Raw genomic sequence first — 72,089 nt, 5'->3', positions numbered from 1 at the left:
GGAAGAAAGCCTCGAAAAAAGTTGCCTCCCAATATTGCAATTACTAATTACAATAAAATGCGATGTATATTACATAGAATCCTCTCTTTTCAGTTATGAATAAATCAATATAATTTCCTCGCGATTTTACGCATTTCTACGCAATATAACTTGCGTCTGTGTTTAGAAGGTTTGGCAACAGAAATCATTGCGTCGATATGATCAAATGTTTTAAGTGGCATTTAAAATGTACGGGGTTTTGTAACGATGATACAGTATCTGTTGCATTTTCCGAAATATTCCACTACGCCGCCGGGCCGTTCCGGTGCAATCCCGTCACTTTCCCATTGTGTAACATTGACACGCCATGTAGGCTAAGTGAAACCGTGCCGTTTACAAACAGCTGGCGGCCGCATGCCGGTTTCCCCACTACTGAGGTTTTTTATCCACGCTACTTACATGAGTGGCGAGGAAAACAGTTCCCCGGAGAAACCGTTACACGTCGAGAGAAGTAAGACCAGCGCTACCGCTACATCCATGACCAGGCTGAATCACCGTGCCGATTCGGAGAGAGCGAACGACGCGAGCAGAAGACAGCGAGCGCGCGGCTGCTCCCACAGTGACACTTTGCCAGATAACGGTCTGTTACCCCGCTAGCTAATCTGATCAGCCGCCATGAAGGCCACTTTGAAAAAGATCTCCGTTGGTTTCTTTCTTTCTAAAAAAAAGAGGGGCTGTTCTTTCTTTGTTTTTGTTCCAATTCGCTGTTGTATTTCCAAAGACTGCACGCAGTTTTATGATAGGGAGGACGTTATCCCCGGTCTCCTCGTCTGCAATGGGAGGCTCATGTCAGACCCCCCCACTAGATCAATTTGCAAGAGTTCCCCACCCCCGCCAGACGATCACTCCGTGGTTTCCATACAAGGAAGCGATGGGCTCTCCCAACTGTGGAGCGTACAGACAGAGCCACTACCGGCTTTACTAGACGGGCTGCAGCGCATATTTTACTGAAACTAGTTTCACTTTAGCCTATACCTGAAATAAAAAGCAAGGCGTTTTCCTTTCGATAAATGCGTTGACAAATGACAAAAGCGCATTCCTCTTGGGATAAATACCGTAGGCGTTATTATACTTGGCATGTTCAATGCTGTATACAAACTGTATGTCTTAATGTTATGCTTTGTACTTTCAAAAGTTATTTTATGTTTTAGAAAAAAAAAAAAAAACCTAAGCATTCAAAACTCGGAAATTTAATGAAAAGAATAAAAAGCTATTAAATATGATGAAATATGTTCTAAATATTCCCAATGAGCCCGTCGTCGTTTGGATTGTATTACCATGTGTTAAACATTTATTCCACCACCGTTGGATATTATAAGAGATGTATATCACTTTAAGAATACATTTCATGAGTATACATTCCTGGCGAAACATTGTCTACGGGCCCTGCTCTTAGCAGCCATCATACGCTGACACAAACTCATCACATTGGTAAGTTCTGCACTTTGTGCTTTTCAAGTGAATTGAGATTGGGCACAAACCAGAGGTGCCAAATAACGGTAAAGATGAAGACTTTGTGCGTTCAAAGGCCCCCCTGTGTAAAAAAAAAAAACGGCGGATTATTTTAAACAGCATGTTACATATAGTATATTTATTTTCAGCTAGGCTTGAATTAACCTTTATCGGGGGTTTACCACACTTAGCTGAAATCAGAATAAAACAATTTTCTGGCCTTAAGAAAAATAACGAGGGAATGAACGCCTGTATTTCGCACATTGCATCGAGGAAATGAAATGGGGGTGGCCTGTAGCGTAGTTGTTAAGGTAAATGACTGGGGACACGCAAGGTCGGTGGTTCTAATCCTGGTGTAGCCACTATAAGATCCGCACAGCCGTTGGGCCCTTGAGCAAGGCCCTTAACCCTGCATTGCTCCAGGGGAGGATTGTCTCCTGCTTCGTCTAATCAACTGTACGTCGCTCTGGGTAAGAGCGTCTGCCAAATGCCAATAATGTAAAAATAAGTTAGCTCGAGTCTCGCTGTCTACGCCTGCCATTCACACATCTGCGTTTGGTATTCTGCGGAGATTCTCATCCGTACCCGTGAAATATTAGCGGTGTCAGGACAAAGGCTTACGTTTCACCACGGAACAGGGAACCACAGATTTTTTTTCATTTTTTATCTCGACATCAATAAAATGTGACAACACTTCTCCACTCCGTGGGAAAAAGGCCGTTCTAAATCAGTACCGTGAATCTGGCGCACGAATAGCACAAACAAGAGGATGATTTCTGTCATAAAGATATTATAAGAACACCCGAAATGGAAGAGAACATTACTTTGTAATGGCATAATTCACTTTCTCTACTCTCATCCTGTACGTGCAGTATATCCTGAGTCCAGGAGACAAGTTATGTGCAATAAGTCAAAATGTCAGGGGTCAGACTACATTGTATGGGTCAGAGACAAATAAGGGATTCCAGTTTAGAAGAACATAAAATAGGGTAAACATGGAAATAAAACCTGTTTATTTATTTTATTTTTACATTTTGCCTTCATTATAATGATATTCTGTTGTTTATAAAATGGTATTTTCAACAAATGTAATTTATAACAGAGATTAAATTATATTATTCTAAATATTTCAACAGATCAACAAGTATGTAGTGCTCAGGAAATAAAACATTTACCACAATTTATTTTACAAAAATAAACTGTTCTGAAGTCTCTTACACAAAACCTGAGAAGTGAACCAATGTGGGAAATGTATAGTAGACGATACCAGAGCATTGTGTTCTCAACTTAATACATTTCAATTTAGCATTTTTACGACAGAAAATGTGTTATCCAGCCCGACTGTATTGTAACCCAGCGTCATTGACCCACATACCAATCACTGAGGAGACACGGAGAACCAGGCCTGCACTCTACTGTGGAGGGACCATCAACTAAAACCTGCACGTATAGACTATTCTTCATTGAAGTACTCTAGTCAATCACAAACAATAAATCTAACTACAGCCACGATTCGGTTACGCCCGTGGTCTCCAGCCCTGCACCTGGAGAGCCACAGCGTCTGCTGGTTTCTGTTTTCACCATACAACCAGCACCCTGATGAGACCCAGGTGAGGTGAGTTCACCGTCGGACTCATTAATCTAATCTCGACTAATTAAGCGCAGAGTAACAACAGAAACCGGCAGACCCTGTGGCCCTCCAGGACCCGGGCTGGAGACCACGAGGTTAAGCTCACTGGTGGAAACAGAACTGTCAACCAAGATTAGGGTGCCGACAGAAATGATGTATTCCAAAGGTGTATACCACGTGCTGTAATGATATATTATGCACAGTATATTCCACTTGAAGTTATCCCAGAGTCATCCAGACTCTGAGGATGACTAAAGCGGAGTACTCCCGGGGTTTATCGAATCAGCCCACTTGATTACATTTTCACAAACGGGCAGTGTCAGTGCTGCCATAGAGCCGGAGACATTAAACGGGCTTACTGTAAATCAAGGTGTAAACGGGCTTACTGTAAATCAAGGTGAGCCACGGAGAGATCCTTCCTGTCCCCTTCGATGCACAGTCCATCGAAACAAGGACCTTCGCCCGCGTCTAAACACGACCACCCGCGCGTAAACACACCGTACTCAGACCCACAAACATAATCGTAAAAAAAATAAGAACGGCCGAATAAAAGGAGAAACGAGACGAGTGTGAATGAGAGAAGGAGAAACAGAGAGGTGGGGGAAGAGATAAATGGATGGATGGCTAGATAGAGGATCCATAAATGCTGGACAAGTGCCTATCTATTGTGATACAGAAGCAGTTACATCAGCATCAGGAAGGGGCTATACTGTAATTGCGCGACCTAAGTGCATTAAAGGCCAGTCAACAAGAACAAATGCAATACTATAGGTATTATACATTTTTAAAAATCATGGTAAGAAAAAAAAAAAAAAAGATAATACATATATTATGGGGCGACATGGCTCAGGTAGTAAGAGCAGTCATCTGGCAGTCGGAGGGTTGCCAGTTCGATCCCCCGCCCGGGCTGTGTCGAAGTGTCCCTGAGCAAGACACCTAACCCCCAAATGCTCCTGACGAGCTGGTCGGGGCCTTGCATGGCAGCCAATCGCCGTCGGTGTGTGAGTGTGTGTATGAATGGGTGAATGGAGAAGCATCAATTGTACAGCGCTCTGGATAAAGGCACTATATAAATGCCTGCCATTTACCATTTACATATACTGGAAATATAATTTATGTATGTGAATAAGGGTAGAAACCACAAAGAGTATGGCAGCCGCACAATCTGCCATACCTCACCCACCAGCAAACGACCCCGACCCGCAATATGACCCTCACTGGAGAGCTGGCGCTACTCAGAGGAGACGACTGATGAAATCTAGTCACCCGTCAGAACCCGGGTGTCCGGGAGGTTAACGTGGATTGATGCGGCAGGGCCCTGATTCCGTTCCGATTGTTAGCGTAACCTTTCCGGGGCGAGCCTGACCAGACACACGTGAGATAAGCCGGGAACGGCCCTTCACGAATGAAGCGAAAGGTCAGGCACCTCTGACAAAGCACGACCTGGTGTGGGCAGGGCTCTGATGTGGAGCTGGGGAGTCCAGCCGACTCTCACCCAACACAACTGGAGCATCCCTTTCCCCATTACCCAACCATTTCAGAAACTGTAATTCAACCGCATTCCTTAAAAACATTAAAAAGAAACATCTAGCCACTCTTTAAATTTCCGGTCTCCTCGTTATGTTTCTGCAGTTTGTATTTTAATTTTTCATTATTTTAATTAACATTTTTAGTATTCAGTCTTCTGGTGACTAATATTTATTTTCTTCTGAGGGGGAGATCTTCGTACAAGCCCCTTTGGGTTTTTACCTCTCCTGGACACTTTTTTTTCTTTGTTCTTAATGTTTCTGTCTTTTGTTTAACTGGCTTTGGTTGTGTAAATAAAAAATAACTCTTAGCTGGTACCAGGTGGAGACTGGTATAGCCGTAACCAGGGGAACGGTGGCTAAGGAAAGTCTGCCCTAAGCCCATAGAGCAAGGCCGCTTGTGTCTCACAGACCATGCCCAGTCACAGACAGGAAATGACATCACATAACACATCAATAATGTGTTGGCCATCGCCAGGGCCCAGTCAACACTCATTGAAAAGCTTACGGACATAAAAAGGCATTTTACACAGGAAAAACAGGATTAATTCTGAAGCATATATATTATAATAAATGCACTTCTGTTAATGTACAATAGATTACATGTCAATTCACGTTCTTGCATCTCAGACTAGAAAATGCGATTTAAAAAAAGATCGCGATTGGCTCATATGCGGGATGCAGCTTTCGTTTTGGCAACCGTAACGGCTGCAAACAGCAAACATAATTTAAATTAGCAATTTAAATGGTTTAAACTCACAATGCATAATGAACCGGTATGGGCCATTTAACACTCGTCTAAACGCCAAGCCAAACTCTACATTGGCTGGCACAATATTCCTGTCCAGCGATACTGTGGTTAAAATAACCAAGACCATGCATATCAATGTCCTGTTGTTGCAAAGCTTGTGCAATTATGTAAAAGATTTGGGTGATGTTTTGTGTCTGGTTGAGTCTGTCTTCAGTTAAACCGTACTGCAAGTTTATTCCTGTTACATGTGTAATGTTACATGTGTAATGTTTACATTTACATGTGTAAAGTAACGTGTAATGTTTAGAGTCTTATACATTGCAGAGTATTATACATTCATTTGATTAATTGATTAGTTTGATCTATCAATTGCAGACATCCCAAACATAACATAAATCCCATAATTGCAAATGTATAGTATATACAAAGTTCTACATGATGTGGTGGTAGTAGTTAAAATAATTACAAATAATGTAAAAGGAAACATATTTAGAATTATATAACAGAGAAACAACATTTAACAAACTTGTAAAAATAATACTTAATGTGTTTCTCTGTAGGGTTGCCGTTTCAACACCACTGCATTCTGCCTAGACCAACTAAGGGTGTTGTGTTGTAATGTTTTACCAGTGCCCTACTGTGTCAGTCTGCCAGACACCTGTGAGCTGTGAACCACAGTGCCAACCTGAATAAATACAGTTGGCTAATGTCTACACATTTCAAATGTCATTTTCCACAATATGGGACCTTTAAACAGTGGACAAAAACCATCCGAGGTCAGCGCGGGCGGCATATCTGGTGCCTCGCTGCTTCAAGGATTTTAATTCATTTTTAACATTAGCTCACTTTTGCAAAATGGCCATTGAAGAAATATTCAAGTATTCAAGACTATAACACTTTTTTTTTTTATCAATAAAAAGCACACACCAAAGTTGTAAAAGCAGTCAATAACCACAATATAAACTGTAATTTCAACCCTCAGTTTTAGGTCTGTTTTTTAAGTGAATTAAAATAATTAAATACATGAGTAAGCAATTTCACTTGCTGCTTTTATATACCTCATTTTAATGTAGTACAAAAGCATGCAATCTTAATAGGGCAAAACATTTTTGATTTAAACAATGATCAATCAACAAACGACAACGATGCGTTCAAGTTTAACAAATACAGTACACGGTAAATAAATGTAATAAGTGGTCATGGCAGCTAGGCCAGGTGTGTTTTTAAAGTTAAACATTTATCTCATCATCAAGGGGTTAAGCCTGAATACGTTACAATTATATTACACTTAAAACCATTATTTTACTATCGTTTTAGTACATGTTAAAGTAATGGGTCGTTTTATAGTCGTTCCAAACATTTCATTTAGTAGTGATATGAAGTGCTACTTCAAGCGTAATTTCTGGTCGCATCCGTTGTTCTCTCCATCGGTCAACTGAACCAGTTGGCCAACAATGCATGCCGAAATTGGGTAATGTACGGCCTATTCGTGCGCAATCTAAATCAAAATCAACGTTTTTTTGTGTGTGCATTTCTCTCAGCGAATCGCTCGCACGGAGGCAGGTGGAGCCACGCGAGCGAGCGGCTAGGGGATTTAGTTTTCCGTCGTTGCTTAGCAACCGCACACCGTTTCTTCTCAGGCGCACGAGTGGGTATTGAGCGAGCGGAGGCACCTTGGAGACTAGCCGGAGCGCCGCAGCCGGAATCAGAAGTGAAAGAAAAACGAGGAGTGAGTGGAATAGAGGCCTTGGGATAAACAATAGTATAAATGGAAGACTATTTGAAAGGATTTATAAGAAAAGAAGAAAAAAAAATCTTGCTTGCAAATTTGAAATGAAATGCTGTTTTAATTATGTGCGTATTTAAAAGAATAGGCTTGTCTTTGCGGACGCAAAACACAAATGAAAATGTTTCAGACCAAAGGATAGCATCTAGTGAATGACATGGCATTGCAAATAGAAAAATGAAAGGAACTGGCACAACGAAAATGGTGAAACGAGTTAGTATAGAACTGTAAGGAAAGTAATTTCTGCTTTAGTCCAGACACATACAATAAATATCAATAGAAATGTGAATTGTGAACACATACAAAACACACTTAAAAACACAGAGGAAGTGGAAAAATAATTATAAATAATGAATTATTAAAAGTAATTCACGATTGCATTTTTTGAAAATTGTTTCGGAAATACACCGGAGGTCTTTCTAAACGTAATTATATTTTCAGACCACGGAACCAGACAGTTGACAGCCTGTTTCCCACCTTCTCCTGGGTATCCTGCAATCGAAAAATACTCGACAGCACCATTTCAGAATTGCTCGTTAGGTTCAGGAACATCTGTCATATAAAAGCAAATGTACACTTTACTTTGGGTTAAACTTTGTTAGTTATTTATATATCTATTTATCTATCATTTTATAGTACTGCATGATAAATGAGCATTGGCTTCAATTCAGTATTCAGGTTTTCGGCCAAAAAAATAAGAAATGTTTTTTTTGTGGTTTGACTGAACATGGCTGCTTCAAACACATTTAATGTATCTGGGAGTAATTACAGTATGAAGGGTAATTACAGTATGAGGGCTGGTACCGTTCTAATGTTCGCTTAACTGAGTTTGTACACAATGATGCATTTCAGCCAGACTGGCCATTCACCCCCCAGTGCAACAACCTCAGTTAATTTGTTTGTTTGGCTTGAGGATTAATGTTTCCATGAGAACAAATGAGAGAAATGCTAATGGGGAAATGTGGAATGGGTTAGCGAAGTCAAAATGCCCTCTTAACGCCTTATTACAAGGAGCCTTATGTGTACTGGCAACCAGGCGGAACAGAGTCAAGTCATTCCTCCTTCAAGAACTGTCGGTATTAACTTTGGGGTTCGAATCAATGTTCAAACGAATGAAATCAGGGATTACTGTATTTAGAGGAATATCGTCGGCAATTTCAAAGTATGTCACGAAAAATGGTTGAAATTAAAACACTTCAGTTGTTGAAAAAAAAAAAAAGAAATACATATATCACTATTTCAGCTTTCCTCAGCAGTGACTCCCTACAGACCACGGTCATCTTTTAAACACGAATTAACAGTTTCAGCAGCAATACACTGGTAATGACTGAAGTGCTCTCCTGTCATCACGAAACACTTAAACCTCAATCGAGCTCACGGGTCGCCTACCCCCCACCCTTAAAGGGTAATTCATCAGATTATTTCCAGCTCGAACTCATTTTAAATTGACTTTTAGAAGTGACGAACCAATGTTCATGAAAATGTGTCTGTTTTTCCCCTGACACACACACACACACACAATGTAAAAACATTTTGCGTTTCCCATTATTTTTTAATCGATGTAATGTTGACTTCTGTCAAATTATTGAAATACATGAAATCTGCAGTTCACTACTGACACTGTGTCCCGAAAAAAGATTTAGAGTGTGAATCAATTGATCAGAAATCTGCATCCATGCTTTCGCAAAGGTACAATATATATATTGTGTTATACTGCACGTTTCTTCAATAAAACGCTCTGAGACACTGGCTAATGCCCAAGATTCAATCCACCCGTCTTCAATTTACAAATAAATTAAATTAAATGAGAAAATGGGAGGAGAATTGTCTGGAGACAGAGTCCACGTATATATACATGTGAGAAGCCACCTAAAGGTACAAGAAATGTTATGCCTTTAGAAATAACTTGTTTTCCTTCGACATGGAAGACTACCCACAAACGGGGCACTACTCAGTGGAGATACTGACAGGCTGAAATCGCTCTGCGTCGTGACCTGCCTTGAGAATAACAGAATAACATTGCGCCGGCTCCAAGGCGCGGCTCAACGTACATCTCTGCTTTGCGTCACACAACCGTAATGAAGACAAATTGACTGACGAAAAACATGACACTGGACTCAAATGAGCTTGAACAAGGTTTTATAAGCAAAGACAAGGCCCGAGGCTCACAGGCCTGATTGGCTAGCGCGTCAAAGATAATGACGGACATACACATTTAGCGAGCTCTGATTGGTCACTGACTGGCTGACTGACTGGCTGTACTAGTTCACTTGAACAGAGACATTTTTGGAAGTGAAAGGTGTATTGTGGAAAATGAAAATGAAATTTCCCTCGCGTTGAAGACTCTATGAAAAACACTGTGAAAGTAGCAAAACGCACAGTCCCCAAATAAATCCACACAAGAAACTGTGCATTTAAACCGTCCGCCTGGACTTCCGTAACTTTGTGATGTCACAACTACACGCTCATTTGCATCCTCCACTGCCAGAACCTGCAGGTTCTTTCTGTGTAATATACGCCGTATCCGTCATCTCCTGACAGAGAAAGCCACCCAGCTCCTAGTCCAGGCGCTCATCATTCCCCGCCTGGATTACTGCAACTCCCTCCTAGCCAATCTCCCAGCGTGTGCCATCAAGCCCCTCCAGCTGGTCCAGAATGCTGTAGCCCGCCTGATCACCAGTCAGCCCAGGTCGGCTCATGTCACCCCGCATCTCATTGGCCTCCACTGGCTTCCTATTGCCGCACGCATCCGATTCAAGGCCCAAGTGTTGGCATTTCAGGCTGCTAAGGGGACTGCCCCACCTTACATACAATCCTTGATCACTCCCTACTCCCCAGCTAGACCACTCCGGTCTGCCAGCTCTGGTCGCCTTACGGTTCCCTCTCTACGTGCACCTGGCGGTCGAGCTGCACGTTCACGCCTGTTTTCCGTTCTGGTTCCTCAATGGTGGAATGACTTGCCTACCACTGTCAGGACCGCAGAATCCCTCCCCCTATTTCGACCCAGACTGAAAACACACCTTTTCAAACTCCTTTTCTACCTTAGTCCTCCCTCCTGATTTCCCCCGCCCCCCCTTTCTGATATCCCTATCCTTGTCTAACCCCCCCCCCCCCCCCCCCCCCCCAAAAAAAAAAAATTGCACTTATGATGACAACTATATGTCTAGGACAGCATTCCATGTGTATTTTCCTAGTTATGGACGTGATGCTTTGACTTGTGGTAGAACCTATGCACTTGTAAGTCGCTTTGGATTAAAAGCGTCTGCCAAATGACAAAAATGACAAAGCGGAGAAGCACTCGGCACTGCAGAGCCAGCCAGCCAATCAAAACAGAGGTTCATTCATATCAATGAGCCTTAAAGGCACAGTCACTAAAACTGCCTGCTCTTGATAAAGCTCATCAGAGGCGCTAGAGAATGCACATCCAAAACTAGATAGAGATTGGTATTTTGAGATTTTGGTACCTAAAACCATATCTTCTTATTAATATCAGGACCTACACTAGAAAAGGTGTACAATACGGGACCTTTAAGTCACCCTAGAAACCAAATGACTTGAATGGCAATGTCCTTTCTTGTACACTTTTCAGTAACAGAAGTGAGAAACCAGGGAGCTCATTGATTATATTTGGAAGACAAAATCACTGCGGTCATTACAATGCAATCCAATATAATATGGGAACACGTCTGACATGCATAGCTATTGGCTCACACACCACAAAATCCCTACAGGCCAGCATTTTACCTGTACTATCACCATCCTCCTAGCCCTATACACCACTACTGACCACACAACATCCAATATCATTAATATTAAAATACCAAAATATCACAAAACCCAATACCAATACCCAAAATATCACAAAACCCAAAACACTCAGCTGTTCATAGTCCTGGACATCCTCCTAGCCCTATACATCACTACTGACCACACAAAACTATTATCAATACCCAAAATATCACAAAAGCCAATATCAATAGCCAAAATATCACAAAACCCAAGATCAATAACCAAAATATCACAAAACACAATAGCAATACCCAAAACCCAAGATCAATAACCAAAATATCACAAAACACAATATCAATACCCAAAACCCAAGATCAATACCCAAAATATCACAAAACACTCATAATCTGACACTTTGACAATTTGTACAAGATGTCTGCATGACTGTGATTGTCAGTATTGACCACGTAGGTCTTCCCATAAGCTTCCACATATTTAGGTATTTAGGGCCACTACCACCCACTCTGTTCGACACCGATACAATCGATAAAAGACAACTTAGGAAGATGGAACAGTCTCCCTCTAACCACAATTGATCAGAAAGCCACCACAAAAACAAATGCTGCTTTGAGATTTATCAGACCCCGAGTATTTCCAAGACCACACCGGTCGGTCCTCCGTACTTCAAACGGGGATCAAAAAGGCTGACGCTTCTTCTGCCCGTCGCGCACAACAGGCGGAGACGGTCGGTGACATCACGGAAACGCCGGCGCGGTCCCGCGCCGCAACGCTCCGCTCTGTCCCCATGACAACCAGCTCCACTCTGGGCCGCAGAGAGGCCCCTAATTGGTCCCCAGGAAATGCTGTGCCGGGGCGATCCGATTGACCCCGTTCCGATCCCGGCGTCTACGCGCGGCCACGAGAGGAGCACACTAATGGCTCTGGGGGTGTCGCCGCTGCTTCAGTTAGGTTTTCCTGGAAAATCGTGGAATTAGCAGGTGTCTATCTGCGCTCCGAGTGGTTTAGAGATACCGAGCTGCAAAGATAACCAAAGCGAATGGGCTCTCAAGCAGACGCAACCTTTTACATTTAGCATTCTCTCAAACTTTCAAGCAGTGTTTTTGCGTAAAACTTCACACACATACAGGATTTAGCGCCCTGTAAACAACATATTTATGGAACCGACTCATTTTTCTCAGAAATGTCAGTCGGAACCGTAAATACGACGGTCTCGAAAGGTGTCATTCTCTGAGCCCGAACCGGCCAGTCTGGCGGTGCCGTCAAGATGGAGGGCGTTGCCGTGTGGTAGCTCAGGGGAAAAAGGAGAGTAATATTACAGAGCCAGGCGTGCGTCATCAGCAGCATTCCTCACACATCCAATCTTCCACACGGAGGGTTGAGTTCAGTACGGACAGGCGGCGGTTCCATATTTCATATTTCATGTCCGGGGGTCTGGAGCGACTCTTACGCGATGGTAGCCTCCCAGTGCCCATCCCAGTGCCCGCCTCCCTGCGCCCATCCATCTGCAATCCAGGCTCCGGACTACAATGTGAATCCATAAATAAATCACAGCCCCAAAGCCCATTTCACAATGAACCCAAAGGCGGCCAAAATACCCCCACCCCATCTACAAGGTCGATAACGTTCACCTAACAGCCAGGAGCGCGCGATTACTTATTACAGACCGCCAGCAGCAAGAGCAGCTCACCTGGCATAATTACCGTTTAGTCAACACGAGGAAGAACCTCCCAGACATTAACAGAGCGTTCGGTTCCGCGGTACCGAAGGCTCTCCGCGGCTCGGATGACTCATCGAGATTCATAGCCCTTTAAGCACCAGAGACAAGACGAATGTGAGAGCCTAATGGTCTTCGCACCGGGCCCGTCTCGGATACACTCTGGAAACACGCATTTCAAACTGTTCAGATGTCTCGGAAATTCCGAACGACGTCAGTTGACCCTGGTCGGGCTCACACAAGGGGTGTTATTGCCTGTGACTCAGAGCACTTTGTTAGGGCAAGTTGGGACAACATTAAATTAATAAAGTATATTGGAAGTGGGACACAAAAATGTTTTTCATATGTACCCTAGGAGATAGGAGTATAAACCAGAAAGGCTGCGCCACAGTGATTCTTCAGGCAATGGTTGAATAAACATTTGCTACAATTCGTGCAATGTGGATCAATTCTTTGCGTGTTGTATCGATCGAATCGGATGGCTGCCCTTTGAAACGAGACCAGTGCAATGTGTCATTGCATCCGTACTAGAAATAGAGGAACCAAATGCGTGGCTATCTAGCAGTGAATTTCAGCTACAACTGGGAATCAAATGCTACACAGGGACAATGGGAATCACTCACAGTTAACAGAGAGCGTGTTTTCAGTTTCATTTCAAGTGGAACAAAAAACATTACCCGCTCTGAATAGCTGTTCCCCAGAATCGGGGAATATAGAGTCTTCAACATTCAACATGAAAAAGGCCTCGAGTATGGTTTGCTTTCAAAACAAATTTTTACTTGACGGCAAAATCTAATCGTGTTCAATTCACTCGTGCAGACAGCTCCTGTTTGCGGAGGCAGCAGTGCAGAAGATGTCTTTGCTTTTAACCACCTCTGCGTTACTGGATGTGGCTGAGACGCCCCCTGCTGAATATAAAAGCCCTCTGCAGGCACACGTATTGCCGAGATGTAACATTGTAATCAAATGCTTGACAACACTTTATCCACCCTTATACGCACACAAATGTGTGCAGAACGGGAACGTCATCCCACAGATTAATGTCATGTAAATAAATTAATTTGTTAGCCTTTGCGTGATGTTTCTTGCAGATCAGTTGCCATGTAGGCTATGTTTGTGCCTTTCCCCCTTTTGTAAATCTTTCGCTTCATAGATTACATGATATATTGCATCTCACTGGGTCTTAAGGTCTGGCAGACTTGTTTAAATGCTCAAGCCGTATTTCACAGGGGTTGCGGTACCGGGGTGGAGGTGCCAGAAGCGGGTTTTGTGGTGGCTGTAGAAATTTGGCCTTGGCAGCCCGACAAAACGGACAGTTGGCCTTCACACGGTGCTAAACAGCAGGATTGGCTCACTGTGCGATTCTACTCGCAGGGAGACGCGTTTAAAGCTTGACGGCTGGCGTGAATAAAAAGCTCAAGACGATTGGCATGTTTCATGGCGGCGCAAACACGCAATTAAAGGAGCGCTCCCACGCTTTCTTCAAGTCTCATCTTCAACGAGTGCTGGCAAACGTACAAGATCTCTTTTCTAATTAGCATTTAGTTCCTGGAGTTCCTCCTACAACAGGAAAGACATTGCGATTCATCAGAATTCTCAAATCGACTAGCCTACTACAAGCATAAACTTAGCACACATACGTTTAAGAACAGCAATGTTTTGTTGTTGTTGAAGTTTTGTATTTATCCATCGGGAGCAGCCTTGAGATTCCGCACAGCTTCCTTCAAGCAAGACGCTTAAAATCAAGGAAACCACACTGGCGTGACGTTCGCTCCCTTAACGTAATGCGTGTTGTAAAACAGTTCCCCTGATCAGGCGAACTATTGTCAACAAACACCAGGCCGGCGAAACGCTATCAAGCAAGTTCGTTTTGTTTTCCAAGAGTGTTGTTGTAGATAAAATAAACAAATGAACAGAAACTGCGTCAATAACACACATTTAAAGACAGTGGAAGACATTGAAACAGCAACAAAAACGCGATGCACATAGCTACTGTAATATGCTGACTTGATGCGTGAGGTCTACGTCAGGTTGGAGGTGATAGCGACTATAGTGGTTGACTTCTGCCATTTTTCTTTTCCGGAAGTCCACTACCGTTCCCTTTGCCCCTTTGCTTGCATCGCATTCTTGGTCGTTGTCTTTCCCCTGGATGTGAGATGCGGTACTGCTTGCCTGCATGCTGATTGGTCATTGTTGGCGATGAGTCCAGTGATGGTGTTGTTGTCCACACTTTCTATGACGTGCTTGCTCTGGCGCTTGGCAGCACAGAACAGAACAATGAATGCAGTAGTGGACTCTCCAGGTTTTCAGCCAGCTTTTTTGGAGGCACTGCTATTGAAAGCAGAGATGCCGTCCCGAAACAACAGACCTGCATGTGTTTCCTCCTGTCCCAGTGTTCTAGGACACGGCGGAAAGCTGGTGAATATTAAAATGGCATCATCCGCCGAGCAGCTGGAGTGTTAGGCAAGCTGCAAGGGGTCCAGCATATCGGGGACAGTGTGTGATGTGGGCCACGATGACCAGCCGCTCAGAACGTCTCATAACGCTGGCCAGGAATCAACAAGACCGGCACTGTCGTGGACCTGTGTCGAGTTGTAGAGCGGGGGCACGTTCGATCGGAAAACGTTTCGCTACGCTTCGCGCGTCGAACGCTAGGTTTCCTCCGATGGTGCGCAACGTTTTTTTCCGACAGGCTCCGAGGTGCGTTTGTTCCAGTTTGGTGGGTGTGTGTGTGTGTGTGTCATTGGTGTAGCCCGAATCAGGCCTGCTCTTCAAAGCCCGGAGAAACGCCTCGCGAGATGCCAGGGTAGCGTACCGTACCGCACTGCGTTAGTCAGACCGCCCACGGTTTGCAACCGGATGTTCAACACGCCACCGCTTTGGTTGAAGTGAAAGCTCTACCTCCAGGCTCAGAGTGCGTTGATTGACAGTGTCGTTAAATTGCACCAGGGCGGTAAGCGTTAGCGTAGACACCTTTGACATGAGAGGGGGGGGGGGGGGGGGCCCAAAAACGTGAGAAATTAGCTCCAATATGGCGGAGAAAGAAGCCATCAGAATGTGCCAGAGGACCAGGGCCGGCTACTTTATGTCCATGTAGCCAGCGCACATCTCTGACTTGATTAAGCGTTGTCTTTCAGAGTGTGCGGTGTTATGGCCGCGCCGTCAGAGTGCAGCGGAGCCCGGGTGAGACTCATAAATTCTGCGAGGTCAGTGGTGAGTCAGCACCGCCCTCTCAAACTCCCTCCGCCCCGTTCTTCAGAGGAAGGAGACTCAAGGTGCAAACGTGATTTAACTTCTCAGCATAACCCCCCCCCCCCCCCCCCTCCCCTCACCAACCGCACGGACGTATTTAATATTTATTTATTATTTCTAAGTAATGCCAGATGGTTTCTATTTTTATTTTTATTTTGTTTAAAAAGCAATGGTTTCTTATGAGGTTTCTTATGTGGGCCGGGCATTTTCAGGATGCATGACATCGGAGGAAAAATCAATCAGTCAATCATATTTAACACCAGAGCTTCACAACTTACTGCCATCTTGGCTTCTTTTGTGGAGGCAACTGAGTCCTGTTTTCTTGAACAGTCGCTTTCAAGTTTCCCTGAGAGAGAGACAGAGAGAGTGAGAGAGAGAGACAGACTGATTATTTCTGCCCATCAATCTACACTCCATAAACCATAATGACAAAGCGAAAACAAATCAAAAATCAAAAATCGAAATCTTTTTTTCTGAAATGTATACCTGTGTAAGTCATTCTAAGTGGCACAGCAGCCCATAATAAGCAGGGCTGTCGTTAGGGATAGCGTCACACGGCACACAGTCAGGTGAATAAAGGCTTTATTTGATTGCATGTCATGTAGGAGCAGGATCGCCGCCGGCAATGGCAATTAAAAAACGTGCGGCGTCTGTTGTGTGTCACCGTGCCGATGCGAGACCTGCCTTTGTTTGCAGACATGTCAGCCATAACATCTGACATCCATACCTGCTCTGTATTACCATACTGTGTCTGCCCCCTTACACATCCCCGCCATTAAACCCTTAATCCCATTACACGCCGCCGGCAATGTTAACGACGCCCGACCCACCGCGGTGTTAATGATGTCATTCCGCAGGCGGATCTGCACCCAGAGCACACACTGATGAGCACGGGGCGACTTGAACAAAGGTACAGGCTGGTGTTTGGTTCAGCGAGCATCTGAATGTGCTCGTTGCCTGTGCGTCTGTGTGTGTGTCTGTGTGTGTGTTTGTCTGTGTGTGTATGTGTATGTGTGTGTATGTGTGAGTGTGTGTGTGTGTGTGTGTGTTTGTCTGTGTGGGTGTGTGGCTGTGTGTGTCTGTGTGCGTGTGTGTGTGTGCGTATGTATATGTGTGTGGATGTGTGAGTGTGTGTGTGTGTTTGTCTGTGTGGGTGTGGGTGTGTGTCTGTGTGCGTGTGTGTACATGTGTGTATCTGTGTGTGTGTATGTATATGTGTGTGTGTCTGTGTGAGTGTGTGTATGTGTGTCTGTGTGTGTGTATGTATAAGTGTGTGTGTCTGTGAGTCTGTGTGCATGCGTGTGTGTCAAATAGCCCTGTGCATGGACCTAGCTGGGAGCTTCCAGATCATTCAGTCCTGCCGTCACCATCACCAGGCACCCAGTAGATTTGATAAGTTTGCACATCACTCACACACACACACACACACACACACCACATACACACACGTACACACATACACACACACACACACCACATACACACACGTACACACATACACATATACACACATCATACACACACACACATCCACACACACACACACACACACCACATACACACACGTACACACATACACATATACAGACATCATACACACACACACACATCCACACACACACACCACATACACACAGGTACACACATACACACATCATACACACATACACACACACATATACACACATCATACACATACACACACGTACACACATACACACATCATACACACATACACACACAGACAAACACACACATCATACACATACACACTATTATTTTGTGTGTTTGCAGTGGACTAAAAACAGCCGCTATAAATCTCTTATAAGCACCAGGCACAACCACGTTTAATCTCGGTTTCATTACTTTAACAAATGAGCACTGAAATAACTTATGAAGGGAATAAATCACAGGAGTGGTTTGGTAGTTAGGTTTCTGAGTAATTAACAGCCTGGGCCAGAGGGGGAAAACAAACAAAACGCTCGACGCTCTACGCTCTCCCTTTCCCGACGTCCACCGCAGCAGGAGCGAAGATGCGCGCGTCCACTGTACTTACCCATGATGCACGGCGCGATTTTTAATCAAGCCGGCGCTGTGGGTTTAGGGCTACCCAGAGTATGTTCGAAATGCGGCTCGCAAAATGAGATTTCATTCATCCACGCTCGAGAAGTATGCGCAAGGTACCCTCCTCAGTAATAACTGTGGCTCTGGGCCATTTCTCCCATCCTGCTCTAAGATCAGTGAAGTGCTGCTGCTGGTACATCCTGCCCCACTGCCCACAGGCAGCGGACAGAAGCTGGTGCCTGACATGGTAACATAACACAACATAATGGTGAGAACAGGCCCTTCAGCCCAGCAATGCTCACCTTTCCCTACCACTATAATGGTATAGGAAATTGTCATCGTAAATATAGTATGTTGTTAAATGCAAAGTATTGGGGCAGTCTAGGTAAATCATATTAGTTAACTTTCATTTCAGTTCATAATTTCAGTTTGTCGGGGACCATTTGCAAAAAAACCTCAATGAATCAATGAATGAGAGGAGATGCTTTGCACCTAGCTCATTTCCATCTGCAGTCCCAGTCATGCTTAGCTACGATGTTTTTAATTTCTAGAATTGTTAGAACATTTTTCTATATGCCACAGCAATACAGGAAGGGCATGAAATAAAAAACAGATATAATATTATATAGTAAGTGCCCTTTTAAGTTTTAGTTTTTTAGTCATAGATTTAGGGGTTTGTTTGTGCAGGTCCAGCGTCATTTGTGAACCTAATCCTCTTGTGACTTGTAACACAATGTCAATCTACATTGAATGTTTGTTAGTTATGATTAAGTGAATAATTGAGAGTAAACATGTCAATCATTGCACAAGTTCGAAAGAGGAGATTTGTGACTCTATATGTATTACCGCCCTCCTGTGGAAGACTGGGAGAATACACTTCATAAAAACAGATTTATGTGGACCAGGGCTGTTTAACCCTGTTCCTGGAGATCTACCGTCCTGTAGGTTTTCACTCCAACCCTAACAAAACACTCCTCATTCAACAGCTAGAGAGCTCATTGTGCTGCTAATTAGTAGAATTAGGTGTGCCAAATTAGGGTTGAAAGGAAAAATTAACATTTTTATTTTATTTTGAAGAAGGTCTTCAAAGTCAAGTCAGTGTGTACTGTACTGTGCAGTTTTAGAACGTCTGCTCTCATTGGCCAGCGTTTCTGAAACTGACCATGTCAAATCCTGTGTCAAGTTGACTCTTGTAGACTGGGCGTAACCATCCTAGTGTTATGCACCCAAAATCTGTGTTTAAACCCCACTCATGGAGTGAAAGTCATCTCTCTCTCCCTCTCTCTCTCTCTCTCTCCCTCTCTCATTCACAGGTGATGAGGTGTGGCCAGGAGCGAGTGCAGTCGTCAGCAGGTAGGCATGGAGGGAGCAAGGTTATCCCACCGTCACTCCGTAAAACACCTGCATATTACTGCGTCACCGTGTTTAACTCAGGCCCTGCCGGTTTGAGTTTGTGTCATGCCCTCAAAACAACATCCATGGGATATTGTTCACAATATATACACGCTGTTTTTGTTGCTCATTATTAGATTGGTTACTAGGTAAAGTATCTTTGGGACAGTGAAAAGATACTGCTTGCTATGCAAATAAAAATTGAATTGCGTTGATTTTCTGTACATCAAACACACCGAGTCCAGAACATGCAAGAGGTCAGTCCTTTATTTGTGCATTTCCCCCCCGTTTCCATGGTGATGAAAGGGGTTATAAGTGCTTCACAGCCAGTTCAGTTCTGTCAGGAGAGGTGTGTGGGGGGGCGGGAGGGGTGTCACAAGGTGGGGTCAAGGGTGACAGGACTCAGCAACCCCACAGCCCATGTGACACACAGCGCCCAGGTGTGGTTTGTGGCTGTGGGTGGGGGTGGGGGGGCTGTCTCCACAGCCGTCATGGAAACGAAGTCGCTGGATTCCGGGGATTCCGGGGTTTCCGTGGTTTCTGCTGCCCGGCGACGGGGCGGAGTCGGGGGCGGGGTCGGGGGTGGGGTGAGAGGCAGGGGCGGGTCGTCCTCTCTCAGTGAGCGGTCCCGGGCAGGCGAGCGGTCCCGGAGGAGAGGGGCCTCACTGCAGAAACAGCACACCTGGTCGTCACGGCAACGCTTTATTTTAAGGGTCTGTGTGTAATGCTGACACGATTACAGGCTTACATAACGTTAGACAATATACTGTATGGTAACGCTTTGCTTTTACCCCTCACCATAAGGCCGACATAACACTGTCATATGCATGACATAACAGATGGTTATACTTTCAGCTGTAAATGTTAGTCTATAATTATTTATAGTCTGGCTTTATTATGCAATATAAATACGATATGACTCCTGACATAAACAGTCATAAAGCTTCATAAATGTCCGTTCCACTTGGTGTTACTTGACAATGTCAATTTGACAGTAAAAGTCACATAATGACCCTTTATGACAGTTGACACAGACATTTATGAAGAGTTATGCATGTTTTTGCATGTACCTGACATCCTCCAGGCTCTCTGCTTTCCAGGTCTGCCTGTAGAGGTCCCCACACATCTTCAACAGCCACTGCGCTGAGTCTACCACCACTGGTACCAACCGCACCAACCTGACCCCAAAACAGCCCAGCATCACTCTTACAGCACACCAGTAAGCCAACGGCACCAAAACAGTTTTCAGACACTTTTCAAACTGCTAGCGGTGAACTATGTTTGCAGCAAACAGTTACTGTTGAACGATTTTAAATTAACATTCCATTTAGTCCAAAAGTTATTCCAGGAAAAAGGGAATAAAAATGCTTGATTTCATGGGTGAAACCGTAATGGTCCCTAACATAAATACATTACATTACATTAATGGCATTTGGCAGACGCTCTTATCCAGAGCCACGTATAGTTGCTTAGACTAAGCAGGAGACAATCCTCCCCTGGAGCAATGCAGGGTTAAGGGCCTTGCTCGAGGGCCCAACGGCTGTGCGGATCTTATTCTGACTACACCGGGATTTTGAACCACCAACCTTGCGGGTCCCAGTCATGTACCTTAACCACTACACTACAGGCCGCCCAAATAATGTCTGAATGGAGGTAGTGAACTTTAAGTTTGTGATATTGGCGGGGAGGGCAGTGGTACCTCTGGGCCATGCAGTACGCAGACTGCACAGGGAGGGTGTAGGGCAGCAGTATGTAGGAGGCCATGCGCACAGGGAACAGCTCGGTCACCCCAGAGTAGAGGCTGTGCTTCTCCCTACACGCCTCACACAGCACTGACAACAGTACAGCACAGTCAATACATGCACCCGGCACAGCCTGTACACAGCACAGTCAATACATGCCCACAGCACTGCCTGTATACAAACACCAGCAGTCCCCCACAGCATTTACTGAGGGAAAACATCACAGCCAATCAAAATAAAGCAGAGCTGTTTGTCCACCTTTCCTAATGGACTCTGGCAGGCAGTCGATGGTCCGTTTGTCCAGCCACCAGTGGCCAACCGGCGACATCGAGGACTCCATTTCATTGGTCCAGGACTGCAACGCGTCATTCTCGTCACCACAGCAACCGGCAGGCTCGGAGCCCTCCTCCTCACCGGGGGAGGACAGCTCAGCAGGCAGACTGTCAGGTCCCAGGAGGTCTACAGCACAGGCAGTTATTAGCAGCAGCACAGGCAGTAATCAGCAGCAGCACAGGCAGTTATCAGCAGCAGCACAAGCAGTTATCAGCAGCCCAGGCCCTTAAGAACAGCATAGGCAGTTATGAACAGCACAGCCAGTCATAAGCAGCACAGGTCTCAGTCATCAAGAGTACTCAACCACAAGACCAGTGACCCAACAGCACAGGATTAAGTGTGCTAAACTTTGAAAAAAAAAAAATGTTTTAATCAGTAACTACCGATATGCCAACCAACCATTCAGCAAATAGAGGGGCAGTTCAGTGTCCCTAACCTCGATGATAATCATGGTAATAATGAACACAGATGGCTCAGTACTCACGGTGCTCTTTGAGGAACTGAAGACCATCTTTGTACCCGTCCTGGCAGAGCTCAGCCATGACCTGCAGCAGAAGGGCAAACCGCGTCTCAAAGACCGTCGCGCAAACCCGCCAAACCGCCGCAAAAACCGTCCGTTTCAAACGCCTCACAGTGAGCCCCGAGGTTCTCCAGGTCCACCACCGGTCTTGACCCCACAGAGACCAATAGATAGTAACCAATTTATATAGTGTTGTTCTCACACTTAAAGCGCTTCACAGTGACGAGGGAGAAACTCACCTCAACCACCGCCAACGTGCAGCACCTCGTGGTTCTTTCCCCAAAGAGGGAAAGAACACTTTTTTTTTTCTGCCAATTTAAATCAGGGGGATGATTAGGTGGCAGGTTGAAAAAGCCAGGGTTGGGAATGTAGCCTGGACACCGGGGAACCCCCCCTTGCTCTTTGACCTTCGACCTTTGACGGACGCTCACCTGGAACTGCGGCGGGAAGAAGACGCGGGCGACGCGCCGCACGTTGGGCAGGCTGACGCGGTAGCTGGCCCCGCACACGCGCACGGCGTGCAGGCTGAAGGCGCGGTCGCGGGGGCAGATGACGCAGTCGCCGCAGAAGGGGGCGACGGTGAGAGTGTCCACGCGCTGGTACTGCGGCTGGTTGTTGCTGAGGGCCCCGTCCATGTAGCGCTGGGGAGACGGAGAGAGACCGGGGGTCAGCGCCGACAGCACGGCGCAAAGCCTCTATCTCACCGGAAACGGGGGTTTGTTGAACACAGAGTTGCACACCGTTGGGAGGAAACGCGTCGTTCAACCCTGAAAACATAGCAAAACATTTTTTTTTTTTTTTTCAATTGAACGTGCCCCATGATCCAGAGCTGGCAAAACCACAGACTTCTAAGGGCTCTTGCCACCATTGCGAACCCCACTCCTCATTCCACCCCACCCCAGCAGAGTCTCTTGACCAAGGTGTTTTTTTAGGTCCTGGTTACACCCCTCGACAGATATTATATTACAGAAGAAAAAGAAAAAAAACGACCAGATGGTAGATCCATTCATGACAGCTGTGATCAAAATACTTCTACAGCGAGTGAAACTGCTTCCTGGGATGAGATGGGATCGGATGGGATTGGTGGGGATTGGTGGAGACTGCATGGGGATTGGATGGGATTGGATGGGATTGGTGGAGACTGCATGGGATTGGATGGGATTGGTGGAGACTGCATGAGATTGGATGGGATTGGTGGAGACTGCATGAGATTGGATGGGATTGGTGGAGACTGCAAGAGATTGGATGGGATTGGTGGAGACTGCAAGAGATTGGATGGGATTGGTGGAGACTGCATGAGATTGGATGGGATTGGTGGAGACTGCATGGGGATTGGATGGGATTGGATGGGATTGGTGGAGACTGCAGGAGATTGGATGGGATTGGTGGAGACTGCATGGGGATTGGACTGGGATGGGTTGGGATCGGAGGGGGGGTCTGGTGCTCACCACTCCCCGGAAGGAAGGAGGGATCAGACCAAAGTATCCTGGAACAAAGCAGCTGCACACCAGGGCCTGGAGAGACGAGAGATGAGAGAGGCTCAGACCACAGACCAATCCAGTCAAACCATCCTACAGCACGGCCACATGACACACTGTGCGATGATTCTCAAATGTGAGGCCATTTTAAGGGGTCAGTGAGATTCATTACATTACATCACATTACATTACATTACATTAATGGCAATTTGGCAGACGCTCTTATCCAGAGCGACGTACAGTTGATTAGACTAAGCAGGAGACAATCCTCCCCTGGGTTAAGGGCCTTGCTCAAGGACCCGACGGCTGTGCGGATCTCATTGTGGCTACACCGGGATTCAAAGTGTTGGGACCCCTGGAAAAGATCAGTGAAATGCAGCCTGAAAAGGTTGTTCAGTGAGTTGCAACATCCTCATAGCTTGGCATGGAAGCGGTCTTATTGTAACTCATTGTCTTCATTGTACGTCACTCTGAATTAGAGTGTCTGCCAAATGCTTTGTAATGTAATGTCTCTGTGGGGGAAAAAATCAAAAACAACTGGTAGCTGACCAGTTCAGGCCAGCTCCATTCTCAACATGGTTTGACCTGCTCAAGCTATGTTTTGAAACAGCTGGTCATTTCAAGCTGGTCATAGCTAGGGTAGACTACATAGATCACCTGGATTAGTTCCTGCCTGGTGACGAACTCGGACAGCAGCACGTTCTGTCCGTCGGACATGCGCGTGAGGGACACACACAGGCGACCGGAGGCCCTGACGTGCGCGTCCGCGGGCAGGTCGCGGTTCAGCGAGTCTCTGACGATCTTCTCCAGGTCGCAGCTCGGGTGCAGGGGGCCCAGGCTCCGTCTCCTGGCCGCTTTAGCCATCGCCATTAAATCCTCACAGCAATTCACTTGAAGAACAGATCAAACAAAAAGAACGAGGCGGTATTATTCCGTGGTATAAAATCCAGCTATGACCATCTTAAAATGGCCAGCTACCAGCGGTATGGAGTATGGAGCTGGTCTGAACTGGTCAACCAGCTACCAGCGGTTTCAAACCTCGCTTGTTTTTGCAGCAGGGTTGATTTCGCAGGTTATGATTAAAGTGATCGTTACTTTGTTGTTAGTTCACCATCTACATACATTGTTAGGCCTACATTTACTTGCAGTTACGCACAAGTAAATTGTCCCGATTAATCTCGGTGACTTTTGGACGACAGTTTTTCGCACAAGCCTATATAAACTGGAACACCAAAGCGTGAAGACTCATCCATGGCATGGATTAAAAGTCCACTGACACTTTTCCCCTGGTGATTTCCTAGTTTTAATTGATCAAATTAAAAGTAACCATAAGGAATCTGATGGAAACGTTTTCACGCAACATGCATGAACTAATACAAATATTAGCAAGAACGTTCATTGTCGGGTATTTCCAAAAAAAAGAAAGAAAATGCTACACATCATGTGCTTCACCTCTAACGCTGATTGCAAATTGCAACGCCATTCATCCAAACAAGTTTCTAAAGTAAAATAATACACCCGTTATCCACTTTAAGACAGGTTAATTGATTGCAGTCTGGAGTCACTACATGTACCATGTTGTTCTTACTGTGTTTTGATTGTATGGTGTTGGTAGATGACAGATCCGGTTCTAAATAGACATCATAAACTGTTACTGTGTCCAGATCACTAACAAATGAAACATTGATTGTCATAATGTGTCATCGGAGGCTATACACATACCCAAGGGCAGTCCGAGGATTAAAACTGTGGCTATTAACGCCCCCGAAGAAGCGCCGTACATCTTCCTCGCTTCCTTCAGGAGAAAGGGGGCACGTTCCAAAAAACAGCTAACAAGCCCGACGTAATAAATCCCCAAAAACCCACAGCCAGCGAAAGAAACACTCCAATCTCTTTCAAAGTCAAACATCTTTTTGTCAAACGCTTAATTCTGGGCGTGGAACTTCCTTGTAAAATATTTGCGTTATATACATGTCAAAACAATAACAATGGCCGAATCTTTAACGTTTGTGCTTGTCATATTTAGCGCACCACTGCATTGTGAGGATCGCAACGAACTAATATTTGGGAGTTTGGAGAACTTATATGCATTTCTTTGATGGGTCATTGGGTTGTACTAAACGCGTATCTTCCAATTGTTTTCAACCATATCCAATAGCTTCCGGTCGCTTCTCAAAATGGTGCGCCAATGAACACTTCAAAGAGTGTGCTCACCTTGCCGACGAGCGCAGAAATTCGGGCAGATTTCGTGCCCTTAAAGGCAAAAGGCGCAAGGCAGATGTTCTGTCAGGACCAATAAACAAACGGGAACAAAGTTTTTTTTCCACCAAAATTATTATTTCCCTTTGGAAATGTTGTCTGCTGTGTGAGACAAACATGACTGATACACTTGAATTGTTTTATCGCATTGAATTTTATTGTGGGCCCCAGAAACACAAGCTGATTGTCATTTCTTTGGTGAATTGAGATCTTTATAAGAAACAGTGAACAGTATGGAAATGAGCAACGTGTCGACCTGTGTGATAGTGTCGGGTTGGGTGGTGAAGGTCCGCATCCTTCTCCCATGTCCATCAGTCTGTCCATCTTGGGGCCGTCCTCACATATCAGTTCCAGCAGATCATGACTTCCCAGACAAAGCCGCAGTTCACCAGACATGCTAAAATTAATCAATCATTCTGAGTCTGAATGTTTTTTTGTTTTTTTTTAATCCTGTGACACGTCTTTGGTTTGATGGATTCCTGGCACCCCTGTCTCTGTGCAGGGCAGGTTGAAGTCTGTGCGGTTCTGGCTCCTAAATTGAGGAAACTGGGTCAGTACTGCCTCGTGGTCCCTTTAATAGGACAGGGAGTGTCTGTGGGCTCACTCTTCTGGGGTAAGAGGCTTTATGTCTCGAGCAGGGGGGCGTCCAATCTTCTCCCAAAAGGGCTGGTGTGGGAGCACGTTTTCACTTCAGCCCAGCAACAAAACACAGACAGCACATTAAATCGGAAAGCTCTTTGCTACAGTTTTTGGGTTGAACAATATGATTTTTTTTCAAACACACCAGTATGTGAAAAGCCCTTCATCAAGGCTCAGCAGTGAGGTCTGGAGGGGGTGTAGCAGGCTGGGCATGTCTTCATTAGTGGTATAAAATGGGTCAGTCTCTCACCTGCCCGTGCTGGGAGCTCCTCCTCTCCACGCCTGTCTGTACACAGAGCCAGCCACCCCATACAGCCACCTCATGTCCTCTGTCACCTCGGGTATCCACTCCACCAGCCTGGAGCACAGCACAGAACATCCACCTCATGGCACTGATACCCCAACATCACTCCTACAGCACTGATACCCCAACATCACTCCTACAGCACTGATACCCCAATATCACTCCTACAGCACAGAACATCCACCTCACTCCACTGATACCCCAACATCACTCCTACAGCACAGAACATCCACCTCACGCCACTGATACCCCAACATCACTCCTACAGCACTGATACCCCAACATCACTCCTACAGCACTGATACCCCAACATCACTCCTACAGCACTGATACCCCAACATCACTCCAACAGCACAGAACATCCACCTCACTCCACTGATACCCCAACATCACTCCAACAGCACAGAACATCCACCTCACTCCACTGATACCCCAACATCACTCCAACAGCACAGAACATCCACCTCATGCCACTGATACCCCAACATCACTCCTACAGCACTGATACCCCAACATCACTCCTACAGCTCAGAACATCCACCTTACCCCACTGATACCCCAACATCACTCCTACAGTACTGATACCCCAACATCACTCCTACAGCACAAAACATCCACCTTACCCCACAGATACCCCAACATCACTCCTACAGCACTGATACCCCAACATCACTCCCACAGCACTGATACCCCAACATCACTCTTACAGCACAGAACATCCACCTCATGCCACTGATACCCCAACATCACTGATACCCCAACATCACTCCCACAGCACTGACACCCCAAAATCACTCCTACAGCACTGATACCCCAACACCGCTCTTACACAATGACACCCCAGTTTACCTCTGTGCCCTGCAGTACGCAGTCTGCACAGGGAGGGGGTAGGGCAGCAGCAAGTAGGAGGCCATGCGCACAGTGAACAGCTCTGTCACCCCAGAGTAGAGGCTGTGCTTCTCCCTACACGCCTCACACAGCACTGAGAGAGAGAAAGAGAGAAAGAGAGAGAGAAAGAGAGGGATAAGGGGGAAATTTGCCTCAACCACTACCAATGTGTAGCAGGCAAAGGCAGCCATTTTGTGTCAGAATGCTCAACACACATCAGCTGAGGTGGAGAGGGAGAGAACAATGTTTTTGCCGATTAAATCAGTGGATAATTAGGTGGCAGGTTGAAAGAGCCAGGTTTGGAATTTAACACTCTCTTCAGAAGAAAGTGTTAAAAATGACACAAACAGTGTCCAAATTCTTGGACAAAAATATATCTTCTAAATATGGATACAAGCTGCAATTAGCAAGGCCGAACCACAGGAAACCCGTCCAATCGCTGAGGTGTAGTTCACAACTTTGTACATTTTAGAAAACCATCTAAATCCCGGATTTGTGGTGTCCTGATGCTAGAAGAAATCCCGGATTTCTGGTGTCCTGATGCTAGAAGAAAGGCAGTTGAAATATTGCCCCCGCGTATTGCAATTTCCTCTTTTTCCAAACGCAAAAGCTTTATCAAGGATCAGCAGCGCAAGTATACAAATGAAAATACCAATGTTTACGAGGATGGAGAGGAGCAGAAATTAACGCTCACGAGACTAACAATTACTGGTACGTTACTAGTCAACCAAGCTTGCCTAAATACATTTATCAATATGAAATAAGACTACCCCCCAACTAAATATTACCAAACTACATATAACTAATGGCTTCATGTATAGCTTAAATCAGAGACCGAACAGGCTTTTAATTTATCAAAGTATCGCCGGCTAAATCTAATTTATGTGGCGGACTGGCGACTCCCAGCGCCAAGTAGGTGTAATTGCAGCGAGGTACCACGTAAATGAAGGAACACATTTTCATTCTGTCAAAATGAATGAACTCTTTTTTGTATGATTTTATCTTTTTTTTTTTTTTGAGAAACATTTGAAAATGAGCTCATGAAACTTGCATTCATTTGTAATCTTCTTCTTGGAGTTCATTGTTCTGTTTCAGTGGGACGAATGACTCCGTAGATTATTTCAGAATAAATACTATTTCCGCATGAAATAGCCCATAAAATAAAATGACAATTTATCAAAAACAAGTTTCAGTAAATGACCAGCTAATTTGGTCAAGTCCGGTAGCTATATTTATAATAAAGTTGTTTTTTTTGTACAGAAAAATATGTTGTAGTGGCTTTAGTTCGAACAATCCACAACCACTTCAGCACGCTTCAAGGACATATTCAATGGCATTTTCACTTACTTCTCTTCTTTGTAGCGATGCGACAGATCCCGGTGATGGAACATAGCAAGTTGTTTGTCTGCAGAGAGGGCAGCGTGCACTCAAAACGACGGCCATACGGATAGCTGTTAGTGGAGGCTCAGGCTAAGCGCCTCTAACAAAGTGCAAAGGAAAATAAATGTTTTAAATAAAGTTTGAAAATATAAGTTCAGTAGGAATATAAAAAAAAAAAAAAAAAACGGTCACGGTTCCAAATTACAAAAACACCACGCGGACACGGTTGAACACTGTGGAGTGTTCTCCACACAGGTGTGCAATGAGTGGAAGTCGCTATTAAATTAATTCCTCGCACTTGTATTTAGTGTTATGAAATAGACCACCACAAAACGCTGTAGCACACGTTATGTTCACCTTGCATTACATTACATTACCTTGCTCATTTCATCCAACAACTACAATGTGTTCTCCAGATTACCATGCTCCTCATGCGTTTTCGGAATCACAAACATTATTTATTTGTTGTAGAGATTTTACAATCAACATTTAACAAAAAATGCAAAAATAGTGCAATTAGTTCCAGTACACTTTAAACAGCTCTCTTTAACCCGACAGAGCTTACGTTTTTTGAAAAAAAATCCCTTTTTGAAAGAAGCTGAATCAGACCCTAATATACATTCAGATTTTACCGTACGGGTGAACATAACCACATCATGAGTTAACATAACTTACATTTCAACCGAACCTGTGACGCAGCAATTTTGTGTAGTTTAAGGGTTCCCTCCCGACTGAAACTCTTCCCACACTGGGCACAGTGGTATGGCCTCTCCCCTGTGTGAGTTCGCTGGTGTAGTTTAAGGGTTCCCTCCCGACTGAAACTCTTCCCACACTGGGCACAGTGGTATGGCCTCTCCCCTGTGTGAGTTCGCTGGTGCAGTTTAAGGGTTCCCTCCCGACTGAAACTCTTCCCACACTGGGCACAGTGGTATGGCCTCTCCCCTGTGTGAGTTCGCTGGTGTAGTTTAAGGGTTCCCTCCCGACTGAAACTCTTCCCACACTGGGCGCAGTGGTACAGCCTCTCCCCTGTGTGAGTTTGCTGGTGTAGTTTAAGGTGTGCCCCTAGGCTGAAACTCTTCCCACACTGGGCGCAGTGGTACAGCCTCTCCCCTGTGTGAGTTCGCTGGTGTAGTTTAAGGTGTGCCCCTAGGCTGAAACTCTTCCCACACTGGGCGCAGTGGTACGGCCTCTCCCCTGTGTGAGTTTGCTGGTGTCGTTTAAGGTGTGACCATGACTGAAACTCTTCCCACACTGGGTGCAGCGGTATGGCCTCTCCCCTGTGTGAGTTCGTTGGTGTAGTCTAAGAGTTCCCCCGAGGCTGAAACTCTTCCCACACTGGGTGCAGTGGTACAGCCTCTCCCCTGTGTGAGTTCGCTGGTGTAGTTTAAGGGTTCCCTCCCGACTGAAACTCTTCCCACACTGGGCACAGTGGTATGGCCTCTCCCCTGAGTGAGTTCGCTGGTGTAGTTCAAGGGTTCCCTCCCGACTGAAACTCTTCCCACACTTGGCGCAGTGGTACGGCCTCTCCCCTGTGTGAGTTCGCTGGTGTCTTTTAAGGTGTGATCAGTGATTGAAACTCTTCCCACACTGGGTGCAGTGGTACAGCCTCTCCCCTGTGTGAGTTCGCTGGTGTTGTTTCAGGTTTCCCTCCACACTGAATCTCTTCCTACACTGGGCGCAGTGGTACGGCCTCTCCCCTGTGAGTTTGCTGGTGTAGTTTAAGGGTTCCCTCCCGACTGAAACTCTTCCCACACTGGGCGCAGTGGTACGGCCTCTCCCCTGGGTGAGTTTGCTGGTGTCGTTTGAGGTTTCCCTTCTCACTGAAACTCTTCGCACACTGGGCGCAGTGGTACGGCCTCTCCCCTGTGTGAGTTCGCTGGTGTCGTTTAAGGTTTCCCTCCACACTGAAACTCTTCCCACACTGGGTGCAGTGGTATGGCCTCTCCCCTGTGTGAGTTTGCTGGTGTAGTTTAAGGTGTGCCCCTAGGCTGAAACTCTTCCCACACTGGGCGCAGTGGTACAGCCTCTCCCCTGTGTGAGTTCGCTGGTGTAGTTTAAGGTGTGCCCCTAGGCTGAAACTCTTCCCACACTGGGCGCAGTGGTACGGCCTCTCCCCTGTGTGAGTTTGCTGGTGTCGTTTAAGGTGTGACCATGACTGAAACTCTTCCCACACTGGGTGCAGCGGTATGGCCTCTCCCCTGTGTGAGTTCGTTGGTGTAGTCTAAGAGTTCCCCCGAGGCTGAAACTCTTCCCACACTGGGTGCAGTGGTACAGCCTCTCCCCTGTGTGAGTTCGCTGGTGTAGTTTAAGGGTTCCCTCCCGACTGAAACTCTTCCCACACAGGGCACAGTGGTATGGCCTCTCCCCTGTGTGAGTTCACTGGTGCAGTTTAAGGGTTCCCTCCCGACTGAAACTCTTCCCACACTGGGCACAGTGGTCTGGCCTCTCCCCTGAGTGAGTTCGCTGGTGTAGTTTAAGGGTTCCCTCCCGACTGAAACTCTTCCCACACTTGGCGCAGTGGTACGGCCTCTCCCCTGTGTGAGTTCGCTGGTGTCTTTTAAGGTGTGATCCGTGATTGAAGCTCTTCCCACACTGGGTGCAGTGGTACGGCTTCCCTTTGTGAGTTCGCCGGTGTCGTTTAAGGTTTCCCTCCACACTGAATCTCTTCCTACACTGGGCGCAGTGGTACGGCCTCTCCCCTGTGAGTTTGCTGGTGTAGTTTAAGGGTTATCTCCCGACTGAAACTCTTCCCACACTGGGCGCAGTGGTACGGCCTCTCCCCTGTGTGAGTTCGCTGGTGTCGTTTGAGGGTTCCCTTCTCACTGAAACTCTTCGCACACTGGGCGCAGTGGTACGGCTTCTCCCCTGTGTGAGTTCGCTGGTGTCGTTTCAGGTTTCCTTCCACACTGAATCTCTTCCCACACTGGGTGCAGTGGTACGGCCTCTCCCCTGTGTGAGTTCGCTGGTGTCGTTTGAGGGTTCCCTTCTCACTGAAACTCATCGCACACTGGGCGCAGTGGTACGGCCTCTCCCCTGTGTGAGTTCGCTGGTGTCGTTTCAGGTTTCCCTCCACACTGAAACTCTTCCCACACTGGGCGCAGTGGTACGGCCTCTCCCCTGTGTGAGTTCGCTGGTGTCGTTTCAGGTTTCCCTCCACACTGAAACTCTTCCCACACTGGGAACAGTGGTACGGCCTCTCCCCTGTGTGAGTTCGCTGGTGTAGTTTCAGGTTTCCCTCCACACTGAAACTCTTCCCACACTGGGCGCAGTGTTACGGCCTCTCCCCTGTGTGAGTTCGCTGGTGTCGTTTAAGGTGTGACCCGTGACTGAAACTCTTCCCACACTGGGCGCAGTGGTACGGCCTCTCCCCTGTGTGAGTTTGCTGGTGTAGTTTAAGGTGTGATCCGTGACTGAAACTCTTCCCACACTGGGCGCAGTGTTACGGCCTCTCCCCTGTGTGAGTTCGCTGGTGTCGTTTAAGGTTTCCCTCCACACTGATTCTCTTCCTACACTGGGCGCAGTGGTACGGCCTATCCCCTGTGAGTTCGCTGGTGTAGTGTAAGGGTTCCCCCCCGACTGAAACTCTTCCCACACTGGGCGCAGTGGTACGGCCTCTCCCCTGTGTGAGTTCGCTGGTGTCGTTTAAGGGTTCCCTGCCGACTGAAACTCTTCCCACACTGGGCGCAGTGGTACGGCCTCTCCCCTGTGTGAGTTCGCTGGTGTAGTTTAAGGTCTGTCCCGTGACTGAAACTCTTTCCACACTGGGCGCGGTGGTACAGCCTCTCCCCTGTGTGAGTTCGCTGGTGTCGTTTCAGGTTTCCCTCCACACTGAATCTCTTCCCACACTGGGCGCAGTGGTACGGCCTCTCCCCTGTGTGAATTCGCTGGTTTAGTTTAAGGCTTCCCTCCACACTGAAACTCTTCCCACACTGGGTGCAGTGGTACGGCCTCTCCCCTGTGTGATTTCGCTGGTGTCGTTTAAGGTGTGACCCGTGACTGAAACTCTTCCCACACTGGGCGCAGTGGTACGGCCTCTCCCCTGTGTGAGTTCGCTGGTGTAGTTTAAGGTGTGCCCCTAGGCTGAAACTCTTCCCACACTGGGCGCAGTGGTACGGCCTCTCCCCTGTGTGAGTTCGCTGGTGTCGTTTGAGGGTTCCCTTCTCACTGAAACTCTTCCCACACTGGGCGCAGTGGTACGGCCTCTCCCCTGTGTGAGTTCGCTGGTGTACTTTAAGGGTTCGCCCCCAACTGAAACTCTTCCCACACTGGGCGCAGTGGTACGGCCTCTCCCCTGTGTGAGTTCGCTGGTGTCGTTTAAGGGTTCCCTGCCGACTGAAACTCTTCCCACACTGGGCGCAGTGGTACGGCCTCTCCCCTGTGTGAGTTCGCTGGTGTCGTTTAAGGTCTGTCCCGTGACTGAAACTCTTTCCACACTGGGCGCAGTGGTACGGCCTCTCCCCTGTGTGAGTTTGCTGGTGTAGCTTAAGGGTTCCCTCCCAACTGAAACTCTTCCCACACTGGGCGCAGTGGTACGGCCTCTCCCCTCCGTGAGTTCGCTGGTGTCGTTTAAGGGTTCGCCCCCGACTGAAACTCTTGCCACACTGGGCGCAGTGGTACGGCCTCTCCCCTGTGTGAGTTTGCTGGTGTCGTTTAAGGTGTGCCTCCCGACTGAAACTCTTTCCACACTGGGCGCATGCATGCGCTCTCTTGCTGCTGGTTTCCACCTGTTTTGGGAGTCTGACTGTATCTGGGCCAGTCTGAGAGGGTGCACAGTGCCTGTGGGAGCTGGTGGAGGTTTGGAGACTCTCTGGTGTGACTGATCCTGCTCTGAGCAGTCTCACATATTCCTCATGGTGAGAGTGCTTGATGTGTTTGTGCAGGTAGATCTCTGCTGTGTAGGAGAGCGAACACTGAGTACAGGGGAAGAACTGAGAAGTAATATCCTCCCCCCCTGGTGGAGGAAACAGAGAATGAGTTCAAATTATTTCTTTTTTTAGCACAGACGTTTTTCTCCAGCGTGTCAGATTCTTACAAGTCAAAAGGAAATTTTAGATCAACATGAAATCAACAAAATTCAGATGCAGGACACCAAAACCCAGAGAATGATCTGTGAGAAGACGGGAAGAGAAGGGATTAGTACCTTTAGAAGAGCACTTGTTGCTCCACAGGTCGTCGAAGGTGATACCCAGGTCTTTGGCATAGTCGTCCCCATACCACACCAGCAGCTCCTCCCCTGGGTGAATGGGGTTAAAGCAGCGATACAGAATAGACCCTCTGTACTGGAAAGCCACAAGATTCTGCTCCTCCTCGTTTCGAGCACAGTTAACATATCTGAGTCAAAGGGAACACGGGGAAGTAAGAAAGAGCCCAACAAAATTATTAATATAACATCATATCATTGTATTATGAGGTAGAAATGCAGTCAGTGGTTTCTGTAAGCACTACTACCAACCTCATCCAGTTGGAGTGGGTTTCTCTCTTGGCATCAATGACACAGGGCCTGCTCCGGGAGATCTAACACAGCATCGTTAGCCAGGCTTAATTTCTCCACCGTTAACCTGTTACGTCTGTGCTACAAACACTCATACAGCTCTATATTACTTGAGAATCTCTGCACAATGACCCTGTTATAACATTTCCACACTATGAAAACCCACACTGCTCTCGACACTGAACTCTCCACTGCACTGTCGCTCAGCAACAAGGTCCTTCTCACCATCCAGGAGTAGCCGCTCTCCGTGGTTACGTCTTCCTCAGTCAGCTCTCCCTCGTAGGGTCCATAGTGCACTCCACTGGGCACTGTCTGTCCCTTGGCGAACACCCCCAGGCCTGCTCCCGGGATGCTGGAGACTCTGACCTCCAGACTGGGTGGCAGGGTAAGCCGGGCCCTGTCGGGGATCCCCACGGGCGCTGGACAGTCAAAGATGAATGAAGGGGGGCCGTGGACCGGGCATTCATCAGTGAAGAAGGACTGGCACTCGTCACAATCTAAGAGAAGGGAGAGTTTATCCATAGCTGGACCTCAATCACAAAGAAATAGAAATTGAAACAGCCTTTGTTTCCGCATTGGCTCACAGAAATAATCTTCATCTCTGGGCTCCTCTTGCTCAGTGTAGCACACTTTTGGCCCGCTGCGGAGCTTTTCACCACGGGCGTAAACGTTTGCCTGCCCCTTCTGCGATTTCAAGCGCTCTTTCTTCGATCGTCCTGAAAGTCACAGAGCAACGCAACTGTGGGCGAAATACAACAGACAAACATGCTGCAGGGTGGCCTGGGTCCAGGTCAGTGGTTCTCATCCAGGTGTAGCCACAATAAGATTGTGAGCAAGGCCCTTAACCCTGCATTGCCCCAGTGGAGGATTGTCTCCTGCTTAGTCTAATCAACTGTACGTCGCTCTGGATAAGAGCGTCTGCCGAATGCCAATAATGTAACATAATGCTGGAGCAATATTGGGAACTGATGAACCTTGGACAAATGATTGTTGTACTGATCTGTAAGCACTGTGTACATTTAATTTTATTGACAGTAGAACTCGCATGTAATAGGTCGCTAACACAATTCAGTGCCACGTCCATGTAAGTGTGTCACTGCCCGTCCCATGAGTCTTGGGTACCCAATGTCATATCACATAACTATTTATCGGCAATTGCCAAACGGACAAAGATTCAGTTTTTCATCAGTTTGCTAGCCGAAGCCTCAAATTGTGTGGTTTTCTTTGCTTTTGTTCCACATCATTTAGAAGACAACAGCTTGCACACACTCATTCATTTAGAAAAAAACTAAAGTGAGAAGAATACTGGATGGAGACTATTATGATGTAACATGAACAGGCACCCATGTGTAAGGGCCCGTAGAGCTGCATATACCATTATTTGGTTGTTTGGAGCTCTGTTTGCATGGCTCTCTCTGCTTCACAATGGAGGAACCAGGAAACCTATCGTCACCATCATTGCTGAGGCTGGTAGCATTCTTCACTTCCTAAAAGAACAGGAATATTTCAATGCACAGAAGACAACATACATTCATGTTCTTACAGTGTTCTTCAGCGGTTCATCAAAGACAGCTGCGATCAAGTGCCCTCAAATCACAAAACATGCCTGGACAGCTGTATTTTAATGCTTAAATGGGTTTCAAAATAGCATTTTGCATATTATATGAAGTGATTGCAATTGATGTCTGAGTCCATAAAGAAAACAAAGGATGTGCTGATTTGTTTATTTTTTACTTGAAAGCCGAGGCAATCAGGGCGCTATTAACCCGACTAAACCTGAGTTCCCAGCACACGCCTTCCGTGCACACGCTGGTCGAGGCAATGGCCCAGTGTGTGCCCACCCACAACAAGACTCCCAGCCGGTGTGTGCTATGAACGACACCATGACGTGCTAAAGTGGAAAACGGACAACCGTCACAGCTGGTTTCCCCGTCACTAGAAATAATAGCCTCAGGTCCAGCCGATGTCCTCAATGACACAAGCACCAGTGGAGTTGTGAGCGCGTGGGCCGCTGACTTCACCTGTGTGCTGCAGGACGCTGGAGGTTCTGCCTGCGTTTGAGCCAGTGAGGCTGCCTGTGTCCTGGCCTGTCCTGCTGCACTGCTCCCTGAAGGACTGGCACTCTGGATTTTGGAACTGAAGCTCCGGGACACTGGAGATGTATATGAAGTGTATTTGTAGCATTGTGAATGTACAATATGCCTGTAGAGTAGTGATGTAGTACACAGGTGGCATTGTGAATGTGCAGTATGCCTATTGAGTCAGGTTCTGTATATGTGTGTATTGCGGCTGTTTGTGTACCAGTCTTTCTCTCCAGACAAGGGTTCCATTCCTCATCTTCAGAGTCGCTTGGCTCTGCAGCCCTTGCCAGCATGGCTCTCCGAGATCGGGGCCCCCTCATGAAAGCTGGAGCAGGGGAGTTCAGCCCTAAGACCAAGAAGAAAGGTAGGTAACTACTAAGGTTCAGAAATTCAGACCTAGGTACTATCTAGGCACAAGGACAAACTGCAAGCCTTTGCAACTGCAAAAAGTAAAAACAAAACACACTTCACAATTTATGTAATAAAACATTTTATTATATGAATATTGAAAAACATTTTTCAACTGAGTAGAGGGCAGAATGAAGTGTTTTGGTTCTTGTCAGGAAGTACAACCTTGCACTGTGTAAAATAAAAAGAGCATCTTACCAAGGGCTAACATAACTTCATGGTTCCTCTTGATCCTTTTGAATCGCACTTTCTCACATTTCTGCAAATTGGTCCACTCAGTCTTGGAGAAGTAAACTTTGAGCTCCTCTAATTTATCCTGGAACAGGACCAGAGAAAAGGAGCTGTAGATTTAACATGCAGTAAAAGATCCTACACCAATTATTTGCTTTCCCTGGAATACAAGTTTGGTTGCTTTAGCCATAGCACACAGGGCTCTGCAGTGCTCCCATTTTGGAGCATTTGCTTCTTAAAAGTGATGTGTGCTTACAGGATCAATCATGTGTGCACCTACTTGTTTCAACTTAGCAGCACATGTGAGTGTAGAGCCCTGATACAGCTAGGAAGACAATGGCTATTGAAATGAGAACACATACGATGCAATAGCACCATCTACAGGTGTTGGGCTTCAACTATATTTGTCAAATAACAGTTTCGCATCTTGAGTGGTAAGAATTATTGGGATAGAGCCAAGATCAATAAAACCTTGTAAGTTACCTACGTCAGCTTATTAAAGAATGTGAATAGAATATAATTCAGAATTGTGGATATATACTTTGCAAGTGTTTAAATGCGAATGCAATCTTCACATCTAGCTAGTAAACGATATGTGCGAAACAAACAGTACCTTGAAGTTGAGCCGCCTCCATAACTAAGTTACTTGATATTATTATATTATTTGAAAATGGTGTGTTTTAACTAACGTTACATCTAAAGCATAGTTATATGGAAACCGATTACTTGTAACAACAGTCATGAAAATATTAGGATAAATCGATCAATCAGTCTTTTCCCAAGACTCTGGTGACCGCAACTTTTATTCAATTTCACCCTCATGAATATCGTATGTAACCGATTTGAAGTATCCTATCTTCAGTAGCTGAATTGTGAGGCTTTGAAAATTAATCCATACAAGCGTAGCTGTAAAAATGCAGCTGAAGTGTAACAGAACGGAATAAAAATGAAATATCACTTGGGGTAAATCATAAGAGGCCGACAAAGAACGTAATTAATTAAACACTAAACGTGTTCTCTTTAAGAAAAACGTCTTGAGTGAATTTCACATACACGTGCTATAAAGCGCGTCTCCGAGGCGCGCACCTTCCCTTAGCAATGGCTGGACGAAGCAAGCGGGAAAGACGCACGTTTCTTTGTGTGGTAAGTTTATTTTTTTTAAATATATGCCAGTTAAAATGTATGCCGAAATGAAATAATTTGGTTTCAACAAACCTTGTAATTAGGCTATTCCATTTAAATGAATATAACTATTTAATTCCTGTTGATAATTGTACACAGACGGGTCTCTTAATTTGAAGCCATTAGTTGTCCAGAAGCAGATATAGTTTTTTCGGTAGTTTGTAAAATTTTTTCATTTTTCTTGCAAAATCATTTGCTTGCATAAGAAATGTTATATTTCTGTAATTTGCACGGTGACATTGACAAAACAGTATAACTGCGTGGACTAATAATAATTAATGAAAACATCCTGGATCACCTGTGCTGATGTGTAGCGTCATTGAACTTGTAGACTGCTGTGGGTTTGTTGAAAGCTCGTGGTTATTTAAAATCAGACGGTTTGCTTTTGTCAGTAAAAGTTATGGTCAGCATGCTGAAGCTTAAGTTTTAATTTATATGCTAGATGCGTTGAAAGATAACTTCACTTTTAAATTTGTGTGATTGATTGCTAAACACATCTTTTCTATGTTTAATATTTGTGACAGTAGGAGTTTGTCGATGTCTTCGTTTGTTTTAAAAAGTTCCCCAAATTCTGCTGAATTCAGAAAAAACGCAGCAAACTTGTTGGTTCTAACTAAGAGCAAAGATCATACATTGATTATACCATCAGTTATATCAAATGAAATAAAATGGAGAAAGACTAAACATTTAATTCATTTGTATTAGGGGTTGAGAGAGAAGGTCTGACCGTACCTTCTCTCTCAACCATACTCCCGTATTCTGGCCATGGGACCTAATATAGGCTAAGGCTTGCTGTAGCCCCACCCACTGGGTAACCCCAACTCTAGCACTATTCAATAACCTGAACAGCACATGTTTTTACCTCGTGAATTAACCAAATAAGCAAACTCAAAACAAACCAACATATTCAACACTTTGCAGACCACTCAGTGTTGATAAAATTCCGTGTTTGTCGTTTCCATCAAACCACTACGTGGTCTCGTCCACTGGCAGCCTGCGAAACGCACCAATTTCCACGCGATTTCCCAGGAGAACCAGGTAGCGTACGCATGGTGGAACGGTGGTGAGTGAAGCAAAACAGAGTTGTAATAATGAAGTTTTAACCGATGTGAAATGAGTATTTTTACAACCAGAGTGAATGTTTGCATTTGTTGATTCCAGACAAGCAAAACTATTTGTCCAAGTATATATTGCACAGAGTTGATGAGTCTGTTTCCTATCAAATGAAAGTATCAATTTTGGAAACAGTTTACAAACAAATGATTACATGTTACATTTGCAAAGGGTACTACCCATTCCACAAGTTAACCCCTTTCACAGATATACATCTATTCTTTATATTTGTACTTACCCTTGTTTATGATTATTATTGTGTATAAAACGTTTTGAACTTTTGTTTTTGTTTCTTTTATTGCATTACAAGGCATGTAGCAGGCGCTCTTATCCAATGAAGTGCAGATCGAACACAGGGACAAGTGAGAAGAGGACAATATATTAAAGAGTTTGTTTCAATATTAAAGTTGTGGTGAGTGATAATTAAGTTTTAACATGTGAAATGAGTATTTTTACAACCAGAGTGAATGTTTGCATTTGTTGATTCCATATTCGTTCCATATGTTTGATGGAACTTAATGACGGTGAACCAGTAATGCAAAACACTAAAAACTTCATTCTGTAGAATGTGTTTCTAATGGTGTAGTTTTATTCGATTTATATGGAAGGTTATCCCGATCGAACAGTAAAATGGTATGGCTATGAAATAAAATAATAGCAGCACTGATTTGATTGCAATCATACTTCAAGAGATTTTACAAAACAGCAGTAAGTACAGCATGACCTTATATCCACAGGCAAGGAGTTCCAAAATGTAGAGGCTATGGAGAAGCTAAAAAATCTGTTTCTCTTGGAGATAAGTGTTCTAAGGCTGTCCAAGATGCCCAACATTTTTGTAAATAAGCATTTTGGTATTTATTACACCCGTGGTTAATTGTTGCAATTTTCATAACATTTGTTGCTTTCTCGCTACTGGTTTATTTGAAGGCTTCTCTCCAAATCCACCGTGAAAACTAAACACAGTATTGACAAGAAAATAGAGACCATGTTAGCTTCACATAAAACAATAGCATGCACAGCATGTGGAATGACGTTTACCAAGTAAAATACAAACAAAACACCTTGTTGGCTGCATGCTACAAAAAGGGAATATACTTCACTTTAATCCACTTTTTTTTAAATCACTGAAATACCACAGTATTAACCACACTTAACTTATACACAGTGAATATGAGGGGAGGAAAAATACATGAAAATAAACACTAAGTCACTTCTGTGGAAAAGTCAGAAACCATTTCATTTATTAAATTTCCACTTACAAGTCAGTCTATTTTTAACTAGCCAACATCCCATGTACATTTTATTTTTTGATGCATATGATAAAGACTACAGGAGTTATTTCTGAAGACATTAGACAATTCTACTGCTTAAAGTAGAAAAACACATCGCGGGAAGTAGCCAAGAACATTTCAGGAAACACTTCTGCCAAGTACCCAGCTGCTAAAACCATTAGTTTAATTTCAATCATTACAAGAACATCCATCTGAACTTCACTACATCTTAATGGAGGAAATTCCATGTCAAGCAACTGTAAAACCTGGAACAAATTTTCCAACAAGCAAATCCACCAGAACCACACCTTCATTGCAGGCAACAATTAATTCCACAACATCATCCTAAACACCCAAACTTATTTCAAAACAAAGCCACTCCACAGCCAAACCACATCCTGTCACCCGTCTCCTCCCAACACTCCAACTCAGTACATGCTCACCAAACTACAACTGCAAGTACTTTACTGTTAAAAATGACACATTGAATATTACCTGAATGTTGTAATGAATGGAAGTAATGAAACAAACTCACACGACTACTAACTGACAAGACTAACACGTCAACTTTACCTTACCCTAGCACACAAAGTATTCAAACAAGGATACCAGTCATTTAAAGTGGTTCCACTAGTGTCGATAGTGACAAGTGGATTGCCATCTTATTTTTAAAATCCTCATCTTAAGCTTGTAGAAAACACACAGGGGAGACCGGGGCTTGTTGTCACACTGTTAATATTTTCACAACCAGAGGGCGCTACTTAAAAGTGGAATATTAGTTTTGTGCCTCTTTATGGTCTGATGTCATATCCTGTCTGGGAAAACCAGAGCACACTGTAAAGTGAGCACATTTCCCATTTTTCACATTGAAAAGTAAAAAAAATATCAACTTGATATGTTTTGTAATAATCTTCTTCGAGTTAAAAATCTTAACAATTATACATTTGCACTTGTTAGAGGAGAGAATAGTGTGTCTTGTTATACTTTAGCTAGTGTCCTGCTTTAAGCTAATTTTAAGATATTGCTAACATTAGCAAACATGGCAGTTTGGGGCAACTTGTCTCAGTGATTTTGGAGCAAGTTGTCACATGTGACAACTTACCCCAAAGTTGCCAATAGGCTATACGTAGACACAGAGGGTCTGCTTGTCAATGGTTATCATAGTAATATTGAATTGTGTGATTCTGGTTTTAAAGAATGAAAGGAAGGGAAGAGGCAAGAGAGTTCAGGAATGGTCAGGAATTATCAAAGAAAAACAGAAAAGGCCGGCACAGCACCTGACGTGATGCTAAGGGCAGTGAGGCAGGTGAAGTTAGCCAAAAAATCAATCCGGAGTACAGCTACGGATTTTAACATCAACTACCGTACACTGGCTCGATACTGCAAGACGTTCACCGCAGCTGAAATAGGAAGTCAGACAGCCATCCCAACTACGGTGGTTGGGTATAAATCTCCACGGCAGGTTTTTAGCCCAGAGTTGGAGCTGCAGCTTGAGAAGTACCTTATAAGATCAGCTGACATCTATTTTGGTTTGTCGCCAACTGAGGTGAGAAAACTAGCATCCGAATTTGCAGTGGCTTGGGAGCTGCAGTTTCCACCAGCTTGGGCTGAAAAAGAAACAGCCAGCAGTGAGTGGTTTACACGCTTCTTAAAGCGGCACCCTACACTCTCTCTCAGAAAGCCAGAGGCAACTAGCCTTGCCAGGGCAAGTGCCTTTAACAAGGAAAATGTCAAGTCTTTCTTTGACAATCTGGAGAAGGTGTTAGCCAGACATTCCCTGGCACCAGGGGACGTCTGGAATATGGATGAGACTGGTGTGACGACGGTGCAGAAACCAGACCGATTGGGAGCCAGACGCGGGTTTAAACGGGTAGGGTCACTTGCATCTGGTGAAAGGGGTACTCTATTGACGCTAGCCTGTGCAGTCTCAGCAACAGGGAACTGTATCCCCTCCTACTTCATATTCCCTCTGGTGCACTTTCACCATCGCTTCCTCAACAATGGACCACTTGGCAGCAAAGGAGGAGCAAATCCCACTGGGTGGATGAAGGAAACACACTTTGTGGATTTCCTCAAACATTTTGTTGAACATGCCAAGTGTTCAATGAAAAAACCATGCTTACTCCTCCTGGACAACCATTGCTCCCATCTTTCCATTGATGGCCTCAATTTTGCCAAAGCAAATGGCATCGTTATGCTGTCCTTCCCACCCCACTGTTCACATAGGCTGCAACCTTTGGACAGAAGCGTTTATGGGCGGCTGAAAAAGCACATAAACTCTGTGTCTGATTCCTGGATGAGGAACAACTATCACAATCTATGACATCCCTGAGATTGTAGCAATTGCTTATCCGCTGGCTGCAACCCCACTGAATATCCAGGCCGGCTTTCAGGTGACAGGGGTTCAACTTTACAACAGGGATGTGTTTGTGGAGACAGAATTTGCACCGTCTTATATCTCAGATCGGCCCTTCCAGGCCCCAGTTCTAACCCAGCCGTTTCAGGCCCCAGCACTGACCCAGCCCTTCCAGGCCCCAGTTCTAACCCAGCCCTTCCAGGCCCCAGTTCTAACCCAGCCCTTTCAGGCCCCAGCACTGACCCAGCCCTTCCAGGCCCCAGTTCTAACCCAGCCCTTCCAGGCCCCAGTTCTAACCCAGCCCTTTCAGGCCCCAGCACTGACCCAGCCCTTCCAGGCCCCAGTTCTAACCCAGCCCTTCCAGGCCCCAGTTCTAACCCAGCCCTTCCAGGCCCCAGTTCTAACCCAGCCCTTTCAGGCCCCAGCACTGACCCAGCCCTTCCAGGCCCCAGTTCTAACCCAGCCCTTCCAGGCCCTAACTCCAATCCAGCCCTTCCAAGCCCCAGCAGGCCAGCCCTGCCCATTAGCACCACCTCAGCCTTGCCTAGTAATGTTAGCTCCACCTACCAAACAACTCCAGAGGACATTTGGCCATACCCAAAAGCTGGTCCAAGAAAACTAGCCCGCCAACCAAAAAAAAAAGAAGAAAAACTGCTATTTTCACTGACACACCAGTGAAGGAGGCACTTGAGGCTGAAAGGCAGGCACAAGGTAAAAATAATCTTTTTCAAAAGAAACGCAGGGCAACCAAATCTAAAACACCAAAGAAGCAGAAGGCAAAAAAAAAAAGCAGAAGGCAGGTGTAAAAAGAAAGACCCTGGATACCTCTTCATCGTATGATGAGTACCCACACCTGGTTTGTATGGAGCCATTTGAGAACAGCCGTCCAGGAGAGACTTGGGTCCAGTGTGTGAAATGCAAACAGTGGGCTCATGAGTGCACCCCTGGCAAAGCAGCTTGTGTGCCAGAACTGTGATTCTGATGAGTCTGACTCGTGAAATTTGAGACCTAACACTAAATTAGTTTGAATACTTGACATGTTTTATTTGAGAGTTTGTTTGAAATTATTTTTACAATTGTAGTTGGGAATGATTTAATGGCCACATTCCAGGATTTATTCAAGTTCAATGATTCATCCAGCTTTTTCTGTGGCTGAATTTAATTTTTTATTTTGATTTGCTGCAACATCCAGTGTGACGTCTTACCCCAAATAGTGTGACAACATGCCCCGGTCTCCCCTACATACTTCAGAAATAATCCCCATACGTCCCAACAGTGGCAAGTCTTTGGACAGCATCTCATTTTTACAAACAATATAATTCACTACTTTCGGCACCATTACAATTAGACAGAATTCATGTCGTTGCGAGGAAACGGCAGACTTCAAGGTCCGATCTTCAGTTTGTTGAAAAATAACTCCAAGAAGGAAAAGATACCACGGCAGCAAGCTCTTCAGAAAATGAGACTTTATTGGCACACGTGCACAACAGCCGGTTCAAATCCGCAGACTCCAACCTTGAATATCAGACTTAACACCCATTTTATGCACTGTCCTTATTTACTTCTCGGTCCTGAAACCATGGTGGCGAATCGCCCCATTGATTTCCAAAAAAAATAAAGGATCTTATTACATACATCTTGCTTTGTAAGCGTTTTTTTTTTTTTTTTACAAAATGGAATCATTAACATAGGAATCATGTAAAACAGGGTGCTATTCAATACATGGTGCTTTCTGGAATTCATTACGGCCTATAGATCATTTTTGGTACTTTCCTCAGCATAATAATAATTTTTGGTACTTTCCACATCATTTTTGGTACTTTCCACTTCATATTAATAATTTTTCTCAACTTTAGATTACACATGGGTCACTTATGCACTTCTAACAAAAACTTTTATCAGCAGTAAGTCATAGAAAATATACAGACATACTAAACATCAGTGAATCATTGAAAATATACTACTAAATGTATTTCTTTAGCCTGATGCATTTTTGCAGTCTTTGCTCTCATTTCCAGTTTACACTGTGGTTTCTTGCGTTTTCATAAGCTCAGCTGTAATTAAATGTTCTAGGTTCATTTGATTTGATAACAAGCAGCATACATGTGATATATTGATTACAGGCCGTAATATATAGATAGATACACTTTTAGCATTAAAAAAATTGGAGGAACCAGCTTGCTCATTAGGGCAGTCTGATTTTGACACTGCAAGCAATGAATAAAAGCAACTAATTCAATTGTGTAGACTACTACATTTTTTTTATGCACACTTTGTTAAAGTAGAACAGTTAACGATTACATTTTCGCGAGTATTTAAATGTAAAATGCCTTGTTCACACTTCATTCTTTCCGTTAGTCCGATAATACGGCTTTAGCGATATTCTCGCCCCATTCGACAGCAGCAGCCTTCAAACAGCCTCTGAAATTACTCATATCACCGCAAACTTTTCATCGTGACAATTTATGTTTTCAAATAAAACGCATTTAAAAATCCCGTAATTAAACAAAATACTACAGAATTCACGGTGTCCGTAACTATTATTGATTTACAATTTTGTAGTCTACATCTTGGTGAAACCATTTAGACCGTTAATACATTACACAAGTTCCCATTTTTCTAATCGTCATTTGTCCAGAATATAATTTGTCTATAATTAGACTTGAGTTACCTTAAGCGGTTTCGTCAAACACTGGCCTCCGAAACAAGACTTAAGCAATTATTCGTTAAAGTAGCAGCGTTCAAATAGCTCATCAATTCACTCAAATCCCTTACATTTACATTTCATATTACGACTACATTCTGTCCGCAAATGTTCATTAAATGTTTATAAAGGCTCGACAAAGTTCAAGTTCGACCAAGTGTACTTGGACGTTACAAAGTTTGTTGAACAATTTCACTTCACAAAACCGTTCACAATCACTTATGCTTTTGTAAATTTCAGATTCGACAAATAATGAGAATACGGAATGGCAAAGTGTCTCCGTAAAAGCAAAAATATTTAACTGCCTTGGAAGTATATATTGCATAAAACAAACATACCACAAATCAACGTGGGTCCTCGCCGTCTGCTTCGTCCAGATGTTGCAAACATTCCTAGAAACGAAAGTGCGCGCAAGGCTACATTACATTACATTAATGGCATTTGGCAGACGCTCTTATCCAGAGCGACGTACAACAAAGTGCATACCCATAACCAGGGATAAGTGCGCTGAAAGATATGCCTATTGAGTCAGGTTCTGTATATGTGTGTATTGCGGCTGTTTGTGTACCAGGCTTTCTCTCCAGACAAGGGTTCCATTCCTCATCTTCAGAGTCGCTTGGCTCTGCAGCCCTTGCCAACATGGCTCTCCGAGATCCGGACCCCCCCCCTCATGAAAGCTGGAGTAGGGGAGTTCAGCACATTGTTCACAATGGGGAAAAATACCCACACACCACCAAGATCCAGCCTCCATTTTATTCAGCTCTCTACTTCCTGAACAACAGCAACTCTCCCTTACTTCGAATAATAATATTTCTTCAAGTTAACATTTAATTTCTTCAAACAATTCAAGTATAAATACAATAAATACAAAGTGTGCAAAGATTTAATACTAATCACATGTCATTTTAAGATGAAGATTTTATATGAAATAATCAAACAATTAGAACAACAAAATGCAGTTGGTAGAGAAGGTATTGTGGCGCCCCTGCTCCTGCATGTTGCGCCACGTGGGTGGAGAACCCAAGAAGGACCCGCACAACGCAACCCCACAACCGTTACGCATTGGGAGAGGTTTGCGAGGGGGTCTATTTTCCTAGGGAGGTGATGGGGAGATCAGCACCCTGGAGAGAGAACCCTCTACCTGCAGTCCAGGACCCCGGACAGTGCACGTAAGTGAACACTGTGGAAAACTACTGACTCAGCTGCAGCCCTTTTCCCTAATGAGCAGGGGAAGATATTTAAGGCGCGGTCGAGGCTGCAAACGGAGTCGGTCGGCGCCATTCCTGCGAGTGTGAGAGGCAGAGAGAGGAAGGAACGGCCATGCCCTACTGACCCTGAAGATTGACCCTGGAGGAGACCCCCACCTTTACCGGCGGGAACCCCAAAGACCCGGATCCTGACACCGGACACGTGAGCCAAATAAAGCCGTCCTACTTACACTATGCCTGTGTGCTTCCCCCCAGCCCTGACGCGGCAGGAGAAGGAGGAAAGAAGGAGGAAAGAAGGAGGAAAGAAGGAGGGAAGAAGGAGGTGCTGGAGCATATGCTGGAGCATACCCCGGTCTGGGAAGAACCTTGGTTTATTTTTGCCTGAATGGCCCCTTTTGTTTCTCCCGTTTTCCCTACCCTTGCCCTGAGGGGGGGCGCTATCACCAATACCCTGACAAAAAAAAAAAAAAAGAGAAAACCAGAAAAAATAAAGACAAATTTTTTCTGCTAACTGCTGCTTCCTGTGTCTGGTTTCCAGCTGGGCCCACCCACTGCACCTCAGGATCCACCCCGAGGTCTCACCGTATGCATTTGAACACCTTAAAAATGTTTCATCACAAAGTGCGAACTTGCTTTAAAACATGTATTGTTATTAAAAAATTGCTTCAGACGCTCCATTAATTAATTACCATATGCCCTTGAACTGGTGAGTTCACTTGGGTTCCCCTGAGGCTGAAACTCTTCCCACACTGGGCGCAGTGGTACGGCCTCTCCCCTGTGTGAGTTTGCTGGTGTCGTTTAAGGTCTGGTGTCCACCTGTTTTGGGCTGAGGAGTCTGACTGTATCTGGGCCAGTCTGAGAGGGTGCACAGTGCCTGTGGGAGCTGGTGGAGGTTTGGAGACTCTCTGGTGTGACTGATCCTGCTCTGAGCAGTCTCACATATTCCTCAGACAGGGGAAGAACTGAGAAGGAATATCATCGCCCCCTGGTGGAGGAAAGAGAGAATGAGTTCAGAGCGATACGGAGAACTGGACAGAAAAAGAACAATCCGTTTAATCCGAAATTTTAGATCAACATGAAATTCTGGTTATTTCTCAAAATAGTCCAAAACACACACTTCGGTTATGTTAGGATTAACATGGGCATTGATTAGGGCTAAAGGATAAGTCCTATTTACATCAGATTTTTCTAGTCTTAAAACAAAGCTGTGAAATGGATCATTTCAGAATTGCAGGACACCAAAACCCAGAGAATGATCTGTGAGAAGAAGGCTCCAAAAACGTTTCATTGATGATTAAAGATTCCATTTCCAATTTGCCATTTCAAGAATCAATGCCTTTAATGCAAACCACAATTTCCATGTTCCCCTTTCCAGAGGTTCACTGCAAAATCATTGCCCAATGCCCCGCGGGCGCTGGAGAGTCCGAAATGAACGAAGGGGGGCCGTGGACCAGGCATTCATCAGTAAAGGACTGGCACTCGTCACAATCTAAGAGAAGGGAGAGTTTATCCATAGCTGGACCTCAATCACAAAGGAACCGAGAGAAATAGAAACAGCCTTTGTTTCCACCTGGCTCACAGAGAAAATCTTCATCTCTGGGCTTCCTCAGTGTAGCACACTTCCTGCGTGCTGCGGAGCTTTTCACCACGGACGTAAACGTTTGCCTGCTCCTTCTGCGATTTCAAATGCTCTTTCAAAACGGATAGTCAAAATTCATTTCTTAAAATTGCTTGGATACAATATACATGAATCAAAAATAATTTGTTCACTGAATTGACACATTACATTTGCAAATGGTGTGTTTTAACTAACATTACATCTAAAGCATAGTTATATAGAAACGGATTACTTGTAACAACAGTCCATGTTTAGATCATGAAAATATTAGGATAAATCGATCAATCAGTCTTTTTCCAAGACGCTGGTGACAGCAACTTTTATTGTACAGTGAAATTAGGGTTTGCGAAAAAAAATCGCCGTATCCTTTCCAGAACAACTGTGGCATCCCGTTTTTAAGTTGGTTATTGCACAGTGTATGATAAATCGCTGGGCATTCATTGGTATTATTTGAACAGGAGATGATGATGATGAGGCCTACAATTAGTGTCAATTTCACCCTCATGAATATCGTATGTAACCGTTTTGAAGTATCCTATCTTCAGTATCTGAATTATGAGGCTTTGAAAATTAATCCATACAAGCGTAGCTGTAAAAATGCAGCTGAAGTGTAACAGAACGGAATAAAAATGAACTATCACTTGGGGTAAATCATAAGAGGCCGACAAAGAACGTAATTAATTCAGCACTAAACGTGTTCTCTTTAAGAAAAACGTCTTGAGTGAATGTCACACACACGTGCTATAAAGCGCATCTCCGAGGCGCGCACCTTCCCTTAGCAATGGCTGGACGAAGCAAGCGGGAAAGACGCACGTTTCTTTGTGTGGTAAGTTTATTTGTTTAAATACACGCCAGTTAAAATGTATGCCGAAATAAAATAATTTGGTTTCAACAAACCTTGTATTTAGGCTATTCCATTTAAATGAATATAACTATTTAATTCCTGTTGATAATTTTACACAGACGGGTCTCTTAATTTGAAGCCATTAGTTGTCCAGAAGCAGATAGTTTTTTCGGTAGTTTGTAAAATATAATTTAGTATTAATGACAAAATGAAAAATGTAATACATCTTGTAAAGTGTAGGAATATTCAAAAAGTGTAACCGTTAAATTGAGTTATTTGTGATTGATAACTTAATACTTTCAGAAGCCAATATATATATTATATATAATATTGTAGAATGAATATGAGCTATGGCTTTAAGTATGTACAACAGGATTAGTTATCATTTTCAGTCACTTCAAACTCGGTTTGATTGATTCATTCATTTGCTTGCATAAGAAATGTTTTATTTCTGTAATTTGCACGGTGACATTGACAAAACAGTATAGGGTAAAACATAACTGCGTGGACTAATAATAATTATAATTAATGAAAAAATCCTGGATAACCTGTCCTGATGTGTAGCGTCATTGAACTTGTAGACTGCTGTGGGTTTGTTGAAAGCTCGTGGTTATTTAAAATCAGACTGTTTGCTTTTGTCAGTAAAAGTTAAGCTTCAGCATGCTGACCATAAGTTTTAATTTAGATGCTTTGAAAGATTATAATTTGACTTTTAAATTTGTGTGATTGATTGCTAAGCACATTTTTTCTATGTTTAATATTTGAGACAGGAATTTGTCGATGTCTTCATTTCTTTTAAAACGTTTCCCCAAAAAGGGGTCTGCTGAATTAAGAAAAAACGCAGCAAACTTGTTTGCTCTTAGTAAGAGCAAAGATCATACATTGATTTTACCATCAGTTATATATCAAATGAAGTAAAATGGGGAAAGACTAAACATTTCATTCATTTGTATTGGGGGTTGAGAGAGAAGGCCTAACCGTACCTTCTCTCTCAACCATACTCCCGTATTCTGGCCATGGGACCTAATATAGGCTAAGGCTTGCTGTAGCTCCACCCACTGGGTAACCTCGCCCACTGGGAAACCCCACCCACTGGGTAACCCCAACTCTAGCACTACACAATAAACTGAACAACACATGGTTTTACCACATAAATTTACCAAATAAGCAAACTCAAAACAAACCAACATATTCAACAGTTTGCAGAACACTCGGTGTTTGTCGTTTCCATTAAACCACCCCTGTCTACGTGGTCTCGTCCACTGGCAGCCCGCGAAACGCCCCTATTTTCACGCGGTGGTATGGCCGCGCGATTTCCCAGGAGAACCAGGTACGCATGGTGGAACGGTGGTGAGTGGAACTGTACAGAGTTGTAATAATGAAGTTTTAACCGGTGTGAAATGAGTATTTTTTACAACCAGAGTGAATGTTTGCATTTGTTGATTCCAGACAAAACTTACGAACGGAATATTCGTTGCTTACGAAATGCCGGTAGGCCTTTCCCGGCATTCTAAAACAATGTCGTTTGTTTGACGGAAGTTAAAGTGAAGGTAATTGTGCTTAATGACGGTGAAAATGGATTTTCACCAAAATATTTTTTTTTGAGTGACTCGTGATGTCGTACACATGTAACATTGTGAATCTACAGTAAGCTTATTGAGTAGTGATGTAGTACACATGCAGCATTGTGAATGTGCAGTATGCCTATAGAGTAGTGATGTAGTACACATGTGGCATTGTGAACATACGATATGCGTATAGTGTCAGGTTCTGTATTTTTCATTGTCTAGCTTTGTCTAAGTTTCCATGTATTGTTACCCTCTGCACACCGTAGTCAGTTTCCTGGTTGTTCCTTTCATTAATTAGTTTCATCTCTCTCATTTCATATCTCCGCCTTTCCAATCCTTGTATGTACTTCTTTCCTGTCTCCTGTCATTTGTCCCACCTGTCTCTAGTTTGGATTCTAGTTAGTTGCTTGTATTTAAACCTCTTTGTTTGTGTCTTTTGTCGCCAGATTGTGTCCTGATCACACTCTCCAGCTTTTATTTCTGATTGATTTCTGTTACGACCTGTTCTGTCTTAGACTTCCGCCTTTATCCTTCTGTTTTGTTTTGACACGTAGTTCCATGTTTCTAGCCCCTGAATCACAGTTAATGAAGATGTCTGCTGTGCTGTGTGTAGTTGCTATTTTACAACCCTACATTTGTGGAAGTGGAAAAACAAATATTTGCTTGTGAGCTTAACGATTTCTCATTTGTGTGTGTTTGTGCGTGTGTGTTTGTGTGTGTGTGTGTGTGTGTGTGCGTGTGCGTGTGCGTGTGCGTGTGGTATATTGCAGCTGTTTGTGGACCAGGCTTTCTCTCCAATGCTTTGCATTGCGTGGACAAATAATAATAATAATTTAAAAAATCCTGGATAACCTGTGCTGGTGATGTGTAGCATCATTGAACTTGTACAGCTGTGGGTTTGTTCAAAGCCTGTGGTTATTTAAAATGAGTTTGCTTTTGTCAGTCACATGTTGACCATAACTTTTATTGGTTCATGCAATCCTAGAATGTTTGATATCAGTATTAATCTCCTAAATGTGTTTATTAAAAAGAAATGCAGAGGATTATTGACTGATTAACCATTGTAAGTAACTGATTACATGAATCCTGTACAATTTACTTGTAATGTATTAAGGGATTGGAAAAATGCTTCATATTTCCATTTTATTTGACAGCATAATTGTGCAGGATTTATTAACTCTGCATATAAAGCATGATATTTGAAAAACCAATGAAGAATTATATTGTTTCAAACAATGTCTTTTATAGATGCTTTGAAAGAAAATAATTTGAAAGCATCAAATTTGTGTGATTGATTATACGTTAATGAGATGGGCCTCTTACAGGTAAACCGTGCAAGACAATTGTTATCTGTAGGAGGCCGAAACAAAATATCAGAAATCTGATGTGGCCGACTAAGCACACCCTCAGTCACCCTATTTACAGTTTTGGATTACAAGTCAAAAGGCTATACAGGGTCTCACAGCAGCAACACCAATCCCTGTCAAAAGCAGTTTGAATGGCACCCAGGAGCAGGTCACAGAGACACCCTGGAGCAGGTCACAGACACCCTGGTGCAGGTCACATAGACACCCTGGTGCAGGTCACATAGACACCCAGGAGCAGGTCACATAGACACCCTGGAGCAGGTCACAGAGACACCCAGGAGCAGGTCACAGAGACACCCTGGAGCAGGTCACATAGACACCCTGGTGCAGGTCACATAGACACCCTGGAGCAGGCCACATAGACACCCAGGAGCAGGTCACATAGACACCCTGGAGCAGGCCACATAGACACCCTGGTGCAGGTCACATAGACACCCTGGAGCAGGCCACATAGACACCCTGGAGCAGGTCACAGACACCCTGGTGCAGGTCACATAGACACCCTGGTGCAGGTCACATAGACACCCAGGAGCAGGTCACATAGACACCCTGGAGCAGGTCACAGAGACACCCAGGAGCAGGTCACAGAGACACCCTGGAGCAGGTCACATAGACACCCTGGTGCAGGTCACATAGACACCCTGGAGCAGGCCACATAGACACCCTGGTGCAGGTCACAGAGACACCCTGGAGCAGGTCACATAGACACCCTGGTGCAGGTCACATAGACACCCTGGAGCAGGCCACATAGACACCCAGGAGCAGGTCACATAGACACCCAGGAGCAGGTCACATAGACACCCTGGAGCAGGCCACATAGACACCCAGGAGCAGGTCACATAGACACCCTGGAGCAGGTCACATAGACACCCTGGAGCAGGTCACATAGACACCCTGGTGCAGGTCACATAGACACCCTGGAGCAGGTCACATAGACACCCTGGTGCAGGTCACATAGACACCCTGGTGCAGGTCACAGAGACACCCAGGAGCAGGTCACATAGACACCCTGGTGCAGGTCACATAGGCACCCTGGAGCAGGCCACATAGACACCCAGGAGCAGGTCACATAGACACCCTGGAGCAGGTCACATAGACACCCTGGAGCAGGCCACATAGACACCCAGGAGCAGGTCACATAGACACCCTGGAGCAGGCCACATAGACACCCTGGTGCAGGTCACATAGACACCCTGGAGCAGGCCACATAGACACCCAGGAGCAGGTCACATAGACACCCTGGAGCAGGCCACATAGACACCCAGGAGCAGGTCACATAGACACCCTGGAGCAGGTCACATAGACACCCTGGAGCAGGTCACATAAACACCCTGGAGCAGGTCACATAGACACCCAGGAGCAGGTCACATAGACACCCTGGAGCAGGTCACATAGACACCCTGGAGCAGGCCACATAGACACCCAGGAGCAGGTCACATAGACACCCTGGAGCAGGCCACATAGACACCCTGGTGCAGGTCACATAGACACCCTGGAGCAGGCCACATAGACACCCAGGAGCAGGTCACATAGACACCCTGGAGCAGGTCACATAGACACCCTGGAGCAGGTCACATAGACACCCTGGTGCAGGTCACATAGACACCCTGGAGCAGGTCACATAGACACCCTGGTGCAGGTCACATAGACACCCTGGTGCAGGTCACAGAGACACCCAGGAGCAGGTCACAGAGACACCCAGGAGCAGGTCACAGAGACACCCTGGAGCAGGTCACATAGACACCCTGGAGCAGGTCACATAGACACCCTGGAGCAGGTCACATAGACACCCTGGAGCAGGTCACATAGACACCCTGGAGCAGGTCACATAGACACCCAGGAGCAGGTCACATAGACACCCTGGTGCAGGTCACATAGGCACCCTGGAGCAGGCCACATAGACACCCAGGAGCAGGTCACATAGACACCCTGAAGCAGGTCACATAGACACCCAGGAGCAGGTCACATAGACACCCTGGAGCAGGTCACATAGACACCCTGGAGCAGGCCACATAGACACCCAGGAGCAGGTCACATAGACACCCTGGAGCAGGCCACATAGACACCCTGGTGCAGGTCACATAGACACCCTGGAGCAGGCCACATAGACACCCAGGAGCAGGTCACATAGACACCCTGGAGCAGGTCACATAGACACCCTGGAGCAGGTCACATAGACACCCTGGTGCAGGTCACATAGACACCCTGGAGCAGGTCACATAGACACCCTGGTGCAGGTCACATAGACACCCTGGTGCAGGTCACAGAGACACCCAGGAGCAGGTCACAGAGACACCCAGGAGCAGGTCACAGAGACACCCAGGAGCAGGTCACAGAGACACCCAGGAGCAGGTCACAGAGACACCCAGGAGCAGGTCACATAGACACCCAGGAGCAGGTCACAGAGACACCCAGGAGCAGGTCACATAGATGTTTTACCAGGGTGGAGTCTTAATGTGACAACTGGGCTACCTTTTTTGCTGGTCCAGTTTCTCTACAGATCCACTCTTTGTTCCTCCCTAACTAACTAGCCAATATTCACATTTCACTGCCAAAGCTTCGTAGGCCGAATTACATCATTACGGCATCATATTAAAATATATACTATTAGAGGTTTTTTACAATCACTTTGACGCTAATTTCAGAACCTTGAGGTCATAACAGATAATCAAAATTAATTTTTTTCAATTGCTTGGATACAATGTACATGAACCAAAAATAATTTCTTCACTGAATTGACACATTACATTTGAAAATGGTGTGTTTTAACTAACATTAGTTATTGTTATATGGAAATGGATTACTTGTAACAACAGTGCATGTTGAGATCATGAAAATTTTAGGATAAATCGATCAATCAGTCTTTTTCCAAGACTCTTTTATTGTACGGTGGAATTCAGAATCAGAAAAACTTTATTGTCTGACATGACAGAAAATCATCTCCAGCGTGGCTCATCAATCAGAGACAAAAAAACAGACAAACTGACACAAAACAGCATTCCTGCAACAAGTGGAAAGTGACTAGTGCAATCAATCAAATCAATAAATAAAACAATGGCCATCTAAAAGAGGGTGGGTGAGGGGGGGTTGTTATTGATTGTTTAAGATTCTGATGACAGTGGGAATAAATGAGTTTCGGTAAATGTTTTCCCTGATGGAGGGAACTTTGTAACGGCGGCCTGATGGTAATAGCTGGAAAGACTTATGCAGGGGATGTCTGAAATCTGATGTGATGCGGTTAGCTTTCCTTTCTATTGCTTGTGTGTGCAGTACAGATAGTTGAGTTTGATTTACGCCAATTATTTTACTTGCTTGATTAATGACCCGGGAGAGCTTTGATTTGCTCTTAACAGATGTGAAGTTGAACATGAAGGCCTCAACCTGCTCCACTGCCTGCCCACGCAGCCTCAGGGATTCAGAGAGGGAGTGGAGGGAATTAGGTGTACGCTTCCCCCCACAGCACAGTTCCTTAGTTTTTGAGATGTTAAGTTCCAAGGAGCTTTCCTCTATCCAGGTCATGAGCTTGCCCACCAGTTCATGGTATGGAGTTCACGTCCCTGATATGCTCCTCCACCTCACGCTCACGACTACTGTCTGTTCTAGCTCCACGGTGGTGGAACGAACTCCCCGTTGAGGTCTCTCCCCACCTTCAAGCGCAAGCTGAAGACACACCTCTTCAAGCAGCACCTCTCCCCATCCCTCCCTACCTCCCTGTGAACCTTGATTGTTGTCTCTGTGACTTGCTTTGTGTATCGGTATTTTTAGTTGGCTAGGTAAGCAGTGTTTGGATAGTTAACTTTGGTCACTTTTGCTCTGTTTGTTAAAAAAAAAAGAAAAAAAAAAGGCCCTTATCTTTGTTGTACAGGTAGCAGTTGAAATTGTACTTCTAGGGTTTTTCAGCGAACTTATCCCTGGTTATGGGTATGCACTTTGTTGTACGTCGCTCTGGATAAGAGCGTCTGCCAAATGCCAATAATGTAATGTAATGTAATGATATGAGCTACCTGGGCCCTGTCATCTGCATACTTTAGTAGTGAGAAGTCCATGTTGTTGCAGGTGATGTTGTTTGTGTAAATTGAAAATAAAATGGGGGATAAAACACAGCCCTGAGGAACTCCTGTGTTTAAAATCTTGTTCTTGGATGTAAAACCATTGACCACAACATGCTGGGGTCTCTCCAATAAAAAGTATTTTATCCATAAAATCTGAGTTGGGTTGACCTCTAATTCCAGGAGGCGGTCGCATGGAGTGTGTGAGTCAACCGTGACTCAAAACCACCTTTTCAAACTCTACCTTAGTCCTCCCTCCTGATTTCCCCTGCCCCTCCTTTCTGATATCCCTGTCCTTGTCTAACCCCCCCCCCAAAAAAAAAAAAATGCACTTATGATGACAACTATGTTTAGAACAGCATTTCTTGTGCATTTTGCTAGTTCTGGATGTGATGCTTTGACTTGTGGTAGAACCTATGCACTTGTAAGTCGCTTTGGATTAAAAGCGTCTGCCAAATGACTAAAATGTAAATGTGTTAAAAGCAGAGGAAAAGTCCATGAATAAAATCCGTGTGCGTGGTTGTGTAGAGTCCAGGTGCCAGAAGAGTGAGACAGGCTTCCTCCACCCCTCTCTTTGCCTTGTAGGCGAACTGGAGAGGGTCTAGTTTGTCTGCCACCGTTGCAGTAAGGTGGTCACACAGCACTCTCTCCATGCACATGCACAGTATGGAGGTTAGTGCCGCTGCTCTGAAGTCCTTCATCTCCCTGGCATCGGACGTTTTCGGCACAGGTATGGTGGTCGACTAGATGATGACATCACCCAGCTGGGCAGAAGATTCCCTCAGCGCCCTGCCCCTCAGCCCATCGGGACCAGGTGCTTTCCGGGGATTCAAATGTATTAAAATCGCCAAGCAAAAACACAGGTTGTTCAGTGTTCCGGTTTAGAGCTTTGTTGTAATATTCAGCAATGCGTTGTGAAAACTCCCGTGGTAAGTAAAAAGGTCTGAATGACACAGTCATGATTTCATGGTGTCTGCTGCATTCTGTCTCTCAATGTAAAGTTGGTAGCCCACCTGTTGTTTACAGCCATGCAAAGCCCTCCCCCTGATTGACTTCCGTGTTTGTATTGGGTATCTGTCAATATCGGATCTATATCGGATATTCCTTCTGACAGCCAGGTTTCCGTAAAACAGAAAGAGGCTTGTCTGACGGTAGTCTGAGTCCAGTTTGATGAGTTCAGAAAGTTCTGTCATTTTATTCCGCAGTGATCTCACGTTAGACAGCGTTATTGCAGGTAGTGGCGGTCTCCTACCGCGTCTTCGCATTCTATTGCGAATTCCTCCTCTGGATCCCCTTTTCCTCCGAACTCGGACACCGGCCGAAGATCCATTAGTTGTCAGCCGGGCATAGGTGAGTCTTGGTTTGGGATCTGCCGGCTTATTCCATAACGCGATTGCTGGGTGAATAAGGGCGATAAAGATTCCCAGGCTCGCCAAATGTTTCAGTGTTGGAGTCATACTTGTTGTGTAGAGTCCAGTATTAAGAATTTGCCGTTTACACACTAATAGACAGCACAAAACTCACAAACAGACTGAGACACGCCGCGAGTCGCTCACAGATTATCGCCCCGCCTCCTCTCCTAACTGGCATGAACATGCTCATTTTTGAAAAAAAAAAAAAAAAAAATCCAATTGTGGCATCCCGTTTTTAAGTTGGTTATTGCATATTGTATGATAAATCTGGGCATTCATTGGTATTATTTGAACAGGAGATGATGATGATGAGGCCTACAATTAGTGTCAATTTCACCCTCATGAATATCGTATGTAACCGTTTTGAAGTATCCTATCTTCAGTATCTGAATTATGAGGCTTTGAAAATTAATCCATACACGCGTAGCCGAAAAAATGCAGCTGAAGTGTAACAGAACAGAATAAAAATGAAATATCACTTGGGGTAAATCATAAGAGGCCGACGAAGAACTCAATGATTTAAACACTAAATGTGTTTAACGCGCACCTTCCCTTAGCAATGGCTGGACGAAGCAAGCGGGAAAGACGCACGTTTCTTTGTGTGGCAAGTTTATTTTTAAAAATATATACCAGTTAAAATGTATGCCGAAATGAAATAAATTGGTTTCAACAAACCTTGTAATTAGGCTATTCCATTCAGAAGCCTATATATAATATTGTAGAATGAATATGAGCTATGGTATGTACAACAGGATTAGTTATCATTTTCAGTCGCTTCAAACTCGGTTTGATTAATTCATTTGCCACTGCGTGGACTAATAATAATTAGAATTAATGGAAATAATCCTGGATTGTACTTCATTCTGTCGAATGTCTTTTTAATGGTGTAGTTTTATTCATCCAGGATGATTTATTTGATGTATTTATATGGAAGGGACATGAATGCACGGAGTGATGATTGAATGGCAGGTTATCCCGATCGTTTTGAACAGTAAAATGGCATGGCTATAAAATAAAATGATGGCAGCACTGATTTGATTTCAATCATAGTTCCCATACCCATACTTTTTATTCTAGCCATGTCGAATATTTATGATTGTTCTGGCCTGTGACTAACTCTTCCCACACTGGGCGCAATGGTAAGGTTTCCCTCATCACTGACACTCTTCCCGCACTAACTGCAGGCATGCGCGTTCTTGCTGCTGGTGTCCACCTGTTTTGGGCTGAGGAGTCTGACTATCTGGGACAGTCTGAGAGGGTGCACAATGTCGTGCCGCATTGTGAATGTACGGTATGCCTATAGGACCGTGTTTTTATAGTGTGGAAATGTTATAACAGGGTCATTGTGCAGAGATTTTAAAGTAGTATAGAGCTGTAGTAGTGTTTGTAGCACAGAAATTAAGCATTTATTCCCGTAAAGCATTTCCCCTACTTTTTGGGCAATGATTTTGGACTTATCCCTTAGCCCTAATCAATGCCCGTGTTAATCCTGATAAATAACCAGAATTCTGTTAATTTCTTGTTGATCTAAAATTTTCTTTTGAGATGTAAGAATCTGACACGCTGGAGAAAAATGTTTTCAAGCACATCAAGCACTCTCACCATGAGGAATATAGATACAGATAGTCAGGTTCTGGAATTTTATCAACAGTGGTCTGCATGAGAGAAAGGTGTTGAATATGTTGGTTTGTTTTCGGTTTGGTTATTTGGTTAATTTTTTTGACATAAAAGGACTGTTGAGAGAGACTGTATGGTCATACCTTCTCTCTCTCAACCTCCAATACCAATGAATTACATTTTTCATCTTTCCCCATTTGAATGGCTTCAAATTAAGAGACCCGTCTGTGTAAAATTATCAACAGGAATTAAATAGTTGTATTCATTTAAATGGGTTTCTTACCTTTGCCGTCTGGCAAATCAATTTGTCCAGCCCCTAGTTAGGGCCCAAGCACCGTAGGGTGCGAAGGACCCTGTTGTTCTTGGAAGGATTATTATTATTATTATTATTATTAGGGCCCAAGCACCGTAGGGTGCAAAGTGGTATTGCCTGCACAGGGAGAACGGTCTGAGCCTCATGATAGCATTGCTCTTCACCATGGACACCAATGATGATATTTTTGACACATGCCCCCATCACTGTGGGGCCTAGGAGGGAGGGTGAGCATGGGCTCCTTGTCTCCCAGTTACACCATCTGCAGTCAGACAGGTAGAAACACTATCATTGTGTCACTCACACACACACACACTCACACTCACTCTCACACACTCTCACACACACTCTCACACTCACTCACTCACTCACTCACACACTCACTCACTCACACACACACACACACACACACACACACTCACTCACACTCACACTCACACACTCACACTCTCTCACACTCACACACACACACACACACACACACTCTCTCACACTCACACTCACACACTCACACACACACTCACACTCACTCACTCTCACTCACTCTCACTCACACTCACACTCACTCTCTCACTCACTCACTCACTCTCTCACTCTCTCACTCTCTCACTCACTCACTCACTCACTCACACACTCACACACACACACACACTATTAAAGAAATGTCACGTGCACTACCAAAACTAATATACATACTGAAGAGCATCTGTACGATTTTCTCATCCACCACAGCATTTCTAAGGTGGGTGTGACTGAGTTCTGCTACCCTTTGAGATTACTGGAGACTCACTTCCAGTTATCTCATCACGAACAACAAACTGTGAGATTACAATGCAGCAAAATGAATTAATTTATTCATTAAGACTTTCATATGCAGTGAATTGACAAATTCAATATTTGGTATCGTCTCCTTCAAGATTTAAACTGTCCTTTTTAACTCATGATACAGGTTGAAGAATGTTTTGTTTGAAACAAGTTGAATGGCATCTTTCATTGTCATACAGTGTTCATGTATATTATGTAATGTGATAAGTTATTATGTATGGAATACCAAGCTGTGTTATTAAGGAATATGCGATTTGGGATAAAGGCTATTGAATGTGAAATGTGTATCGTTCCACTGTATCTAGCTGGAAAAAGAACTTGCTTTTTGTTGACCGAAGTCATTTACTTGTAATGTATTATTAAAAAAGTATTGGAAAAATGCTTCATATTGCCATTTTATGTGACAGCATAATTGTGCAGGATGGATTAACTGTATGATATTTGAAAAACCAATAAAGAATTCTTTTATTTCAAACAATGTCTTTGAGATGGGGCTCTTACAGGTATACTGTGCAACACATTTGTTATCTGTAAGAGGCCGACTAAACACACCCTCAATCACCTCATTTACAGTTTTGGATTAAGTCAAAAGGCTATACAGGGTCTCAGCGGCAACACCAATGTGAATGTTGTGTTCAATCATTGTTTGTGTTAGAGTGTGGGTGTTTTGTGTCCAAGCATTGTTTGTTTGAGTGTTGTGTGCAGTGTGTGTGTGTGTTTTGTTTGAGTGTTGTGTTCAATCATTGTTTGTGTTTTGAGTGTGTTGTGTTTGGGTGTTTTGTGTGTGAGTGTTCAATCTTTGTGTGTTTTATCAATGTTTGTTTTGTTTGTGTTTGTGTGTGTGTGTGTGTGTGTGAGTGTTGTGTTCAATCATTGTTTGTGTTTTGAGTGTTTTTGTGTGTGTGTGTGTGTGTGTGTGTGTGTGTGTGTGTGTGTGATCATTGTTTGAGTGTTCAATCAATGTTTGTGTTTTTGAGTGTTTGAGTGAGTGTTCAATCATTGTTTGTGTTTTGAGTGTTGTGTTCAAGCATTGTTTATGTATGTTTGTGTTTGGGTGTTTTGTGTGTGTGTGTGTTCAATCAATGTTTGTTTGAGTGTTGTGTCGAAGCATTGTTTATGTTTGTGAGTGTTCAATCGTTGAGTGTTTTATCAATGTTTGTTTTTGTGTGTGTGTGTTCGTGTGTTCAATCAATGTTTGTTTGAGTGTTTTGTTCGTGTGTGAGTGTTCAATCATTGTGTGTTTTACCAATGTTTGTTTTGTGTGTTGTGTTCAATCAATGTTTGTTTTGTGTGTGAGTGTTCAATCGTTGAGTGTTTCATCAATGTTTGAGTGTGTGTGTTTAATCATTGTTTGAGTGTTCAATCATTGTTTATGTATGTTTGTGTTTGGGTGTTTTGTGTGTGTGTGTTCAATCAATGTTTGTTTGAGTGTTGTGTCGAAGCATTGTTTATGTTTGTGAGTGTTCAATCGTTGAGTGTTTTATCAATGTTTGTTTTTGTGTGTGTGTGTGTGTGTGTGTGTGTGTGTTCAATCATTGTGTGTTTTACCAATGTTTGTTTTGTGTGTGAGTGTTTCATCAATGTTTGAGTGTGTGTGTGTGTGTGTTCAATCAATGTTTGTGTTTTTGAGTGTTTGAGTGAGTGTTCAATCAATGTTTGTGTTTTGAGTGTTTTATCAATGTTGTGTTTGGATGTGTTTTGTATGAGTGTTCAAGCATTGTTTGTGTGTTTTGAGTGTTGTGTTCGGGTGTTTTGTGTGTGTTCAATCAATGTTTGTTTGAGTGTTGTGTCGAAGCATTGTTTATGTTTGTGAGTGTTCAATCGTTGAGTGTTTTATCAATGTTTGTTTTTGTGTGTGTGTGTGTGTGTGTGTGTGTGTGTGTGTGTGTGTGTGTGTTCAATCAAGTTTGTTTGAGTGTTTTGTTCGTGTGTGAGTGTTCAATCATTGTGTGTTTTACCAATGTTTGTTTTGTGTGTGAGTGTTCAATCGTTGAGTGTTTCATCAATGTTTGAGTGTGTGTGTTTAATCATTGTTTGAGTGTTCAATCATTGTTTATGTATGTTTGTGTTTGGGTGTTTTGTGTGTGTGTGTTCAATCAATGTTTGTTTGAGTGTTGTGTCGAAGCATTGTTTATGTTTGTGAGTGTTCAATCGTTGAGTGTTTTATCAATGTTTGTTTTTGTGTGTGTGTGTGTGTGTGTGTGTTCAATCATTGTGTGTTTTACCAATGTTTGTTTTGTGTGTGAGTGTTTCATCAATGTTTGAGTGTGAGTGTGTGTGTGTGTGTGTGTGTGTGTGTGTGTGTGTGTGTGTGTGTGTGTTCAATCAATGTTTGTGTTTTTGAGTGTTTGAGTGAGTGTTCAATCAATGTTTGTGTTTTGAGTGTTTTATCAATGTTGTGTTTGGATGTGTTTTGTATGAGTGTTCAAGCATTGTTTGTGTGTTTTGAGTGTTGTGTTCAAGCATTGTTTATGTATGTTTGTGTTTGGGTGTTTTGTGTGTGTTCAATCAATGTTTGTTTGAGTGTTGTGTCGAAGCATTGTTTATGTTTGTGAGTGTTCAATCGTTGAGTGTTTTATCAATGTTTGTTTTTGTGTGTGTGTGTGTGTTCAATCAAGTTTGTTTGAGTGTTTTGTTCGTGTGTGAGTGTTCAATCATTGTGTGTTTTACCAATGTTTGTTTTGTGTGTGAGTGTTCAATCAATGTTTGAGTGTGTGTGTGTAATCATTGTTTGAGTGTTCAATCAATGTTTGTGTTTTTGAGTGTTTGAGTGAGTGTTCAATCAATGTTTGTGTTTTGAGTGTTTTATCAATGTTGTGTTTGGATGTGTTTTGTATGAGTGTTCAAGCATTGTTTGTGTTTTTGAGTGTTGTGTTCAAGCATTGTTTATGTATGTGTGTGTGTTCAATCAATGTTTGTTTGAGTGTTGTGTCGAAGCATTGTTTATGTTTGTGAGTGTTCAATCGTTGAGTGTTTTATCAATGTTTGTTTTTGTGTGTGTGTGTGTTCAATGTTTGTTTGAGTGTTTTGTTCGTGTGTGAGTGTTCAATCATTGTGTGTTTTACCAAGTTTGTTTTGTGTGTGAGTGTTCAATCGTTGAGTGTTTCATCAATGTTTGAGTGTGTGTGTGTGTAATCATTGTTTGAGTGTTCAATCAATGTTTGTGTTTGGATGTGTTTTGTATGAGTGTTCAAGCATTGTTTGTGTGTTGTGTCCAAGCATTGTTTTTGTTTTTGTGTGTGTGTGTGTGTGTTTCATCAATGTTTGAGTGTTGTGTGAGTGTTCAATCATTGTTTGTGTTTTTGAGTGTTTGAGTGAGTGTTCAATCAATGTTTGGGTGTGTTTTGTATGAGTGTTCAAGCATTGTTTATGTATGTTTGTGTGAGTGTTGTGTCCAAGCATTGTTTATGTTTGTGAGTGTTCTATCAATGTTTGTTTTTGTGTGTGTGTGTGTGTTCGTGTGTTCAATCAATGTTTGTTTGAGTGTTTTGTTCGTGTGTGAGTGTTCAATCATTGTGTGTTTTACCAATGTTTGTTTTGTGTGTGAGTGTGTGTGTTTAATCATTGTTTGAGTTTTTGAGTGTTTGAGTGAGTGTTCAATCAATGTTTGTGTTTGGATGTGTTTTGTATGAGTGTTCAAGCATTGTTTGTGTGTTTTGTTCAAGCATTGTTTATGTATGTGTTCAATCAATGTTTGTTTCAGTGTTGTGTCCAAGCATTGTTTATGTTTGTGAGTGTTCAATCGTTGAGTGTTTCATCAATGTTTGAGTGTGTGTGTGTAATCATTGTTTGAGTGTTCAATCAATGTTTGTGTTTTTGAGTGTTTGAGTTTTGAGTGTTTTATCAATGTTGTGTTTGGATGTGTTTTGTATGAGTGTTCAAGCATTGTTTGTGTGTTTTGAGTGTTGTGTTCAATCAATGTTTGTTTCAGTGTTGTGTCCAAGCATTGTTTATGTTTGTGAGTGTTCAATCGTTGAGTGTTTTATCAATGTTTGTTTTTGAGTGTTTTGTTCGTGTGTGAGTGTTCAAGCATTGTGTGTTTCATCAATGTTTGAGTGTTGTGTGTGTGTGTGTGAGTGTTCAATCATTGTTTGTGTTTTTGAGTGTGTTTTGTATGAGTGTTCAAGCATTGTTTATGTATGTTTGTGTGAGTGTTGTGTCCAAGCATTGTTTATGTTTGTTTTTGTGTGTGTGTGTTTTGTTCGTGTTCAATCATTGTGTGTTTTACCAATGTTTGAGTTTGTGTTTTGAGTGTTGTGTTCAAGTGTTTATCAATGTATGCATGTTTGCGACTGCCAGAGCCATATCACCCTTTTGTGTTTGTATTCAATCATTTTGAAACAGATTTCTTAATAGAGCTGTATTGAAATGATATTTTGCGTGTTTTGTCCAGAAACAGATGGACAGCAGCAGGAGGGGAACCCTTAAACTACACCAGCAAACTCACACAGGGGAGAGGCCGTACCACTGTCGGGAGAATTGGCATTAACTAACGTCAAAATGTTGACACTGTGAACAAATCAAAAATTAATCATTAATACCAAATTATATTTTACAAACTACCGAAAAAACTAGATCTACAAGACAACCAATGGCTTCGAATTGATTATTCAATTAATTTCATTTTACACAAACAATGAATATTTCAGAAATATAACCCTGAATTTCACTGTAAAATATATTACTGTCACTAGTGGCACCCTTAATTTGCCATTAGAAACCAGCAATTCAACAAACCTTTATTTCACGGCAAAAATTCAGAAGCATCAAGAGGAACCATGAAGTTGTTAGCCCTCGGTAAGATGGTCTTTTTATTGTACACAGTGCAAGGTTGTACTCCCCGATCTTGGATAGCCATGCTGAGGAATGGAACCCTAGTCTGGAGAGAAAGCCTAGTACACATGCACAAATGAGAAATCACACAAAAGACACAAACAAACAAAGAGGTTTAAATACAAGCAACTAACTAGAATCCAAACTAGAGACCGGTAGGAAAAATGACAGTAGACACGAAAGAAGTACAGACAAGGATTGTAAAGGTGGAGACACGGTGTGCAGAGGGTAACAATAAGCGATACATTTTGGTGAAAGTCCGTGTTCTCGGTTTGTGTGCATCACAAGATTTGATTTTTGTCTTCATTGCTGAGAGGTGATTCCTTGAAGCCCTTTGAATGATTGGAGATGGAACAGTGATGGAGGCGACTGATTGGTCCAGTTAAATAGGTGGCTAGTGTTGGCCTTCTGCACTGCTGATGCTTGCTGGTTGAGGAAACACAATAATTATTATTAGAAATGTCCATTACATGACATAATATTGAATATAACTGTAGGGCATTTTACATAAGTGTGCCTTCCTGCAGACCCCCCAAAAGGAAACAGACTGTGTTGACATGCTGCCTCTGCGCAATTCTGCCACCTCAGTGGAATGCTGATTGCTTATACACTGGTTGCTGAATAAAGATCTTGTAAGAATAAGCCACAGGTATGTTAGAACAGAGGAGCAGTTGAACTTATCTTTTGGAGTCAGATAAAGGAGAACAAAATTAAATTAACCCTGTTCCAGTAGAACTGGTCAGACTACACGCATTTCCTTCACCTCTCGGATACTTCCTCCTTTTGGTGTATTTGGGGGGTTTCTTACATAACGTGTGTGTATGTGTCAGTGTACATGTATGTGCGTCTGTGTTCCAACTTTGTAGTCCCCCTGAAACAAACTCTAGGGTCCTCTTCACACTTGTCCCTGTGTTCGATCTGCACTGTACATCGCTCTGGATAAGAGCGTCTGCTATATGCTTCGTAATGTAATGCAATAAAAGAAACAAAAACAAGTTCAAAACGTTTTAGACACAATAATCATGAACAAGGGTAAGGAAAAGAAAGAATAGATGTCTAATCTGTGAAAGGGCTTAACTTGGGGAATATTTCTGACAAGGAATTAAAAATGGGTAGTACCCTTAACATTTAAAAAAGGTATTAAATATAAAACTGAGGTATGATTATTACTATGATAAAATATCTGGCATCTTGGACATTTTAGTAAACAAAAAACGGTTAGATCTGTCTCTCTTGGAGATTTTTAGCTTCTAGTGGATATAAGGTCCTGCTGCACTCTTACTCTTTTGCAAAATCTCTTGATGATTGAAATCAAATCAGTGCTGCCATCGTTTTATTTCATAGCCAGGGGTGGTTTAATGGAAACGACAAACACGGAAATTTTATCTACACTGAGTGGTCTGCAAAGTGTTGAATATGTTGGTTTGTTTTGAGTTTGGTTAATTTATGTGGTTAAAACATGTGTTGTTCAGTTTATAGTGGGTGGGGTTACCCAGTGGGTGGGGCTACAGCAAGCCTTAGCCTATATTAGGCCCCATGAATTAAATGTATAATCTTTCCCCTTTTTATTTCATTTGATAACAAATGTCTTGCACGGTTTACCTGTAAGAGGCCCATCTCATTAACGTATAATCAATCACACAAATTTGATGCTGTCAAATTATTTTCTTTCAAAGCATCTAGAAGACATTGTCTGAAACAATATAAATGCAATCAGTTACTTACAATGGTTAATCAATCAATAATCCTCTGCATTTCTTTTTAATAAACACATTTAGGAGATAAATACTTCTTAATACTGATATTACAGGATTCTAGGATTGCATGAACCAATAAAACTTATGGTCAACATGTGACTGACAATAGCAAACTCATTTTAAATAACCACAGGCTTTGAACAAACCCACAAGTTCAATGACGCTACACATCACCAGCACAGGTTATCCAGGATTTTTAAAATTATTATTATTATTATTATTTGTCCATGCAATGCAAAGCATAGCATTGGAGAGAAAGCACACCACACACACGCGCACAAACACACACAAATGAGAAATCGTTAAGCTCACAAGCAAATACTAGTTTTTCCACTTCCACAAATGTAGGGTTGTAAAATAGTAACTACACACACCACAGCAGACATCTTCATTATCTGCGATCCAGGGGCTAGAAACATGAAATCAATTTGAGTGTTTAAATACAAGCAACTAACTACAATCCAAACTAGAGACAGGTGGGAAAAATGACAGGAGACAGGAAAGAAGCACATACAAGGATTGGAAAGGCAGAGATATGAAAACCAGGAAACTGACTATGGTGTGCAGAGGGTAACAATACATGGAAACTTAGACAAAGCTAGACAATGAAAAATACAGAACCTGACACAAAACGCATATTGTATGTTCACAATGCCACATGTGTACTACATCACTACTCTATAGGCTTACTGTAGATTCACAATGCTACATGTGTACTAAATCACTACTCTATAGGCAGACTGTACACTCACAATGCCGCATGTGTACTACATCACCACTCTATAGGCATACTGCACATTCACAATGCCACATGTGCACTGCATCACTACCCTATAGGCAGACTGAACATTCAAAATGCCGCATGTGTACTACATCACTACTCTATAGGCATACTGTACATTCAAAATGCCGCATGTGTACTACATCACTACTACACACAGGCCTAATGGAGGAGATCCGTGAGCTGAAGGCAACAATTAAACAAAAAGACCAAAGGATGGAAATGCTTGAACAAAGGGTTGATGACTTGGAGCAGTATTCCAGAGCTGATGACCTTGTAATCACAGGGCTGGAGACCAAACATCGAAGCTACGCGAGGGCTGCTGACCCGGCTGGTGACCAGCTAGGTGAGGATGCATTACCTGAGGAGCTGCATACGTTAGAGCAACAAGTTGTTCAATTCATGTCAAGTAAAAACATTTACCTGGAGAGTCACCAAATCTCAGCCTGTCACACTTTTCCACGTAAGGATAAAAAAACCAAGCCTAAAATTCTTGTCAGGTTTGTAAACAGGAAGCACAAGGTGGAGGTGTTAAAACAGGCCAAGAAAGCTTAAAGGCACTGGGGTGTATGTAAGTGAACACTTGACAAAGAAAAATGCTGAATTAGCTTGGAATGGACGTATCTTGCGAAAGCTAAATAAAATCCAAGCAACCTGGACAAAGAATGGAAAAGTGTTCATAAGATTAAATGGACCACCAGAGCAAGCTAAGGTGGTTGTGGTTAGACATCTGAGGGACTTGGATCAATACAAGTAACAGTGACAAGTGACTAACAATGAAGTTCTCTGTGGACATTTTTCTTTTTTCTTTTTACTGAGGAAGATGATGATGAGGTTCTGAGAATGAATCTACTTTGGAATTTAAAAAGATTGACAGGACATAATTTATTATTTCTGATAAATGATTGATTCACTTAAGAGTCAAGTCTTTTCAAGATCTGAATTCACAGAACATAGAAGTTATGATTTTGAAGGTGATGTGGATCCGGAGAATCACGTTTTTAATCATATCAATGATTCTTGTAGATACTATACTGAGGAACAACTTAATGATAGTATTGAATTAGATAAGACATTTTCGTTAATACATTTCAATTGTAGAAGCTTACCTAAACATTTGACTAAAATCAATGAATATCTGGACACAATTAAAAGTAAATTTAAGTTGATAGCTTTATCTGAGACATGGATTAATAAAGAAAAAGATATTGATTTGCATATTAAGGGCTATGATTTATATGTTACCAGTAGAGCGAAAAGGAGTGGAGGAGGTGTGGCTATCTATGTGGATAGCGACTTAAAATGCAGACCAGTGGAATGCATGACAGCTGTAATTGATGATTTAATGGAGTGTATTGCTGTGGAAATTGAATTTGAAAAAGTGAGAAATATTATTGTTGCATGTGTTTACAGGAAACCAGGATCAAATATAGAATCTTTTAAGGACAGTTTAGAAGAATTAATGAGTGGTTTAAATGATAACAAAACACTTATAATCTGTGGCGATTTCAATAAACCTCTTAAAGATATCTACACATAAACAAACTTCAGATTTTGTGGATGCATTATATAGTAGAGGGCTGTACCCACTGATTACAAAGCCCAGTAGAGTAACCACATCTAGTGCAACATTAATTGATAATATTTTTACAAATGTCTTGGAGAATATTAACTGTGGGTTAGTAATAAATGATATAAGTGACCATTTACCGGTATTTGCAACATTCAATTATCAATTACAGAAAAAGAGAGCAGAAAATTGCCACAGATATATAAGAGTAAGGACTGATGAGGCAATTAATGCCTTCAGAAATGACCTCTTAAAACAAGAGTGGAGAGGGGGTCTATACAGATGGTGAATTCTGCATATGATTCATTTTTACATTGTTATTTAGCTTTATATGATAAACACTGTCCAACAGTTTTATGTACGCACAAACATAGTTATGATAAAAGACCCTGGATAACAAAGGGTTTACAAAATGCATGTAAAAAGAAAAACAAACTTTACAGAGACTTCATCAAATCTAGAACAGAGACTGCTGGAAAAAAATACAGGTTGTACAAAAATAAGTTAATCAGTATATTGAGAAAAGAGAAAAAGAAATATTATAATAAAATGTTACATCTAAATAAAAACGATATTAAGGGTACATGGAATATCTTAAATACTATAATAGGGAACAAATATGGATCAACGGATCTACCCAACCATTTTGTAAAGGACAATAAGGTGATTAAAAACATGAATGAAGTGGTAAATGAATTTAATTCTTTTTTTGTAAATGTTGGGCCTAGTTTAGCAAATGACATTACAAAAAAACATGGACAAACAGAAAGTGGCTGGAAAGGGGAAAATAAGGTGATACAGTCAATGTTTCTAGGAGAGGTGAGAGAAAATGAAACAATTTCTGTGGTAGCTAAAACAAAAAACAAGACATCAACTGACAGTGATGGAATTGACATGAAAATAGTAAAAATGACTATTGATTGCATAGTCAAACCACTATGTTATGTTTGCAATCTTTCATTTAGAGCAGGTGCTTTTCCAGAGAGGATGAAAACAGCTAAGGTCACTCCATTATTACAACAGCAATTGATAGAAAGAAATTTACAATAGGGGTATTCATTGATTTAAAAAAAAGCATTCGATACTATAGACCATTCGATTTTAATTTCTAAGTTAAATACATATGGGGTGAGAGGAGTTGTTCTAAAATGGTTAACTAGTTATTTAAACAATAGACAACAATATGTGCAATATGCTGGTAATACATCAGAATGTATGAAAATTGAATGTGGGATCCCACAAGGTTCAGTTTTGGGGCCTAAACTTTGTTTTATATATAAATGACATCTGTGAAGTTCCAAAATTATTGAGGTTTGTGCAGATGATACAAATTTATTTTGTTCAGGAGATAATTTAAAAACTATCTGAAAATATTGAAAATGAAATGGTTAAACTTAAATCTTGGTTTGATGAAAATAAGTTATCGTTAAATTTGAAAAAAGTTTATGGTGTTTGCTAATAACTAATGGTGTTTGCTATTGATGGAATTAACATTGAGAAAGTATCCGAGTTTAGGTTTTTGGGTGTAATAATGGGTGAAAATTTGACATGGAAATCTCATATATCACATGTAAAAAAAAAAGGTGTCCAAGAATATTTTTATTTTGAACAAAACGAAATATGTTTTAGATTGTAACACAATGAGAATGTTGTACTGTTCACTTATTCTGCCTTACTTGTGTTATTGTGCAGAAGTGTGGGGTAACGCATATATAAGCAATACAATGCCATTGCTTTTACTACAGAAAAGAGCAGTTAGAATTATTCACAAAGTCAAATTTAGAGAGCATACGAATGGATTATTTGTTAAGGCACGGTTATTGAAACTCAGAGATAATTGAACAGCAGACATTATTAATTGTGTTCAAAGCTAAAAAGAGAGTATTGCCAAAGAATGTGCAAAAACTGTTTGTGTTTTCCTCAGAAGATGAAAATCATAGAAGGAGATTGGATTTTAAGCATCAAGTTGCTAGGACCACTTTAAAACAAATGTGTGTTTCTGTTAGCGGCGTCAAACTTTGGAATTCTCAACAGAAGGATTTAAAGGGTTGTACAGATATCTTTCAGTTTAAAAAAATGTATAAAGAAAGACAAATTAGACAATATGCATATGAAAATTAACTAAGTGTTTTGAACTTGAATATGATTTCTATTTTACAGGTTATTTTGTTTTATGTTGTTGGAATTAAGGGTGTAGGTGATGGTGTGGGTGAAGGTTAATGGAAAAGGCAGACCATCTAAGAATGTTGTGTTCAAGTAAGGGGCAGACAAAAAATAAGAATTGTATTCTTCTTTCTGCTCCTTTCCAATCATGAAAAGCATTAATTTGACAGATGTGTTGTGGACTTGTGTGTTAACTTTATATTGTAATGTGCATTTTCATGAAAGGAACAAATAAAAATGAAATGAAATGAAACATCACTACTCTATAGGCATACTGTACATTCACAATGTTGCATGTGTACTACATCACTACTCTATAGGCATACTGCACATTCACAATGCTGCATGTGTACTACATCACTACTCTATAGGCATACTGCACATTCACAATGCTGCATGTGTACTACATCACTACCCTATAGGCATAC

At 43.3% G+C, this 72,089-nt stretch overlaps 3 protein-coding genes across 3 annotated transcripts in view; all 3 read right to left on the bottom strand.

Annotated features, from left to right (window-relative positions):
- Positions 1-749, bottom strand: part of cacna2d1a (calcium channel, voltage-dependent, alpha 2/delta subunit 1a) — a 121,173-nt gene extending 120,424 nt beyond the window's left edge. Inside the window, exon 1 of the mRNA XM_061229166.1 lies at positions 439-749. Within this exon, the coding sequence (XP_061085150.1) occupies positions 439-518 (80 nt within the window). The 5' untranslated portion in view covers positions 519-749. The remainder of the gene's footprint in view (positions 1-438) is intronic.
- An 18,856-nt stretch (positions 750-19,605) lies between these two features.
- Positions 19,606-25,608, bottom strand: LOC133119172 (1-acylglycerol-3-phosphate O-acyltransferase Pnpla3-like). Its single transcript, XM_061229631.1, has 9 exons — positions 25,152-25,608; positions 24,087-24,319; positions 23,400-23,465; positions 22,383-22,592; positions 21,916-21,976; positions 21,357-21,557; positions 21,056-21,188; positions 20,427-20,534; positions 19,606-20,021 (listed from the first exon to the last, which is right to left on the bottom strand). The coding sequence occupies exons 1-9, from the start codon at positions 25,336-25,338 to the stop codon at positions 19,730-19,732; spliced, it is 1,491 nt and encodes a 496-aa protein (XP_061085615.1). The 5' UTR covers positions 25,339-25,608; the 3' UTR covers positions 19,606-19,729.
- A 680-nt stretch (positions 25,609-26,288) lies between these two features.
- Positions 26,289-57,720, bottom strand: LOC133118836 (oocyte zinc finger protein XlCOF6-like). The gene is made up of 11 exons (XM_061229097.1): positions 57,643-57,720; positions 37,078-37,195; positions 34,975-35,106; positions 34,616-34,887; positions 34,352-34,413; positions 34,040-34,230; positions 32,517-33,790; positions 28,867-28,924; positions 27,481-27,613; positions 26,578-26,685; positions 26,289-26,376 (listed from the first exon to the last, which is right to left on the bottom strand). The coding sequence occupies exons 1-11, from the start codon at positions 57,718-57,720 to the stop codon at positions 26,289-26,291; spliced, it is 2,514 nt and encodes an 837-aa protein (XP_061085081.1).
- Positions 57,721-72,089: the final 14,369 nt, after the last annotated feature.

Source organism: Conger conger, chromosome 19 (assembly GCF_963514075.1).
Source record: "Conger conger chromosome 19, fConCon1.1, whole genome shotgun sequence".
Taxonomy (NCBI): Eukaryota; Metazoa; Chordata; class Actinopteri; order Anguilliformes; family Congridae; genus Conger; species Conger conger.
This window is presented reverse-complemented; position numbering and strand designations above follow the sequence as displayed.

Excerpts from the sequence above, each read along its gene's own strand:
- LOC133118836 (XM_061229097.1), bottom strand. The coding sequence starts at position 57,720 with ATGGATCTTCGGCCGGTGTCCGAGTTCGGAGGAAAAGGGGATCCAGAG. Across the intron at positions 37,196-57,642 it reads CAATAGAATGCGAAGACGCG|GATAAATTAGAGGAGCTCAA; the intron begins GTAGGAGACCGC and ends GTCCTGTTCCAG. Across the intron at positions 34,888-34,974 it reads CAGAGATGAAGATTATTTCT|ATTGTGACGAGTGCCAGTCC; the intron begins GTGAGCCAATGC and ends CCCTTCTCTTAG.
- LOC133119172 (XM_061229631.1), bottom strand. The coding sequence starts at position 25,338 with ATGTTTGACTTTGAAAGAGATTGGAGTGTTTCTTTCGCTGGCTGTGGG. Across the intron at positions 21,977-22,382 it reads TCTTCCCGCCGCAGTTCCAG|GTCATGGCTGAGCTCTGCCA; the intron begins GTGAGCGTCCGT and ends CTTCTGCTGCAG. Across the intron at positions 20,022-20,426 it reads GAGAGCCTGGAGGATGTCAG|TGAGGCCCCTCTCCTCCGGG; the intron begins GTACATGCAAAA and ends CTGTTTCTGCAG.